At 45.4% G+C, this 72,089-nt stretch overlaps 1 long non-coding RNA gene across 1 annotated transcript; it reads right to left on the bottom strand.

Annotated features, from left to right (window-relative positions):
- Positions 1-46,317: 46,317 nt before the first annotated feature.
- LOC148774374 (uncharacterized) lies at positions 46,318-54,951 on the bottom strand. The gene is made up of 3 exons (XR_016035961.1): positions 54,762-54,951; positions 49,659-49,736; positions 46,318-46,645 (listed from the first exon to the last, which is right to left on the bottom strand). It is a non-coding gene; the product is annotated as an uncharacterized LOC148774374 (long non-coding RNA).
- Positions 54,952-72,089: the final 17,138 nt, after the last annotated feature.

Below are 72,089 nucleotides of genomic sequence, written 5' to 3'. Positions count from 1 at the left end.
GGCTTAATTTGTAAAATCACAAATCTTCCCAAATTGTTATATAAATTTGCTATCAGTTCAGTTCAGTCGCTCAGTCGTGTCGGACTCTTTGCGACCCCATGAATCACAGCACACCAGACCTCCCTGTCCATCACCAACTCCCGGAGTTCACTCAAACTCATGTCCATCGAGTCGGTGATGCCATCCAGCCATCTCATTCTCTGTCGGCCCCGTCTCCTCCTGCCCCCAATCCTTCCCAGCATCAGAGTCTTTTCCAGTGAGACAGCTCGTCGCATGAGGTGGCCAAAGTATTGGAGTTTCAGCTTTAGCATCAGTCCTTCCAATGAACACCCAGGACTGATCTCCTTTAGAATGGACTGGTTGGATCTCCTTATAGTCCAAGGGACTCTCAAGAGTCTTCTCCAACTCCACAGTTCAAAAGCATCAATTCTTTAGCGCTCAGCTTTCTTCACAGTCCAACTCTCACATCCCTACATGACCACTGAAAAAACCACAGCCTTGACTAGATGGACCTTTGTTGGCAAAGTAATGTCTCTGCTTTTTAATATGCTATCTAGATTGGTCATAACTTTCCTTGCAAGGGGTAAGCGTCTTTTAATTTCATGGCTGCAATCAGCATCTGCAGTGATTTTGGAGCCCCCAAAAATAAAGTCTGACACTGTTTCCACTGTTTCCCCATCTATTTCCCATGAAGTGATGGGACCAGATGCCATGATCTTTGTTTTCTGAATGTTGAACTTCAAGCCAACTTTTTCACTCTCCTCTTTCACTTTCATCAAGAGGCTTTTGAGTTCCTCTTCACTTTCTGCCATAGGGTGGTGTCATCTGCGTATCTGAGGTTATTGATATTTCTCCCAGCAATCTTGATTCCAGCTTGTGATTCTTCCAGCCCAGCATTCCTCATGATGTACTCTGCATATAAGTTAAATAAGCAGGGTGACAATATACAACCTTGACGTACTCCTTTTCCTATTTGGAACCAGTCTGTTGTTCCATGTCCAGTTCTAACTGTTGCTTCCTGACCTGCATACAGGTCTCTCAAGAGGCAGGTCAGGTGGTCTGGTATTCCCATCTTATGAACATTCAAATGCCCAAAGCAATTGGAAAGAAAAATAAAGCTGAAAAGTTTAGACTACCAGCTATGAAGACTTACTATAAAGATGTAATCAATAAGACTGTGTGATATTGATGCAAAGAAAATTCAAAAAACTCAATGGGATAGGATAAAGAGTCTAGAAACCACACAATGTTTAGTCATTTAATTTGTGAAAAGTTGACTCTGTAGTGTTTTCAATAAATGATGTTGGGTGGACTGAATGGACGGTCTTGGTGATGCTAGTGGTAAAGAATCTGCCCGCCAATGAAGAAGATGCAAGAGACTTGGGTTCGATTCCTGAGTTGGAAATATCCCCTGGAGTTCAGTTCAGTTCAGTTGCTCAGTCGTGTCTAACTCTTTGCAACTCCATGGACTGCAGCACGCCAGGCTTCCCTGTCTATCACCAACTCCCAGAGCTTACTAAAACTCATTTCCATCAAGTTGGTGATGCCATCCAACCATCTCATCCTCTGTCATCCCCTTCTCCTACCACCTTCAATCTTTCCCAGCATCAGGGTCTTTTCCAATGAGTCAGTTCTTCACATCAGGTGGCCAAAGTATTGGAGTTTCAGCTTCAGCATCAGTCCTTCCAACAAATATTCAAGACTAATTTCCTTTAGGATTGACTGGTTGGATCTCCTTGCAGTCCAAGAGACTCTCAAGTGTCTTCTCCAACACCACAGTTCAAATGCATCAATTCTTCGGCGTTCACCTTTCTTTATAGTCCAACACACACACCCCTGGAGTAGGATACGGCAAACCCACTCCAGTAGTCTTCCCTGAAAAATACCATGGACAGAGGAGCCTAGCTGTCTACAGCCCATGGGGTCACAAAGAACTGGACACAACTAAGTGACTGAGATGGATAAGGCAATGGCAAGCCACTCCAGTACTCTTGCCTAGAAAATCCCATGGATGGAGGAGCCTGGTAGGCTGCAGTCCATGGGGTCACTAAGGGTCGGACGCGACTGAGCGACTTCACTTTCACTTTTCACTTTCCACTTTCACACATTGGAGAAGGAAATGGCAATCCACTCCAGTGTTCTTGCCTGGAGAATCCCAGGGACAGGGGAACCTGGTGGGATTCTGTCTATGGGGTCACACAGAGTCGGACACGACTGAAGTGACTTAGCAGCAGCAGCAAGTGACTGAGAACAGTGGATTGAATATCCATGAGAAGTTTTTCTTGACTACTATCTCACATCACACACAAATATCAATTCCCAATGCACTGCAGCCCTAAATGTAAAATGTTAAACAATAAAACTTTTAAGAGGAAAACATCTTGTAGATGCGTGAAGTATACAAAGATTCTTAAACAGGACACCATAAAGAGAGTAAAAGGTCAACAGCATTGTAGCATAAAAATATGCACACACATACACACAATCTCCAGAAAAATCCTCTTAGTAAAATATGTGTATAGAATTCCTACAAATTAATAAGGAAAAGATTTTTAAATAGCAAAATAGGTCAAAGATATTAACAGATGCTTCACAAAAGAGAATCTCAAAATGGCCAATAAACACATGAAAATGTGTCAAGCTAGTTATCAAGGAAATATAAACTAAAACTACAGTTCAATATACTAACCATTAAAAATACCAACAGATATCAAACAACTGGAGCCCTCATGCGCTTCTCTTGTTGGTTACAAACTATTTGGAAAACTGTCAGTATCTACTCAACTAAACGTGTTTTTTGACACAGATTTCCACTCCTAAGTCCATACTCATCCAACATGCTTAAATATTTTTTAGCAAAAACCATGTGTTATAATATCCATAGAAGTGCCATTTATATTAATCAAAAACTGGAAACTTCTCAAATGCCATTAATGGTAAAATTGATCATTGTGATGCAATCACATACTGGAATGCTATATAGCAAAGAAAACGGATGATCTGCAACCACGCTTTCTGAACAAAAATCTCTGAAACATAATTTTGAGAGAAACCAGAAGGAAGAATGTATACTTATAACTTGGTTTATATAAGTAAAAGTCCAGACAGCGACCGTCTTTGGGGCATGACAGTAACAGGAAGAGGGCAGGAGGTGGCCTCTGGGGTTTAGTCACAGTCTCCAAATTGAAGTAAAAGGTAGCTGTTACAACAAATTTTCAGTTTGTGAAAGTTCACTGTGCTGAGCAAACAGCACTTTTTTGCATGTCTGTTACAAAGACAACTTTGCTGCTGCTAAGTCGCGTCAGTCGTGTCCAACTCTGCGCGACCCCATAGACGGAAGCCCACCAGGCTCCCCGATCCCTGGGATTCTCCAGGCAAGAACACTGGAGTGGGTTGCCATTTCCTTCTCCAATCCATGAAAGTGAAAAGTGAAAGGGGAGTCGCTCGGTCGTGTCCGACTCAGCGACCCCATGGACTGCAGCCTACCAGGCTCCACCATCCATGAGATTTTCCAGGCAAGAGTACTGGAGTGGGGTGCCATTGCCTTCTCCAACAAAGACAATTCACCCACTTCTATTTTTATAATTGTCAGTGGTTTTCTTTGTTAAACGAGATTATTAATAGTATTTCCCTGAACTCTTTCTCATTTTATTAATACAGTTAGAAATATTTAAGCCCAAACTATTGTTGTAGTTTTTAGCAATTGTTAAATCATTATATTTTAAGAATTATTTGCATATTGTTTTATAGTTACAGCTATAATTTACCGCAATTATATAGACTTGATTAGAAATAAATGAAATAGAGACTAACATGATAATAGAAACGATCATTGGCATGAAGCGTTGCTTCTTTAAAAAGAAACAAAAATGACAAGTCTTTAGTTAGACTCACCAAGAAGAAAAAGAGAGGACTCAATAAGTAAAATCAGAAATGAAGGAGGAGATGTTACAACTGATACCACAGACATGCAAAGGATCATAAGAAGCTACTATGAATAACTGTATACCAACAGATTGAACAACCTAGAAAATATGGGTAAATTCCTAGACACATAGACCCAACCAAGACTGAATCAAAGTGAAATCAAAAATGGGACCAAAATGATTACTACAGAGAAGATTGAATTAATAATCAAAAAATGAAAAAAACCTCATAATAAACAAAAGTCTAGGACCAAACGGCTTCACTAATGAGTTCTTAAATTCTTCCAAAGTAGGAGGGAACTCTTCCAAACTCAGTTTATGAGGCTAGCATTGTTATTGTTTAGTCACTCAGTTGTGTTCAACTTTTTGAATCCGCCAGGCTCCTCTGTCCATGGGGATTTCCAGGCAAGAATATTGGAGCAGGTTGCCATTTCCTTCTCCAGGGGATCTTCCCAACCCAGGGATCGAATCCATGTCTCCTGCAAGCCTCCTGATTTGCAGGCAGATTCTTTACCTCTGAGCCAGCAGTGAAGCCCCTTTATCTTGATTAAAAAAAGAAGAAGAAAGAAAGGCAAGGATCTAGAAATAAAAGAAAGTATCCAATATCCCTGATAAACATGGATACAAAATAATCCTCAACAAATTATTGGCAAGCCAAATTCAACAACACATTGAAAGGATCATGTACCATGATCAAGTGGAATTTACTCCCAGGGATGCAAGGACACCAACATCCACAAATCAGTCAGTCTGAGTAATTTTTAAATGAAGCATACATGGGTGGTATACTTTCTAAGTACTTTCATATTTCAAAATCCACAAGATTGCCTCAGGAATGATACGTTGAGAGAATGTAGAATTGTGTTTTCAATTCAAAATAACTTTCATTATTACAAAGGCAGTATATGTACAGTGTGGAAAATTAGAAAATATAGATAAGTAAAATAAAATGAAATCATCACTCTTTTCACTCCAACTATGTCTTCCCAGATTGTTTGCTCTACAGATACATCTACGGGTTTGTTTATCAAAGCATTAATAAAATCATCCTTTCCACATTGTTTTGGAAAATCCTTTTATTCCATGAAGGAGTATCCACATTTTCATAGTGTTACATTATAATTTCATCTAGTATCCAAACTATACTCAAGTTCCCTAATTGTTCTTTATAGATGGATTGCCCCAACTTGATGCAATCCAAATGGTTATCCCCTTAAATTATTTCTAAACTGGAATGAGGGGGTTAGATAGTATCACTGATTCAATGAACATGAATTTGAGCAAACTCTGGGAGACAGTAGAGGACAGGGCGCCTGTGTTGCAATCCATGGGGTCACAAAGAGTCAGACATGACTAAGCAACTGAACAACAGCAACTCTGAAGAAGAGGCTGCTTTTCATAAGGGAAGGTGGTTGAATGGATTGGGACAAATGCCATATCTTTTGAATTTGTCTGCTCATTTCTTTAGGTATCATTATTGAGGCATTCAGTTCAGTTCAGTCGCTCAGTCGTGTCCGACTCTCCGCGACCCCATCAATCACAGCACGCCAGGCCTCCCTGTCCATCACCAACTCCCGGAGTTCACTCAAACTCATGTCCACAGAGTCGGTGATGCCATCCAGCCATCTCATTCTCTGTCGTCCCCTTCTCCTCCCACCCCCAACCTTTCCCAGCATCAGTCTTTTCCAGTGAGTCAACTCGTTGCATGAGGTAGCAGTATTGAGGCATTCCGTTCCGTTCCGTTCAGTCGCTCAGTCATGTCTGACTCTTTGCGACCCCGTGGACTATAGCCTACCAGGCTTCTCCATCCATGGGATTCTCCAGACAAGAATACTGGAGTGGGTTACCATCTCCTTCTCCAGGGGATCTTCCCAACCCAGGGATCGAACCCGGGTCTCCTGCATTGGAGGCAGACACTTTAACCTCTGAGCCACCAGGGAAGCCCCAATTGAGGCATTACCTTCCTCCAAATGTCTGTAAGTATGTCTGCTGAGTTCCTTTGGTGTTACAGAAGAAAATTCAGAGAGCAATTTGTTTCCCCACCTGCATTTCTACTGTTTCCTAACTTATTTTGTCTAATCTTGAAGTTTAAAAATGTCATGAGGTTCTCTCTCCGTGGAACTCTGTTCAGCAAATCATGACCATATTCAGTGAATGCTTTCATCTAAAAGGTAATGGGGTTTTTTTTTTTGAGCTCAAAGACTTTTCTTTTTCTTTGTTTCTCTCTTTCTTCCTTCCTTCCTTTCGTGTGTGTGTGTGTGTTTGTGTGTCTATGCCATTTCCTGCTGGAATTGCTAGCATATGTTATTTGACTCTCCTGGATTTAACTCCTAAACTTGTCTCTTTATGGTCCTCTCAATCATTTTCAGCTCTTTATTCCTTGCATAGGAAACTTTTATTACTCTTAGACTTGGGAATAAACTCTAGGATGAGATTTTCAGTCTCAGCCTACTACCAGAAGCACCAGGCTTTATCAACTCCACCTAGCACACACTGAGCTCTTCCCCTTGGTGAGGGTCTGTTTTGCACACTTTACAAGGACCACCTCAGTGGCTCTTCACTCAGAACTCTTAGGTTGGGATCATGATTTACTCCATTTCTCAGGTGATAAAACTGAGATACCAAATAGAAACAACTTGCCCCAGCACAAGGATAATTAGCAGTCAGACTGGAATCCAGTTCCAAGCTCTGTGTGCAGGCTGTCTGGACTGCTAGGAACCTGAATGGACCCTAATCTCCCACCTTTTAGCCCCTTGGCATCCCCTCGCCCGGTGAAAAGTGAAAATGAAAGTCACTCAGTCATGTCTGACTCTTTGCAACCCTATGGACTATACAGTCTGTGGAATTCTCCAGGCTAGAATACTGGAGTGGGTAGCCTAGCCGTTCCCTTCTCCAGGGGATATTCCCAACTCAGGGATCAAACCCAGATCTCCCGCATTGCAGGCGAATTCTTTACCAGCTGAGCCACCAGGGAAACCCGACCCTACCAACTGCTTCCAAATAAGTTGCACACTTGCATGCAGCCATCTGTGGACAGGTCTTCCCCTGGGTCTGATGCTCTTTGCTCTATATTTCATAGAAATTTTCTCAAAATGTTGTATGACCACAGATTGCCTTTCCCAGTTTCCAATATGAACACAGATTTTTACTATATTTACACTCCTTTGGCTATTTCAAAGGAAACCTCATACTAAATGCACATTTGAAGGGTTTTGTTTGTTTGCTATCTTCCCTATCAAAGTGCAAACTCCAGTTATTTAATCACCCTGACCAAAAGCCTTCTGGGACTACCCCATTCATAGCGAACAACATGAAACCCCTTAACCTAGAAACCAGTTCCTCTGCAAACGAGCCCCACCTGACTTTGATCCTCTTCATTGTGGGAAGACATCAACCCACATTTACACTGTCCCTGGCCTGGCCTTGCCTCTAGGGTCCATAGAGCATCGCCATCCTCTCTCTCCACCCATCCTTGGGTCTTCCACAAATGCTGGATGGTCATTTTGTCCTTCACCTCCCCCATGACCTTCTCTCAAGGAGGGTCCCACAGCAGCAAGCAGATGGCACATTCCACTGAGGATTCTCTGGGAGGAACAATCTACTAAGGGGTGCATTCCCAATCTACACAGGGGTGGGAAGTACCTGTAGGAGAACTCCAAAGAAGGCTATAGGAACGGGGGTCTGGACCTGAAGGAAGGAGAGAAGGAGAAGTTTCAGGGCCTGGAAAGAGAATCTCCCATTGTCTTGAGAAGAGCAGAGACCTTCAGGCAAGGGATAGACCACAGAGGGAGGGACTCAACAGATTAAATACTCTGACCTCAGAGTCCCCTTGAGTCTCCTGCCAGGGCTCCCCTTGTCAGAACCCAAACAGAATCCAAATGACCCAGGACCATTGAATGTGATGTATACATGTCCACTTCTGAAGGCTGAGACGAGAGCAGAGGGGGAGCGGGAAAGTGGATGGGCACGTGGAGAATTGGCAGCGGATTCTCTGACTTCCATTATTTAGTCTCTCCTTGCTCACCGGCTCATGGGGCTGGGCACCGTCACTCTGCATCTCTCTACCCAGGTCTAATGGCAGCAAGTGTGCAGTTCAGGCTCAGTGAACTTGTGTGACTGAGAGAGAAATAGTGACACAACCCATCCATTGAGTTTGTTTTCATAGAAATGGCAAAGCTTGGCCTGGGTCATCTTCAGTTCCCACTTAATCACCAATAGTTTGATGGAGGGATTCCAGTGGGCCACAGTTGCTTTTCAGCTCATGTGCTGGTTCTGAGGCTAGGGTCATCTGCTCTGCCTTGAGAGCAGGCCCTGAGGCTAGGGTCATCTGCTCTGCCCTGAGAGCAGGCTCTGAGGCTAGGGTCATCTGCTCTGCCTTGTGCTAGGGTCATCTGCTCTGCCTTGTGAGCAGGCTAGCCAGTCCAGACTTCATCATGCTTACCTCACACTGGGGGACACCAGTGTCCAGCAACTGACTTGGGTTATTCTCTTGTCCATCTGTTGATTTCTGCATTCATTCATTTGGTCAGCATCCGCTAAGCACCTGTTCTGTACATCAAGTGTTTCAAACCGATGTGCCTGGAGGGGCCAGGAAGAGAAGGTGAGAAAAAGCAGCAGTTTCTGTTCAAAGAATGAGAGAACAGCGCCCCTTTAAAGAGGGAGGCTCCACTCTCTGCAGGAATTCACACCCAGTACTGCTTTATCTTCCTCTTCCTCTCTTTTATATTGTCACAAAGAAGACAGTTTTCCAGCTGATCTGAAGTCTTTAATACTTTTTATTTTATACTGAAGCATTGTTGATTTACAGTTTCGTGTAGTTTCAGGTATACAGCAAAGTGATCCAGTTATACGTACACATATATGCACTCTTTTAATCTGAAGTCTTTAAATGTCATTTATCAAATTGTTTGTTTTCTGATTATCTCTCTCAAGGGCACCAGTTTATACCCACTGATGGTCAGGAAACCAGGAACCAGATATCACAATACGTGGAAGGACCCTACTCATCACTACTAACTCTAAGACAACACGGGAAGAAAAGTGTCTAAAGAGAGGTAGAGAAAACACATCATGGGAAAACATTCTCCATGCTGCTGGCGAGAAATCTACCCATGACCAACCCACCCATGCAGGCTTGGCTCAACTGTGCCCTGAGTTGGAAACCTGATTTTGAAAACACAACATGTGAGACTTTGTGATTGTGATTAGAATGACATCACTACGGGACAGCCACACTCTTTCCCAAAACCAAAAAGCCCCTCTCAACAAAGGGCGAAAGAAAATCATTGTTTACTTATGCGTCATTCTTCTTAACTTCTGATATTCTTTTAGACTACTGCCAAGTCAAAATGAAAAGTTATTCTGGTATAATGACTGTAGACTTTGATCTGAACTCACCAAAGCCATTGTGATGAATCTCAGAGCAAAACCATTTGAGTAACAAGTCATCAAATGAATGTGAGCCTTGACTTAAAAAAAAAAAAAAAAAAAAACTTTACCAATAAGTTGGTCTCAAGAGTGAAAGTGAGCTTTGCCCCAGAAGTAAACACTTGTCATGGACACTCAAAATGACATTTTCTCTCGCATTCCTTTTTTCCTTAGGAGCATGAATTTCACACCTGGGAATGAATGCAATAGTGTCTCTGTCCTTTGATCATGACCTTGGCTTTGCACAGATAACCTTGGAACTGACCCTTTAATCTTACTACTCCAGGTCTGTAATTTCAAGAGGTCTTCCATGTTTCCTGGTCCAACACCTAAAATGCCTGCTGTCCTAAACCCCCTGTGACCTGGAGTGGTTGCATAACTTGTCACACTCACTGGACCCTTTGAAGATTGAAAGGGGCATTGTTTAATCAGGAAAACAAGCACTAGCCTTGACTGTCCCAGGTCAGTTATGCTGTATGGCCTTCCTATCTGAAGAAAAGTGCAAGTGTCAATATGACGGAGACCTCTTCATAGGGAGGGACTTCTGAGGGTCCCTATGCAGGAGAAAGGGCAGTGACAGTATTGCATTAGTCACGAATGGGCTGGTGGTGGTCTCCAGGACTCCCACTCCACAGAGAGCAGAGTAATTGCAAAGTCACGGAGCCTGGGTCTGGGATCCCAATGCAAGGGGGTACTCTCTTCAGACTCCTGACATTCTTCTCTTCCTATAGTTTCCCTACAGGGTGACCCGAAACCCACTTATACAGCAGTATCTATGGTCACCATCTCTCTGCGTCTGTCTCTCTCTCACAGGCACTTTTTAACAATAATGCAATGAAGCACAGACTGTGCCTTGAAGTTTATGTATCAACTAATGATACGGGCCAGGAGATGGCTGGGGCTTTCTTAACCAGCTAAGAGAATGGCAGCTCACTCTATGGGCCACACTCCTGAGACCCCTGGCTAGGAATGTCTGCCCCATTTTGCATATTTCCTTCTGATTCTAAGCATTTCCAAAGCTCAGATATGGATAGAACAGTAATACTATTATTCACACCATAACAGATGCTAAGAGTCCTGGCTATCATGCGTTAAACACCTTTCTGGATGAGCATCATACTAGGCATTCATACTTATAACACTCTCCAATCCTTATAATCCTTTAAAGAAGACATATTTATCTCTTGCTTATAGATGAGAACACTGAGGCTCAGAAAGGTTAACTGTCTTGCTCAAGGTCACACAGCTGGCCTCAGAGCTGGTGTTGACTTCCCCCAGAATCTGCCAAAAGGTGATAAATCCTAAGCCATATCTTTGCCTTAAAGATAAATTTGTGTTTTAAGCAGTCTTTCAAATCACTATTACTAATGGTCAAAGTTTACTAATGGCTCCAGTTTCTTGCCTGGAGAATCCCAAGGATGGGGGAGCCTGGTGGGCTGCCGTCTACGGGGTCACACAGAGTCGGACACGACTGAAGTGACTTAGCAGCAGCAGCAGCAGTAAATAGGATTATGTCATTCACTCTCTCTCCAAACACTGAGGAACAGGTGGCAAAAATGAATGTACCCCAAAGACAAAAGCATTTGAATTCTGCCACGACATGAGTGGGCTGGGCTCTTACAAATGTCCCATTTAGTCACCAAGACACTGCTGGCTACTTGTAAAAACAAGAGATACAGCATAGGAAAAAATAGTTGGGGCACATTTAAATTGAGATAATCAGGAGAAACGTGTTCACTGCATATTTGGGGACGTTTGCAAGATTCAAGTGCCCTGCTGAGACCTTCTGCTGACACACTGTACCTGATGGCTGGCCAAGTATTTGGGTCACAACCTCTGAGCCCCTTAAAGGATCATATCCCCAAGCATCAGCAGCTGGAAAGAACCAGTGCCTATGAGAAGAACCTGGGTGAGAATTCTTAGCAGGATTTTCTGTTCCCTCTCCCTTCTTCTCTCTGAACCAGGGCTTCTACAGGTTGAATGTTTATGGTCGATGCTTTCTACCCAAAGTGCTCCCACCATTTAGAAATGGATACAGTGGCTTGAAAGACCAGGGATGATAAACATAAGGCCAAAATGACTGATCCCTGGCGTGAGTCAACGTGGATGTTCCATCCTTCCGTTTCTGAGCACAAAGGGTGCTTAAAACTTTAATGAATTGAACTCTATGAGTAAGGGATGTTAATCATTTTAATTACCCAGCAGCTTGAAATCAGATATAACAGTCCAATAATGTATCTTTAAATGAATACAACCCTGCCCTATAAAAAATCCCTTCCAAACCCATTCTAATAATTTCTATTTATCTTTTCTGACGTTAACTGTTATCCAGCCCAGCCGGCCAACAGACAGCCTTCCCCTCGCATCTGGTTTAAACGCAACACCGTCTAGTTTTTCAATATCATTAGCGTCCCCCTGGTGGGCAGAGAGCAAGGCGGTGGCACTGGTCACACTTCACTGCTTTATCTCAGATGACAAAGAGGGATGATGCGCTTCAATCCAGGCCAGCCCGGCCAGGGGAAGGTGGCCGCAAAGATCTCCCCCTGCTGCCAAGAAACACCGAAGGGCCCCTCCATGTGACTTGCTAACAGCATGAAGGGGCAGACAAATAGATTTTCCTCTATATTTATAACCAGCATCATTCTTCCTTCCAGGGCGTTCAGTGCAGGTAGCTGTTTTATATGAAATGAACAATCTTTATAGACGTACCAGAGCCATAACAAGCCTGATTTTCAGCGAAGCTGAGGTATATAACTCTTACCGAATTGTCAGGCTACTTGCTCAACAAATCAAGCCTAACTTATGATGTTTGCAGTGTAATTTTTATTCCTGTTTGACTAGCCAACTACCCGGTGGTAATAGGATGTTAGGAAAGGGCAGTGGCGATGTTTGTGTATGCTGTGATTGATAGACCAGCTCGGCATTTTTCATTTATATCTCCCGATTCCAAATCAGTTAAGTTTAGGAAAAATGAAACAAAGTGGCAAGAAAAATGTTTGCAGATTGCAGACCGGCGCTCCCGCAGATCTGAGTTCAGCCCACATCTGCGGGGACCGTCTGGAAACATTAAGATATCTAAATGGAAATCAATACTATATGTGCCAGGCATTTACTACCAGGAACAAGCATCAAGAGACTTGAGCTAATCAGACTTCCAGCCTGTGCCTCCGCCATAGACTCAACCCCAGGGGTGTCCTAATTGCCCAGACTAATCATAGAAGAGTTAAATTTATAACCGAGAAAGACATCTTGTTTTTCTTACCAGTCATCATTTAGGAGCGGGAAGGTTCACCTGTGAGGTGGGTGCCAGATGTACGGTGGGAGCCCCCATGCACGGGAGGATGGCTCCTCACCTGTCAGAGGAGAGGGAAGACGGATTTACCATCAGCCGTAAAACCAGTCAGCATCACTTAAGCTCAGGGCGGGAGAGACCTGCACCAGCTCACACACGAGCTGCAGGTTTTCTCACTTACAGCCTCTCCACTTAACCCCGTGTTCTGGAACGTGAAAAGAGAGGTTCAAGCAACCGCAAGCCCCCTGCACGCTTTGATCCCCACTCTGTTGTTTTTTTTTTTTTAACTCTGAGAAAACAGCGCAGGAAAGCAAATACCATCAGCAATGTTAAAAATACACGCCTCTGTTTTCCCCCGAGTCCCACTCTAGGCTTTTGTCCCTCGCAACCTCCGGAGGAGCTAATAGCACGAGGCGACGTGTGTCTCCCTAATATACTGTACAAACAAGTCACTGAGATTATTCACACTCCAACAAACCACCAAGTCACACAATAGCTATTGGACGAGCCTGCACTATACTGCTGAAAAACCATAATGTATCAGGGGACTGGATTCCTAATATTTGTATTCTAGATGCCAACTGTGAGCATATTTTGTACTATTTTCAACAAATTACACCAAAATATGCAAAATGTTTATAAGGCTCCATCTTCTATTTTTGGCTCCAGTATATTTGCAACTTAATAGTCCTTCAGAGATTTGTCTCCTCAGGAAAAACAGGAAAGTGGAAAATGCAAAAAAAAAAAAAAGAAGAAGAAAAAAGAAATGAAGATGCGTTGTTTGTGCAACAAGTCGAGTTCTGCAAGTTTTTCGTTTAAGAGCAGAGCTAGCTGTCCCACAGGACCTTCTTCAACAAGAAATTTAATAATCTTATTTGGAGTCTTTGTGCCCTGGATTTCAGATGTATTTTTAATGCATGGGTCTTAAAACAACCGTTGTCAAATGCTGTATTCTCTTCTCACCAGTCTAAATGGTTTCTTAGCACAATTCTGGGAGCATCATGAGGTTATGATCAGTGAAAGCTTGTGCCTTGCATCCTGTGGCCTCCCAAGGCTGTTTCGCCCTCACCAGGGAAGGTTTATCAGGTCTCTTCCTGGAAAAGATGTCTCTGGTCTTTGCAATGTGAACGCTGACAGCCTCTTGCCTTCCCTGCCATGGCCACTGTTTCCATGCTCACACAACTGGGCACAGGATGCACTTTTCTTGTCTCCAGCCCTGACCACCCTATGTCCCTGTAGCATTAGGCTGATGGCGCCAGAGCAGAAGCCAGGATGCAGGCGTTGAAACTAAATCTGGGTCGGGAAGGGCAACGGTTTCCAGCTGCTGGGTTAGAAAACGAAGTCCGAAAGTTTTCAATTGAGCTTCTCTGTTGGAAAAACTGTGTGAATTAGAAAGAGAGAAGGCAGAGGGAGGCAGGGAGGAAGAACGAGGGAGGGACAAAGGGGAAAGAAGGGGCGGGTAGGATGGGGAAAGAAAGAAGGAAGGAAAGAAAGAAAGGAGTATCTAATATTTCTAGGATTTGGGCCTCATGCCCTTGGTCTCTAGCTGGACCAGCCTTTCCTAAGAAGAGTGCAGCTTCGGCCAAATTCATTACTTAGCTGAAAATCACAAAGTCAGAGGAAGAGATATTTAAATGAATAAATCCATAATCTTTGCCAGCATTCCCCTAATTAAATGGGAAAAACTGTATTCTATAATGCATCCCAAGTCTTTGCTTTGTGTTCACAGTGGGCCCTCAAAATGCGTTTGTAGGCTGGATAAGTTGATGATACATGGCTGAATGGGCAGGGAGGACAGCTCAGTTGTCCACAGACTCCAGAAGAGGCAAAGCAACATCCTTCAAATGGAGAGACTGAGGAGGAAGTGATGCTCCAAACATGCCAGGCTGCAGGCTGGCCGGCCCGCCAGTCAGAACGCTGGGCTGCTTGGCACTAAGGACTGGGTTAGAGGTCACAGGCAGCCAGACCCTAATCTGCCTGGAGGACAAAGGCTCCCGATCCCTGGAAAGAACCACATGTACTCATCAGCCAGATGGAGCCAGTTAAGAGAGCAGGCTTGACGGGTCCAGGCCTAACTCAGGATGCCAAGACTTCTCCACCCCAAATCTGCTCTGTAGTCTTCCCCTGATTAACTCTGTGGCCGGGTTTCTCACACACAGGGCCACCGTGCAGAAGCCTGAGTGGTAGAGAAAGTTCCTGAGTCTCTGCAGAGGGAAGCCTGCTGGAGGAAGCGGAGCAACGCAGGGCCACCAGCACAGAAAATCTGATGGAGCCGGAGAGCCCCAGAGAACCAAGCAACAACATGACTCCTGCTTATGGACAGTTCACCACGTGCCAGACACCAGTCTTGTTGTTGTGCGTGTATGAACTCAGTTTAATCTTCACCATCACCCTGTGAAGGCGGGCTCCACGTTTATCCCGCAAGGGAGTGAAGGATAATAATTTGGCCAGAATTTCAGAGCTGAGAGCAGTTGGCAGGGAGTCCACGCCGTGCGAGCCACCTAGGGCTCTGTCACTGAGAAGGGTGTCTGGGTGCCCAGGGATGAAGACCATTACAAGGAGATAAGAGGGCAGAGGGTGGACCCAAGATGCGAATCACACCACCTGTATATTGTGTAAAGAATAGTGATGATGTTGATAAATCCATGCCCATCAACAAACTTAAAATGGGTGCCCGACCTGAGCAGTGCTTCATTAGTGAGTTTCATGGAGTGTGTGCCTGCTAAGTCGCTTCACTTGTGTCTGGCTCTTCGTGACCCCATGGACTTTAACCCACCAGGCTCCTCTGTCCATGGCATTCTCCAGGCAGTATACTAGAGTGGCTTGGCATGCCCTACTCCACGGGATTTTCCCCACCCAGGGGATTGAACCCGAGTCTCTTACATCTCCTGCACTTGCAGGCAGGTTCTTTGCCACTAGGGCCACCTGGGAAGACCAACCTTCATGGAGCTGCTGCTGCTGCTGCTAAGTCACTTCAGTCGTGTCCGACTCTTAGCGACCCCGTGGACTGCAGCCTACCAGGCTCCTCTATCCCTAGGATTCTCCAGGCAAAAAAACTGGAGTGGGTTGCCATTTCCTTCTCCAAGCTTCATGGAGCTGCTAAGTCACTTCAGTCATGTCCGACTCTGTGCGACCCCATAGACGGCAGCCCACCAGGCTCCCCGGTCCCTGGGATTCCCCAGGCAAGAACACTGGAGTGGGTTGCCATTTCCTTCTCCAATGTGTGAAAGTGAAAAGCGAAAGTGAAGTCGCTCAGTCGTGTCCGACCCCCAGCGACCCCACGGACTGCAGCCCACCAGGCTCCTCCATCCATGGGATTTTCTAGGCAAGAGTAGCTTCATGGAGAGGAAGGCTCAAATGCAAATGTAGTTAAAGTGGTTATAAGGTAAACATCGGAGGGCGTTTGACAGTGTAATTCGCTGGACTTCAGCCCCCAGTCAGACACTGGGGAAAGTCATTTCAGTCAATGACCAAGGCTTCAGCTCCTTTTCTCCAATATTCAACAGCCCTGTGATCACGCTGTCATCTCACAGTTAGAAAAGCAGCAGGACAGGCACCCCCAGAGCCCGCTGTCCAGCAGGCTGGCCCTCCTCGTGCACCAGCTGTGCCCCTCGAATACTGTCACCAGCCCCAGCAGAGTGGAACCTCCTCACCCCCACTTCCCACAAGACACAGGGAGTATTTGGCAAGTGGTCTCTCCCTTGTCTTTGGCTCCGGAGGGAAGGGGCAAGGGAGCAGGGGACAGAGAGGGAGGGCTGAGTCCGGAAAAGGACATGGCTTGTTGAATCCTAATAAATCAGAGCGGCCCTGGGAGGTGGAAGCAACAGGGGACGGCAGGCTAGCCGAGTTGTACATTGACCCAAGGCAGTGCTCGCAGAGAAATGATGTCCTGTTCGGCAGACTCCTGGAGAGATGGTCTGCATTTCTTCTAACAAATTAGAAGTGCCCTGAATGCAACCATTCCTCAGAAAATAGGCCTCATGTAGCAACACGCAAGCTGCCATTATCCCACTGCATAAAAAGACCATTTAAGCGGGGCAGCCTTTAGAACACTGGCCCGCTGGAGGCAGCATTTCTGAAAAATTACCCCCTCGACTGCCACCTAAACCAGTCACTACCCAAGGGAGAAGCCTCATTTACAACCTAGAAGACCGAGCAGGCTTTCATCAGAGGAAAGGCCTTGTTTTTCTTTGGTTTCTGTGAGTTTCCTGCACCCCTGGAGTCCCCAGTCCGTGATCTCACCCCACCTCTGATGCCAAGTCGGGAATTACAGCATGAGCACCACCTACTCCAGCCCACCCTGTGTTATCTTGCTCTGTTGGGGCAGCCAGAGCCCTAACCATCCTCACTGAATACCAGACTGATTACAAAGCGGATCCAGTGACAACCATGCTCCAAACCTGCAACAATCCATCGGCACAAAGAGTTCGTGTTTGAAAACTTTACATGCAAAGATTACAACCTGTCATTCTGTTCTCCAGAGACACACTACCTTTTGCAAAACTATCTCTAATGAGATCTACAAATCTATGTTGAAGACAGCTGACTTTATTGTGTTTGTAAAGAGGAAAATGTTTTAAATAGGTTACGGCTCCCGGGACTGATAGCCCCACCGTGAGGGTAAGGTCATTTTGGAAATGTTAATAAAAGTTTTCATAAAATATGACGGCACTCAAAGAGTAATGTTTGGATGTAAAAATAACTATAAAAGTATCATTTCTACCAGGGTACACACGCAGTTTTTCTGTGTCAAGACATTTGCCCAATTCCTCATTTAATAGAGGTTACAGCTTTTCCAGCTGTTTTGACAGCCATGCTGGGATTCGACCCTTGTTCATCAGGGCTGCAACAGCCTTTCCCAGGCCTGGCCTGTTATATTAGAAATCATCTTGTGAAGCAAAGTCTTGCACAGCCCTGACCGGTAGGCTAACAGATTAGCTCTCAACCTGGGGTTGACTCACCCCGCTGTGGGCAGGGTCCCCTCACATTGGAAGAGAGAGAAATGAATGAGGAGGGGAACTCTGGGAGCTCAACCAGAGAGTTCCTGGGCTAGTCCACGGGAACATGCCAAATGGGAAGTATTCAGGTATCTCCTATTCAATGAGTTCCTCGGTTGTTGTGGGTTTTTTTAAATTTTTATTCGGTTATAGATGATTTATAAGGTTGCATTAGTTTCAGATGTACAAGAAAGTGATTCAGATATACATATATCTATTCTTTTTCAGATTCTTTCCCATATAGGTTATTACAGAATATTGAGTAGAGTTCCCTGTGTTATACAGCAGCTCCGTGTGTGTGTGTGTGTGTGTGTGTGTGTGTGTGTGTGTGTGTGTGTTCAGTCACTCAGTCATGTCTGACTCTTTGTGACCCCATGGACTGAAGCCCACCAGGCTCCTCTGTCCATGGAATTTTTCAGGCAAGAATACTGCAATGGGTTGCCATTTTCTACTCCAAGGCTCTTGTTCATTATCTACTATATATATCAGTTCAGTTCAGTTCAGTCGCTCAGTCGTGTCCGACTCTTTGCGACCCCATGAATCACAGCACGCCAGGCCTCCCTGTCCATCACCAACTCCCGGAGTGGACTTAAGAGATTTAATTTATTACTTTCCCCCACATTTCCCCTTTGCTAACCAACCTTGATAGTATATTAAAAAGCAGAGACATTACTTTGCCAACCAAGGTCCGTCTAGTCAAGGCAATGGTTTTTCCCGTGGTCATGTATGGATGTGAGAGTTGGACTGTGAAGAAGGCTGATCGCCGAAGAATCGATGCTTTTGAACTGTGGTGTTGGAGAAGACTCTTGAGAGTCCCTTATACTGCAAGGAGATCCAACCAGTCCATTCTAAAGGAGATCAATCCTGGATGTTCATTGGAGGGACTGATGCTAAAGCTGAAACTGCAATACTTTGGCCACCTCATGCGACGAGTTGACTCACTGGAAAAGACTCTGATGCTGGGAAAGGTTGGGGGCAGGAGGAGAAGGGGACGACGGAGAATGAGATGGCTGGATGGCATCACCGACTCTGTGGACATGAGTTTGAGTGTACTCCGGGAGTTGGTGATGGACAGGGAGGCCTGGCGTGCTGTGATTCATGGGGTCGCAGAGAGTCGGACACGACTGAGCGACTGAACTGAACTGAACTGAACCATAAGTTTGTTTTTAAGATCTATGAGTCTGTTTCTGTTTTATTTTTAAAATTTCACTTGTACCATTTTTTTAATTCCACATATAAGCAATAGCATATGCTATTTATCTTTCTCTGACTTACTTCACTTAGTACGATAATCTCTTAAGTCCATCCAAGTTGCTGCAAGTGGCATTATTTTGTGTTTTTTATTGCTGAGTAATATTCCACATCTTCTTTACCCATCCCTCTGTCGGTGGACATTTAGGTTACTTCCATGACTTGGCGATTGTAAATAGTGCTGCAATGAACAGTGGGGGTGCATGTATCTTTCTGAATTATTGTTTTCTACAGATGTATGCCCAGGAGTGAAATTGTTGTTAACCAGCCCAAAAGTAATGTCCCAGAAGAATGTTCTAAGTAATAGGGTACTTAATGAGACCAATTTATCCTATTTGTTTGGCAGATCCCATTGGCTTAAATCAACTTTGATGACCCTACTAGGGCTCTTGGAACAGGTGGGATCCTCACGACTCCAAGATTGAGAACGAAATTTTCTGCAGAGGCTCAGTGAAGAAGGTACGGGACAACTAAGAAGTACTGGGATCATAAACTGGGACAAGGAGGAGAAAGCAGCAGGGTCTGACCTCCGCGATATATCACCTTCTCAGCACTCTGCAGACTTTCCAGTAAGAATACCTATGGCACATCACTGTCCTGGACTGCAGGGGGCACACTCCAACCCTCTCCAGCCTCTCCCTACCCTTCTGCACAGCCACGGAATGTTCATCCAGGACCCAGGAGATCTGCTTACCTGCCCTTCTAGATCTATAGTTTGATATACACTGCAGACCCTCAGCTCTTCAGGACTTGGTCCTCCCCAAAGTGTGGCTCTAGCCAAGCAAAACCTATTGCTGTGAGTTCTAGAAACTATTTAGAAGTTTTGGAAAGCACTGCTTTTTCGTCTTTTGGTTTTGTGCTAGCAAGCTCTCTGGAAAGAGGGTGATAGGATCCCTGAGCTTGAGGGAGGGCTGGCAGGGGCCAAGGGTAAAGAAAGGAAAGGCGGAAATAAACTTGGTTAAAGTCTCAGAATTTCATCCCACAATTCTTCCTCACTCTGGATGCGAGACCACTGACTCCATTCACAACTTGATCCAATGCCTCTTCCCCAGAGGGGGTTTCATTGGATCATCTGAAGAAGAATAGCCCAATCAGTCTCCAGCCTTCCCTTTACCCTGCTGCATTTTTCATCTTAACATCTGTTTCTCTGAAATATTACAGCATGGACTTGTTTGTTTATTATTTTTTGCCCTGCCCCCAGAATTGGAATGGAAGCCCAATGAGAGAAAGGCTTAGGTCACTCACTGCAGGTTCTCAGTGCATACATGCGAGCTCAGTTGCTCAGTCATGTCCGACTCTTTGAGATTCCATGAACTATAGTCCGCCAGGCTTCTCTGTCCATGGAATTCTCCAGGCAAGAATACTGGAGTGGGTTTCCATTCCCACCTCCAGTGAATCTTCTCAACCCAGGGATCAAACCCACATCTCTTGTGTCTCCTGCTTTGGCAGGCAGATTCTTTACCACTGCACCACTTGGGATGCCCATACCTGGAACAACCACCTAGCGATGGTTCTAATAATACCTGTGACTCAATAAGTGAATGAATGGACCTTGTGAACAGGAAACTGTCAACTCCCAGGCTCTCATAAGGCAAAGAGGTTACTCAAACCTGCTTGTCACCAAAGGATGCCCCCTGCAATCCTGGGTCCGGTGGAAAGAATCCAAACTCAGAACTTACTTGCAAACACAGCCTTGTTTGTGACATGGTCATGTGTAGCCAATTCAACATCCTGTGGAGGCAGTTTTTCGCTGTGTTCAGTCTATCAAATGCCAGAGTCAAACCTGATTTGAAAAACAAACCAGTCTAAAGAGATGTTGAAGGGAATAGGGAACGGAGGGAAAACCCCAGAGCAGCAGTGAGCTCACTTTGACCGGATGTTTAATCAGAGCCGGGTGCACTCTATCACGGATGCTTCAGAAGGAATTCCAAAATGAGTGGGAGCTCAGAGATTAGAATCTAAGATTCCTCATGACTTTCCACTGTTACGGTTTGTGGCAGACAGAATAATGGCCTCCAAAAATGTCCACAGCAGAAGCCCAGAACCTGTGAAGACACTACCTTACATGGTAAAAAGGACTTTGCAGTTAAGGAAAAGGATATGCATCCTGGAGACGGGGGATTATCCTGGTTTATCCAGCTGTGCCCAAACTAACCACTTGATTTCCTGGGGGAAAAAGGAAGATTCTTCCCTGACTTTGATGAGAGAAAGACATGAAGACCAAAGAAATATCAGAGAGGTGCAACTCTGCTGTCCTTGAAGATGAGGGCCATGAGTGAAGGCATGAGGACAGACTCTAGAAATGGGAAAAATGCAAGTAAGTGATTTTTTTTTCCTAAAACCTCCAAAAGGAATGCCTGGACTCCAGTCCAGTGAGATCTGTGTTAGACTTTTGACCAATGGAACTGCAAGATAATAAATCTGTGTTGTGTAAGCCACTGAGTTTGGGGTAATTTGGTACAGCAGTAATAAAAAATTAATACATAGTCTATGATTGATTGCACAAATAAAAGCAAACTGGTTGATCAGAAAGTCCCGAATTCTAAGGTTACTCTGCTTTTGATCTCCGGCATAAAATACATAGTTCCAATGAAGTGGATCCCTACTTTAAGCTAAGCAAAGAAGCAAGATACCTGAAAGAACAATTCAAGTTTAGAAGGGGCATTCTGACCCAAGAGATTTCAGGAATTAGTCCATTTAATTCCTAGAAGGTATTTTCTATTGTTTTTAAATCACAACTTTCAGAACTACCAGGTGAACCATTTTTCTCCTGTTTAGACTGGAGAGGTTTGAGTGACTCCTCTGATTTTCAGACAGTAAAGAATCCACCCACAATGCAGAAGACACAGATCCAATCTCTGGGTCAGAGATCCAGATTGCCCTAGAGAAGGGAATGGCTACCCACTTTAGTATTCTTGCCTGGAGAATTCCATGGACAAAGGAGCCTGGTGGGCCACAGTGGGCTACAGTCCACGGGGTCACACAACTGAGCAACTTTCACTTTCTGAGTTCACAGCTCACACAATCACACATGCCATGCCATTAGAACCAGAAGTTGGAAGCATCATATCCAAGGGACTCAGCTGGAGAAAGAAGCTCATTAGTTCTTCTGTAGGAAGTGATCCTAGTATTTCTTGTCTCAGGATAAGAGCTTACTTCAGGAAAAGACAATATTAGAAAAATTAGCCAATTTCCAGGCCACAGTTATATGTGAGATGTATTCTTATCTCAACTCCCACCCAAGAGGCTTCAACCTGTCCATTTTGGAACCACAGCAAATAGTCAAATATGTTAAACTGAAAAAGGAATAACTTACTTACCCTGTGATTTGTTCGAATTGAATACCATCAATTAGATGGTGCTCATTCGCTTCAGTCGACTCTTTGAGACCCCACGAACTGTAGCCCTCCAGGCTCCTCTGTCCATGGGATTCTCCAGGAAGGAATACTAGAGTGGGTTGCCATGTCCTCCTCCAGGGGATCTTCCCAACCCAGGGATTAAAAACTGTGTCTCCTGTGTTTCCTGCATTGCAGGCAAATTCTTTACCACTGAGCCACTGTAGAAGCCCATGTCCTTTTTCTATTTAATACCATTTATAGGCCCCACACATTGGGGAATGCTAGGCTACTTCATCCAGAGAAGACAATGGCAAGCCACTCCAGTACTATTGCCTAGAAAATCCCCTGGATGGAGGAGCCTGGTAGGCTGCAGTCCGTGGGGTCGCTAGGGGTCGGACACAACTGAGCGACTTCACTTTCACACATTGGAGAAGGAAATGGCAACCCACTCCAGTGTTCTTGCCTGGAGAATCCCAGGGATGGGGGAGCCTGGTGGGCTTCCATCTATGGGGTCACACAGGGTCGGACACGACTGAAGTGACGCAGCAGCAGCAGCAGCAGGCTACTTCATCAAACACTGCAGCCTTCCCAAACTGAGACACAAATCAGACTCCCTCTCCCCTCGTCCACATTTCCAACTTCTGTGTATGTCACCCTCCCTGCTTCCAAGCAAAGTGGCCTGGCATGTGGGAGCCAGGCAAAAAATAACATCTTGACCCAGGTCCACTTGACGAATGTCCAAGTGCCAAAATGTACATGTACAAGATGAAACAGACATCTTTGGTAGTTGGTAAATCTCTAAGCTGGTTCCTGGTGCCTTTGAGTGAGAACCATTACAGTGCCGAACACCAAATGAAAGTCCCTAAAACTGATCCTGCATCAGTCAACAGAGCCAATATGTCTATAATAAAAGGGTGGTGGCCTCTGTCATATCTCATTTAATTCACCAGACTGAATGCCACAAGAATCAGACAGATCCTGAAGGATAACAATGGCCAATCTTGGTAAGGGACAGGTACTCAAGAGGGTAGGAGATAAACCCAAGGAAAATTCAGAGATGCAGAGGGCTTCCCAGGTAGCTCAGTGGTAAAAACTCTGCCTGCAATGCAGGAGACTCAGGTTCAATCCCTGGGTCAGGAAGAGCCCCTGGAGAAGGAAATGGCAGCCCACTCCAATATACTTGCCTGGAAAATTCCATGGGCAGAGGAGCCTGCTGGGCTACAGTCTATGGGGTTGGAAAGAGTCAGACATGACTGATCAACTGAGCACACAGACACACACCAAATCAATGAAGATTTTAAGAGTCCAGTGACCAAAGGCATACCAGAACATCCCATCCAAATTAGAGGATAGATTATTACAGCTCACATTTCTTGCAAATAAAAAGTAAATTCTCTGTCAGTTTACCCCCATCCCAGAGTTCTAATATGACTGAGTGACTAACACTTTCACTTTCAGGAGTCTAGAGGCAGTTATTCCACATTTCAGAATATTACTCCAATCTATTTGCTGAGCAACAAGAAAGTCTTCCAACTCTGAGAGGGGTGTAGATCAGGAAAGGGCTCTGCAGTAAGTTCAGGATTCATGACCTGGTAGACAGAGCATTCTCAGAGACAGATGAGGTGGGAGAGACTATGCAGAGTTTAAGCAGTAGGAATTACACACCACATGAAAACCACCACTACCAACAAAAATGACAACTCATGGGATACTGCTGGGCCCTGGTAGTACAAAGTGCTTGCCTATAGAATATCAAATGATCACGCAGTCAGAGCTACCCATCATAAAGTGGGTTTTCTTAGACCTAGTCATAAGATCAGGAACAATGCACTGTAAGATGGACGAATCTCATGCAAGGTTGATGTAAGAAGAGCCAGAGGGCCCAGGTAAGCTGTGTGGGTTGGTAGTCCAGAACCTGTGTCATCCACCAGTATTGCACCAGTACCTTTCCCTCAGCTAACACTTGTAGTACCATAGGTGCCCTTATGACCAGCTGACAGAGAAGGACATAGGTTGAGCTCAGTTCTCAGATTAGTATGTGAAAATAAACTTCAAAGAGACCACCACTGGACACTTCTTTGGTGGTCCAGTGGTTAAGACTACGCACTTCCAATGCAAGGAGCATGGGTTTGATCTCTGGTCAGGGAACTAAGATCCCACATACTGCACTGTGCAGCCAAAAAAAGAAAGAGAAAAAGAGATGACCACTGCATTAGGACCCCATGCAGGGGTACCCTTGAAAGACAACAAGGAGGGAAAAATCTTCCCAATAGCCTGACCTTCAGGCAGTAAACCTGAAAATTGTATGGAAATTCTCTGTAAGGAAAAAGAAGTAACTCAGTGGTAAAGAATCTGCCAATTCAAGAGACCTGAGTTCAATCCCTGACCTGGGAAGATTCCCTGGAGAAGGAAATATCAACCCACTCCAGTATTTTTGCCTGGAGAATCCCATGGACAGAGGAATGTGGCACGCTTCAGTCCATGGGGTTGCAAAAAGAGTCGGACACGATTTAGCAACTAAACAACAACATAAGAATATGTATCAAATACTGGGCAGTGGAAATGGCTTGGCTAGTTTTTCAAGAGCCTAGAAGGAGAAAAAGTGGAATACCAGAGACAGAATTCTGGGAAAGAAGTATATAGATGAATCTACTGGAGGACACAAAGTATGATGATCTTTGTATCACGTGACAATGTCCACCAGGAAATATGGAAGAAGCACTAAACAAGTGGAATGAATGACTCAGCCACATAATCAACAGATTCTGTCATTGCCTGGGACAACGGCCTCAGGGATGGAGTTAGAGACATGGTAGCACAAAGATTATGCACGGATCCAATATCATGGGATCCTATTTCTCTAAGACATTAATCTAGCTGCTATGACTGCCAATGTACAACATGCCAGCAACGGAGACCAGCGTTGAGTCCCTAGCATGACTTCATATCCCAAGAAGACTAGTCATCCACTTGGGGAAAACTTGATTACATTGTACCCCCTCCACCTTGGAAAAAGTAATGATTCAACTCAAAAGGAATTGATGCAGATTCTTGACATGAGTTTGCCTTTCCTGCCTGAGTTTGATTTTACCTAGCACTACTGTCCAAGGGTTTACACACAAACTGGATTTCACATAAAGCTGTATTGTAATAAGGAACCCACTTTATCACACAAAAGGTGTTATTAATAGAATGACCCTTTGAAGATACAGTCCAGACACCAACTTAGAGATGATATTCTGAAAAATCAGGATATCTTCTTCAGGATTAAGTATACATTCCAAAAAATTACATGTTTGCTCCCCCAGTGAGTGGATGACGTAGGGTCAGGAACTAGATGTGGAAGTAGGGATGACCCCACTTAGCAGTCTTCCCAGGGATCCATTTGGGGAGTTTGTGCTGGCTGTTCTTATGGATCCACAGGTCCTAATTCCAGACCAAGAACTCTTCTACCAGGAGACTTGACAAGAGTCCCACTACAGTTTTAGCTACAGCTATCAGCTATGAAATTAAAAGACGCTTACTCCTTGGAAGGAAAGTTATAACCAACCTAGATAGTATATTAAAAAGCAGAGACATTACTTTGCCAACAAAGGTCCAGCTAGTCAAGGCTATGGTTTTTCCAATGGTCATGTATGGATGTGAGAGTTGGACTGTGAAGAAAGCTGATTGCCAAAGAACTGATGCTTTTGAACTGTGGTGTTGGAGAAGACTCTTGAGAGTCCCTTGGACTGCAAGGAGATCCAACCAGTCCATTCTAAAGGAGATCAATCCTGGGTGTTCATTGGAGGGACTGATGCTAAAGCTGAAACTCCAATACTTTGGCCACCTCGTGCAACGAGTTGACTCACTGGAAAAGACTCTGATGCTGGGAAAGATTGGGCGTGGGAGGAGAAGGGGACGACAGAGAGTGAGATGGCTGGATGGCATCACGGACTCGATGGACATGAGTTTGAGTGAACTCCGGGAGTTGGTGATGGACAGGGAGGCCTGGCGTGCTGTGATTCATGGGGTCACAAAGAGTCGGACACAGCTGAGCAACTGAACTGAACTGATCAGCTATTCATCTAGGGTTCCTATGACAAAGAGTCTAGCATAAAAATAAAGGAGGAGATAGAGCTGTTGTTATACAGTGGAGGCAGCCAGCTGATTTACTGACAGATCGCCTGTCACCAGTGCACTAACTTTGAAAACATGGCTGAATGCAGCAGCCATGGCTGGAAAAGGGCATGATGACCAGAGGGCCGTTCCTTTCAGAGATGAGGATTTGATCCTTGCACCAGCTGAGTCACTCAGACCAAGAGAAATGCTAAGCAAAGATAAGAATAATGGCTAGTAGATGACAGAGATGATGAGTGACAGATGTGGCCAAAGCCCAGCTTCAGTGGTAGGGACTATAGTTTGTACCACTAACTCTTATGTCCCTCCTGGAAAGAAGACCGACCAGGACCCTGCAAGAGCTGTTCACAAAGCTTCTTATATGAAACAAGTAGATCTATGCTATGCGAGGGCTGGAGTGCCCTGGGCTATGAGCACTACTCACCCCAGCTCCCAGGTGGCGCTAGTGGTAAAGAATCTGCCAACCAATGCAGGAGATGCAAGTGACACGGGTTCAATCCTTGGGTGGGGAAGATCCCCTGCATGGCAACCCACTCCAGTATTCTTGCCTGGAGACTCCCATGGACAGAGCAGACTGGCGGGCTACAGTCCATGGAGTTGCACAGAGTCGGACATGACTGAGCACCACACAAAACCAGACTGTCCTTGGGTGGAAAGAGCAGCCTTATCCAAGATCATAACAGCTCCTCAGGGAAAGCCCAATCCAATGACTGGTTAAGGAGATGGAGGGGAGGGGCAGAAGGCCTCAACATGCAATATGGAGAGCCACCCAACTCCAGAAAGTGCCGTAGCATTTGCTGAGGCCCCTGATGCAACCTCACACAGTTCAACTTCCTTTCCTACCAAATCTTGAGCTCCTTTCTCTTTGGGGGTGCTACCCTTCAGAGCATCCCCCCGCAGTGTTCATTCTGCACACAAAGCTCTGAGAATCTGTTTCCTGGGAAACTTGGCTTATGACAAATGCTTCTTTAAAAGACAGATCTGGGGACTTCCCTGGTGGTCCAGTGGTTAAGAATCCACCTGCCAGGGTAGGGGGACATGGGTTCCATCTCTGGTCCAGAAAGATTCCATTTGCCAAGGGGCCACTAGGCCAGTGCACCGCAACTGTTGAGCCAGAGCACAGCAGCTGCAGAAGCCCATGTGCCCCAGAGCTCGTGCTGCACAAGAGAAGCCACCGCATTGGGCAGCCCACGCGCTGCAACCAGAGAAAGCGTGTGCAGCAACAAATACCAGCACAGTTATAAATGAATACAAGATGCATCTGTTTGTGCTACCACATGTACACACACATGCCTAAAGTCTCTTCCTTCATGTTCCTCTGAAGACAAAATCCCAATGTCTTACCCTGGCCGACGAGACCCTGTTTGGCCTGGCACCTGTCAATCAAGTTCTGCAGATCCTCTGCACACATGTCTCCCTTTCTATCTCTCTGTTCCAGCCTCGCTGATCTTCTTTGCTTGCATTCCTTCGGTATGAATGTGACTTCTCTTGCCCCAGAGCCTTTGCACGTGCTGATTCCTCTGTACAGAAAGGTCTTCTGTTCTATTCAGCCTCCAGCCTCCACACCAATGCCTTCTTCAAAGAAGCCCTTGATCTTCCCCAGACTCGATCAGATTGTTCTGTTGTGTGTGATCGTCACACTATGCGCTCTTTCTTTTTAACACTTCAGAGTTCAAGTGATCTATATTTGTGTCATTATTTAATTAATGTTTATTCGGCTCACCATGACAGCTATAGCATCTACCCCAATGCCTAACTTGTAGCTGACAATAGATATTTGTTAAATTAAGATGCTAATTCCTCCTTAAACTAGATTCAAAGCCCTCCATTAAAAAGTCTTTTTCCCTGTAGTGTGTTTTTTGTGGCCATTTTCCTTTTCCAGTGACTTATGAGGTAGTCACAGGACTTACTATACAGAAAATGCTCCCTACACAATACCTGCATTTATATCTTAGATTGTTACTACGTGTGAATTAGTTTTTGTTTTTGTTTTTGTTTTTTTTCCTGGTAGACTGTGAACTCCTTGAGAGAAAGAGTACCCTCTTGTCTGAACTTCAAGCGAAGAGCTTGGTGAATGTTTATTGAATTAAATCCTCAGGAAGTGTGAATGTAAACATCTGGCTATTTTGAAATGTGGAGATGCTTCGGTTTTTATTTCTTCCAGACAGTTTGTATCACACAGACTCACACACTGCCGACATAGGGTGTGAGAGGTCAGAGACTGCTGATCAGTTCATTTTTACTCTTCCTGTTTCCATGCTTAGAAAACCAGAGTCTGAAGGAAATGTGCCCCTGAGGTTCACCACTCTACAAATTAAAAGTTTCAGAAAGGTCTCAGGTCCTACGGACACTGTCATTTGCCCTGGATCAGAACTGACAGACCCCAAATGCTTCCCGAGCTGAGCTGAATGGGTGGAGGAGTGTCCCCACTGTGTTAGTCCCAGACACCAACCTGTAGGATATGGGTTCAATGTTGCTGGACAGCCTGATTTTATAAAAGAATCCAAGCCTGGATTTGTACCGAACCTTCCCAATCCTATAGTTGTCTTCAGTTAAGAAAGAAAGAAAAAAAAAAGAAAATAATAATTTTTTTAAAAAAAGGCATTGGGATATTCAAACAAATTATGCCCATTCAAGAGCCAAGTTCATGGACTTTAGGTTGGAAATAAGCTAGCAAAACTTCTTCAAACTCACCAGAAAAACCAGCAGGGTCCCAGGAATGTCTGTGCCTCAGTTTCCCCATATCTCAAATGTGTCCATTAGGCCAGATGTTCCAATTCTCCTATCCCAGGTGTCCTTCTGAACCCTGCTGTTTACCTTGCAATTCTCTCACCCCCAAACCATTTTCAGTTACAACTTGAAGCCAGCAAGCAGAAAGATATTTTTGGCAGAATTTCAATTTCTTTCGAGGGCTAATTACAAAAGACTGGGGGCAGAACAGGCACCAGGCTCTCTTTCACCTCTCATTACATTTATTTCATTTGATTACTAATTCTTTGTTCATATAATTCTCGCCTTGGGATTTGTGTGTCTGTCTAGTTGCCCCACGGCAGGGAACCCACCTGAACTCCAGAAGCCTTGATGGCTTCCCAAGTGGCGCTAGTGGTAAAGAATCTACCTGCCAATGCAGGAGAGACAAGAGACGTGGGTTCGATCCCTGGGTCAGGAAGATTCCCTGGAGGAGGACATGCAACCTACTCCAGTATTCTTGCCTGGAGAATCCCATGGGCAGAGGAGCCTCATGGGCTACAGTCCATGGGGTCACAAAGAGTTGGACACGACTGAAGCGACTTAGCATGCATGCAGGGAGACAGTCATTACCTTCAGAACAGCTTCCTGAGTAGAGTGCTTCTCGAAGAGCATCCTGTCCGAGGTTGAGGCTGCAGAAGGGGAGTTCGGGGAGGTGCTCCTGCAAGCACAGAAATCCCTGATTCCATGTGGGACCCAAAAACACTGTAATGGGGGCTGGCCATTAAAAGCCCCGCAGGAAAAGCTAGGGGAATATACAACTGTTGCCAGAGTGGTCCTACATCTGCTCTGGGTTGGAAGCTGTGGTTTTCATGTGGAAGTTTCCAGCCCCTTCCACAGATCTTAACACGCCTCCTCCCTCTCAGCACACAGGGACACGCCAGCCCCAACCACCTCCGTTTGGTAGCCAGCAAAGCCCAGCCCCAGGTTACAGACCTTCATCCCCAGTTACTTTACACAGATTCAAGAAACAGGTCCCAAAAGAAGCCAAGGTGGAAAGCTACAGGAAATGTGCACACATTCACCATGAAATACCCACCCAAAGGACAAACTCGGTAATCCCACCAATGATGTTCCAAACCCATGATGGCTAGCAGCCGACAAATACCCGCAGACCTCAATCCATTTTTATTGTATTCAGGCTGCAGTGTTGTATTTCCTGCCTCCCCTTAGCACCACACATACAGTGTACTTGAAAACAAAAATCTATAATATTGATCCCGCAATGTCACCACAATTATTCTTTTGAAACAGCCATTGAAAACAAATTACATCTGCACTGCCTTTTCATCCGCCCGCTGTGAGTGAGCAATGCTCACCGTGGCCTCCAGCACCCTGGCGTTAGCACTGTGTCACCGCCGACAGGACAGCCCGGGGAAAAGTCAGTGGGGGAGGGGGTGGCCAGGAGGCAAGCAGGATCAAAGGGCCGTTTTAGGAGGGCACGGGGGTCTGCCTGGCTGGCGTCTGCCTGTGGGAGGGGCTTGGACCCAGCGTGGCTGTGATCTAGGTGAACCTAAGGAATTCTAGGCTACAGATGGGGTTGCTGTTGCAAAACGGGGACTCCTCCCAGCTCCGTAAACCAAATGTTGTGTTGGACTGATGAAACTGACAAAGATTTAGCCACAGCTTCATTTTCAGATACTCAGTTTAAAATCTATTAAAGTATTATTTCAAGTATTATTTGAAGTAACGTGTTCTTCACCTGATGGTGCATAATTCTATAGACTGATTGAAGCATCTCTAATAGAGCAGTGGTGTTTTAAAGCTAGAGACATGAGCAGAGTCCCAGCTCTCTCTCTACAGCCCAAAATCCAACAGATAGCAAGGTGACCTTCTGGAAGAAGGCTAGATGTCCTCTTTCCCAGTTAGCTGCATTCCAGAAGATCCAGAGGGAGCAGAGACCTCAAGGTCACTCATCATCCCATCACAGACCTCAGCTCTGATATATACGTGGGGTCCTGGCCCCCAGCAAGATCATGAGCCCCTCCATAATGCACCAATCAGCTGCCTTTAGGAGCATCTGATGTTGGGGGCCTGCCTGTTTCCAGTTGTCATACTTGGAAAAATTCTCCCTGCACAGTAATTAAATTCCATGCCACCGAGCGGTGGACAAAGGGAAATTCTTTTGTTAAGGTTTGACCACACAAGTCACAGTGGTGGCTCTTGCAGGCGGGAAGTGATAACTTTGGAGCATTAAAAAAAAAAACCAATAGCCTTGTTGACATGGACATGGGAGCCTAACCCCTGAAGCCTCCTGGTATGACGCATTGATTTTCCTGTCCGTGTACAGTTCTAAAGCCATCCATTCTGCATGGTCAGGACTCGAAGGGCCAGAGAGAGGAAAAAAATCTGTTCTCTCTGCTGTACCTCCAGGCAAAGTTGAGGAATAAATTCTACGTTTTTGAGAGATGATTTGTTCAAGCCATGTTTAACAGAATATGATTGCATGAAAAGGGGGGAGGGAATATTTTGTTTCCCTGAGTCCCAGAACCCACATCCACTGACCCTCATGCAAAATCTTGGCATCACAGACATGGCTGAGAAGGGAGTGGAAAGCAGGGCGGGGGTGGAGGACCTCAAGAATTGGGGAGCTTATTTATTATTCTCCAAATAATATCACCGAGCTGGCCGAAAATTGCTCAAATAATCCTGTCAGTCTACCTGTCATTCCTCAGATCCCTCTGCCACGGTTATTTTGCAGAGGCCACTGTTTCTTCATGTTGGAGGGCACCTCATGAAATTGCTATGCTCCTGCCCGCTTTCTGATCCTCTTTCTGCAGGTGAAAGAGGCCAGGCTGACTCTCTTTGGGGTCTGCCTGAGAGTCCTTCTCGGGTGGACCCCTCACCCTGGCCCTGAGCCACTGTCCCTGACTGTCAGGGGGCTGCTGACAGCCCCGCAGCACAGGGCTTCCCTGCGGGCTTCCCAGTATCTCCTCCCATGCTCCCAGGCACCCTGGGGTCTTTATTCAAAAATACCACTAGGTCACCGAAATCCCTCCCCATTCTCAGCTGTGACAAGGAGCGACTCTGGGTGATGGAGAGGCCGGGCTTTGGGGAAATGTGCTGAGATACTGCAGGGGATTCCGTGTGCCGCTGACCTCACACGTTCAGTCCTTTTTGAGGATTTAGCTATTTTAGTTCCAAATGAAGAAAGCGTCGGTGACGGTCAGGGGGTAGAGCTCGTCGAAGTGGAAGACTAGTGTTGGAGCTGCAAATTTGCAGGGCCGTTCTGCAAAATATTACATACATCATTTCCTGGTGCCGAGGAATATTGAGCTATTTCAGGGAAGCCGAAAAGGAAAGACCAAAATCATGCAATTTTCCTGACCTAGACAGAACTACGGACGGAATACAGAAATAGAAAATGCTAAAGTGAGTGTTCTTACAAGGCTTGGCTACATAAACATAGAATCCACACATCCCAAGCATATACAGTGTGAACTCAATAGCAGCATGCATGCACACCAGTGAAAGTCATAAACTCAGTCCCGCAAACCTTCCTACCAGATGACTCTGTCTTGCCAGACCTATAGAAGGATTCCTAAATTAGGTTGATGTGAATGTGTTTGTATATTTATTATTAAAATACTTACTGTTCTGCCTTTTGAAGTAGATGGACAAATGATTTAGGAGTGGAAATAGACTAGAAACAAAATTAATGCAAATAATGTGTTGATTTTTTTTTTTAGCTTGATTAGCCAAGCCAATGGAAAATTCTAGAAAACGTATACAATTATTTTAACTGTCACAGGCTGGCAATTGTAATTGACATGATTTGTACGAGATGCAGTGTAATAACTGAATATATTAAAAAAAAATCTCATGCCTTGATTACCAGGAGAACATTACTAGTGCCACAATATTATTAACAACACAATTATCGTGGAATCCCTAGGATACGCTCTTAGCACTTCAATGCATTAGTGAACCTTTGCTAACGAAGAAAAAATTAAAGTACAGCAAATTTCAAAGCACCAGTTGTACCCAATATCATTAAAAATTTATAAAACTTCCCCTGAACATGACAAGTGTTTGGTTTAAATGAAGATCAGCCACAAGGAGAAAGCAGAAATCTTGTTCCTCTTTGTCTCCTTCCCTACCCCCCCTCTCTCTGCCTCTCTCTTTCTCCCAGACCTCCCCCAACCGGCACCACCTCAATCCAGCTGAAATATGTAACCATTACAGAGTGACAGCTTGACACACAATGACCCGTCAGAACATTCATCTCGCAATGTTTTATTTTAGTGAGGAGCCAAACTGCAGAAAAAATAAGCAAGTTGTTTCAAGGCTTGGAAGGAGATCAAACATTTCTGGCATCCCCACTTAACAGACCTTTGATTTACAATGGACTTGTCAGAGCCCGATTAGACAGTGTGTGCTTAAAAACCTACAGAGGCTCCTCGACGGCCCCAACCCACCACCATGTCCCCCACGGAGAGCATCCCTTTGTTCCCAGAACCAGCAAGCTGGGCTGAAACACAGAACTTTGCACCCTTGCAAAAGAGCCAGGCAACATGTCATAGACAATCGGCTCTGATTAAATCCCTTTTGCCAAGGTGAAAAGAGAGAGAGAGAGAAGCAGGGAATGGAGAGAGAGGGGGCAAGAGAGAAGCAGGGAATGGAGAGAGAGGGGGCAAGCTGAGCTCCTTCCACCCGTCTTTTTACCTCTTTCTTCCAAGTCAAAAGTTATCATCTTTCCTCCAGAAAAAAAAGAAAAAGATAACCAGCAATTGCTACCACCAGTGAGGTTTCTCAACCTTATTCAAATAGAAACGCTCAGCTTAAAAAAAAAAATGAGTTGGACCCAAAGTGCAGGTGTTTAAAATATGTTCGCGGTATTACGGTTTTTGCTAGTAATTACAACTATGAAAATGGCTGGAAATATATTGTTTCAATTTGTATGGAGAACAATTGCAGAGAGAGAGCAGTGTGATCTGTGCCTGGCATTGGAATCTGTAATTCCTTAACCCTATATGGTGGCACAGGGCTCACTGGAGCAAATTATGAATACATGTGTTGGGAGAGCTTTAGTAGTAAATTCAGATTCTGTGCATCCATAACAATGCAATCTGACATGTGTGATTTATGGAATATTAAGTTAATACAGTATTATGAAATTAGCTTAATGTACTAAAGCTGTAATTTTAAAGTGAAAAACAATGCGACCAGACGTAAACAATATTAACATTAGCATTTTGTGAAAGCTGAAACCAGTTCACCCAAAATATGTCTGGAGAGTCACCAATTTACCTCGCCTGGATTTGCCCAAGTCTCAGGAAAGTTTCAGACCCCAGGATGACACTCTCTGCTCAACAGGCCAAGCTGCTAGCTGTCCTGTCGACCCAAAGCAGGATGTGCCGGCCCCAGGCACCAACTAGGGAACCACACCACCCCCATCCTTTGGGAGAGTCACCAGAAGTTATCCTGAGCTCTTTCAACCAGAGGAACCACAGCCCAAAATCAAAGGGTCTTGCATGTTTCACCCTGCAATAAATAAAATATTTTAAAAAATAAAATAAAATATTGAAATAAAATCTAGAGAGAGATGGCTGGAGAGCCAGATACAGTCCTGAAAACTCAACAGTCTGGAAAGAATGAGACTCTGAGACCGAGGACATCTTATTGGTTCAAAAGAGCAAATCTAGCTGCCTGGTCCTTTGGCATCTCAGAGGGGCTGCCTACCAACGCAGGACCAGAAACCTTTGGTTACAGCAGGACAAGCCATTCCCAAGCCAGTATGACACCCAGAGGAGGTAGAGGCTGAGTGAATGGTGGGCTCTCCCAGAGGCTTCCTCGCTGAGCGGATGGACTGAGGGCGGTCCCCCAAACCTCACCTCTCAGCTTCCAGTGCTAAGGATCCACTGAACCCGAGCATCTGGGACTGAGGCTCGGTGACTGCAGATCAGACACAGGTCAGAAATGCCATGCTCTGAAACGAAGAGAAGGAAGTCACTTAGAAAACATTAGCATGGCTCGCCTTGCTTTCAGCTGTGATAGTTGGAAACCGCATAAACCTAATTGAACGTCCAGAACCAGGACGTGGCCTGTTGGGCCATTTGGCTTCCCTGGCCCAAGCATGCCACCCATTGGTGAGCGTCAGGGTGGTAACCCAGACTCAAATTTCCCAGAACCTGGAGGAAACAGACTTAATGAACTGGGCATGCGTGCTCAGTCACTTCAGTCACGTCTAACTCTTTGTGACCCCATGGACTATAGCCCATCAGGCTCCTCTGTCCGTGGGATTCTCCAGGCAAGAATACTGGAGTGGGTTTCCATTTCCCTCCCCAGAAGATCTTCCCAACGCAGGGATGCAACCCCCGCCCGCTGCCGCCCCAGTCTCCTGCATTGCAGGCAGATTCTTTATGACTGATAATGAACTGGATTAATTGGATTAATTAATGGATTAATTGGGGCATAAAGGGACTGCCCATCACAGTTACACAGAGTCCCAAGATTTAGGATTAAATATGGGTGTAAATATACCCCAGGGGCAGAGAGGAACCACCATATGAGTTGGTTCCTGCCATTTTGATGAATATTTAATTGATAAAGGACAGGGTTCCTAGGGACCACACCCAGATCCATGGACCATAGGAGGCTATTTCATGTTAAATTCTCCATGGACAGTGTTGGAAGGGACAGACACCAAATCCTGCGGTGCTCCATGCTTACAAACATTGAGATGAGAGTTAAGTATATACGTGTTCTTTTTTAATGACTCTTTCTTTTAAAGATTCCCTATATATGGCTTAATGTAATCATCAGGATTAATTCGTTTATCTAAGATGTCACAGCATCTTCAGATACCCATAGTAAACAATAAAAGAATTCTACTTAAATGAAAAGTATACGTCAAAGTTAGCAATGAAACAGTGGCCGACTCCACACTGGAGAAAATCAATTTACGAATCTCATGGAGAGGTTTTGAGCCTTCTCTGTCTAGCAAAGGTGTCTGACTGTTTTCTGTTGGTTTGTTGGCTTTTATTCTTAAGATGCCCTGCATTTATTACAGGAGCCAGAGAACCAAGAGCTGAAAGTCAATACTAATGTTTTAATTCCATCAAGTAAGTTTCAATTCTCATTGTGCCTTTTGCATTAGGAACCAAACTCAGTCAATACCTCACAGCAATAGTGCTATGGTCGGGCACGGGGGCTTCACCTGAGCTGACAAATGCTGAGGCTTCACAGCATGAGGATAAACGGGCTCAGAGGGGGAAACTGCTCCCCGCTCTCCTCCTCTGCAAAGAGCAACTACGTTGTCAAGTCACAGCTTGTTTATAGGAAGACGACCACCGTGCACATTGCTCCTCATACAAGTGCCTTTTGAAGGAGCCACTTTTTTTTCTGCAAAATTATTAATATCCAGGAATAACCTAACCATACACAAAGAAAAAAAAAATGTTCTCTGTCCCAGTGTCAGCGCCAAGTCAACTAGACATGAACGTTTACTGACTCCCCATCCTCAGACATACTCAAGCCCTCCCCAGGGGTTGATCAGTGAGCTGTCACTCGAGGGCAGAGAGAGCTGTCTCTCTCTGCCCTCAGCGGAGAGGAATGACAAAGGTGGGCAGCTTGCTTACATTACAAATTTTTTAAATTTTAAATAAATATATGTCCGCTTCAAGCTCAAAGTGTTATTTTTGGTCACCTCCTTCAACCAAGAAATGCCTATTATCTTAATCTTTTTTTTTTTTTTTACTCACTATGAATCAAAAGATTTTGACTGGAACCCAAAAGAGGTGAGTAGTAATGAACCCTAATATAAAGGGTTATGGTTAAAAGTGTTCTAATTTCAAACAGCTTCACCAAAGAAAACTATACACATGGTGAAATCTATACACAATACACAAAAGTATGTGTGTGCACATGTGTGTATAGAACAGATGGGCTTCCTAAGTTCCATCTATCCTAATAAAATTTTCAAAAGAAAATAAGAATCCAGGCCTTGATCAGTAAAAGGCAGTGTTTAAGATCAGCCCTCAGCTTCCACCTCGGTCACACAGCGGCAAGGCGGCCCTCACTAATCCTTCTGGAAGAGTTCAACTCCAGAGCTGACAGTGTGGAGAAGAAAATTCTTTCTTAGATCCGTCTCTCAATTGTGGTAACATGAGGACACCGATCTTTCCGTCTTCTACAAACATCATGGCAAACATCTGTGACTCGACGGGAGAGGCGAGGGAAAGAAAAATACCCTAAAACGGGCTAAACGTCCCCAGACCTGACGGCCGGCCCTTTCCAGCCAGCAGGTGCCTGGACCCCATTCTCGCCCCACTTAGCAAATTATGTATAAACAAATTAACTTCCTGGGCCCCGTTCCCTCTGAATTACTCCTCGGTCTCGGAGTGGTTTTCCATCAGGACGAATCTTTTCCATTCCCTTATGCACCAGCAACCATACTGATACAATTTAAAGGTCATGTTCTTTTCAAACTGACAGAGCCCTCCAAAGTTTTGATGAGAGGCCCTCCAAGCCTCACACCCTACAGGCGGAAAGGAATTAAGTAAAACATCACTTGCTGGAAGCTCAATCATGTGAACTGATTAGAAAATGCATCCAGGGAGAGGGGAAGCCTTGGCAAGGTGATGGCAGCTCCTCTTGGAAGGAGATGTCACACCGCCCGGCAGAGCGCCCCCGACGCCGGGGTGGGGGGACCATGGAGGGTCAATGAAGATATAATTACCTTCCCGCAAGAAGCCTCTTCTTTTCCAAATCCCGGATGAGTGCCACTTAATTAGCTTCACCTTTTTATTCACCGACATTCAAATTTTACCCTAAACCCCAAGACTGAATTAACAACATCATCTCTTAAGGCTCCAAAGGACATTTACCTGGTAACTGAGGGTATGGATTCTGCATAAATGTGCATTGTGTGGAGACACTGATATGTTTATTTGCAGTTGTGTTTGTGTTATCAAGGGATAGGCAGTTCGTGATTTTTTTTTCCCCCTTTGGCTCTGTCTCTGGAACGAAAAGGGGACAATTGAAACAGCACTGCTGTGTTCTCTACGTCAATAGGTGTGATCTGGGAATCTGGGCAGGGCGCTGGTCATTCTTCTGATATTATTATTGTTGTTGTTCTTTGACTTTTTTGCTTTGATTACTTTGTTCAACCAAAGCCTGCTAAGTTTTACTGAGACATAACAGTGCTTGGCAGTTGAGAGGTTTCTAATGCTCTGTCCTAAAATGTGTGTGCGTGATGACATCATCTGTCACAGAGAAGGGGGACACTGGGTGTTTCATAGCCATCCCCCACCCTCGCACCCAGCTGCAGCCTCCCCAGCAAGGCCCTTTCTCCTGGCCTCTCCCTTCTGCCCACCCATCCTGATTCATTTGAGGGTTGCTCTCTGTGCCTCTATACTTCGTTTTTAGGGGGAAAAAAAAGGTCCCACTAAAGGTCTAAACACTCATCCACCAAGAACTGCAAGCATTTAGCTCAGCAAGAAGAAAAAAAAAAAGGAACTGTTTTGTTGTGATCACACACACGTTCTCAAAGGCAGCCCTGAGCTTGTTAAATTTTTATTGGAATGCCTTTCTTTTGAAGCTTTCCTCCTCATTTAATTGACTGCTGAGCATAAGTCCATAGCCCTGGTCGCCCCTGTCATGGAAGACTGGGGCTGTCATCCTGGAATTCAGTCATCAAATAGATTTTCCCTGTCATTCTTCTTTCCTCGACCTCACATCATGCATCTTTCCAAAATGAAGCATCCCCTTCCGTCTCTGCCACAGACAGAAGCTGCCCCAGCCCTTGGCTGTTTCCCGCATGGCCCACACCCCTCTTTTCAGGCCTGCCCCCCCACACCGAGTCTCCTTCCCTGAGATGACGCCCTGTAGCTGGCATGTACTGGGCTACATGTCTGCCCTGCGGGGTGCAGAGAGGACTTCCCAGAGCAGATGGTCACTAAATTCAGATTCTGGATTAAGGCATCATGACCGCATTAGGGCAGTCATCGTGGGAAGCTTGTTCAGAAGTCATAAAGAAAAAGCACTCATGTTCTCCTGACTATACTTTGTGTTCTTTAAACCTGGCGTTCACAACATTTACTACCAATCCTTTGCATAGTCTTAGGGAAGAGAGGTTGGCAATCAAATGTGATTCAAACAGTCAATCAAGATGAACTGATGAACTTTTATTGCTGAACGTCCTGGCTATTGGCTGGCGATGCAAACATAACAGATTGTCCGACCCCCAAGACACTCTCAGAATGATCAAGAGACATTAACTGTGTGGTCCTTCAGGACGTACAAGAAACTAAGAAGGAGCAGACGAAGACGGAGAGCAAAGGAGACAGAGATTCGAGACCCCGTGTTTCCATCTGGTCTCTGATTTACTTACTTTCTTACTTATTTTTGGTTGTACTGGGTCTTTGTTGCTGCAAGGCTTTGTACGGGCTTTCTCTAGTTGCAGCAAGTGGGGGCTACTCTGCAAGTGCATGGCATGGGCTTCACATTGAAGTGGCTTCTCTTGTTGCAGAGCAAGGGCTTTAGAGCATAAGCTTCAGTAGTTGTAGCACACAGGCTTAGCTGTTCCCTGGCATGTGGAATCATCCTGGACCGGGGGCTGAACTCATGTCCCCTGCATTAGCAGGCAGACTCTTAAGCACTGGACCACCAGGGCAGTCCCTGGTCTCTTTTCTAACTGACCCACGTCTGACTGCCCCAACAGTGACTTGCTCTATAGAACACAGAAATACACTAGGACCAGCACAATCCTATCAACCTGGTCTTCCCGTGTGAAGCAGGAGTGGGGGGCAGGGGTGCAAGGGAGGACCCTTTCTTTAAAGTGGACAAAGATGTTCCACAGAGGGGGTTATTTGTGCTTGTTAAATCGATCTTCCCCTATTCCTGGAGGGAGCTTCAGGCTCTGCACAGCTGCTCACAATGACCAGAAGGGTAATGAACCCAAGACCTCGAAATATCTGCTCCTGAAAGGAGTTGAAGGATGTTTTATAAATGTCTTAAATACATCATTCAAAGCAAAGCGGGCTCCCTCCTCTGGGCAGTTGACTCTTCTGTTCTCTCTGTGGACATCAGGCCTGTGATTTGGTCCATGGGTGACACAGGACTGGCTGCAGCCCCCTACACTCCTGTGCTCAGAAATGGGCTCACTGTCAGCGGGGATAGGAGACACGGGCCAACTTGCCTCAAAGGCACTGTGTGTGTGTGTCTGTACGCGTGCGCGCGTATTAGTCTCTCAGTCATGTCTGATTCTTTGTAACACCATGGACTGTAGCCCTCCAGGCTCCTCTGACTGTGGAATTCTCCAGGCAAGAACACTGGAGTAGGTTGCCATTCCCTTCTCCAAGGGATCTTCCCAACCCAGGAATTGAACCCGGGTCTCCTACACTGCAGGCAGAAACTTTACCATCTGAGCCCCTAGGGAAGCCCAGACTAGAGGTCTTCTATGGTTTAAACCTTTTATTGCACTTTTACTTATTGTCAACAACTGCCTTTGAAAACACTTTTCACAGGACTTCTGTTTTGCTGTTTGCACGTTAGACAAACTGGCTGTGCCACAGCTGAGCTGCGGCTAAGCCATTGAGGAAAATCTTTCTCAGCTGGCTCTACAAGAAACAATGACATGAACACCAGATTATTCTATTTCAACTAGTCTGCATGCCTGACAATGGCAGCCCCTTCTGTGAATGCCTGATGTGTACAACACCCATTGCAGCCAAGAGGAAAGAACTCATGGGGTTTGACCTGACCTTGAAAGTGGCTTCACTGAGTGGGCTACACTAAGGAGGCACCGGGGGAAGACTCTTGGCCCTGGATTGGACACCTGGTGCAGCACAGTGCTGTGGGCTGTTCATTTCACCCCGAGTCTGAGCACACTCCCCAACAAGCAAGGTGGGGGGCTCAGCGGGACTGGGCCATCAGAAACCCTTTGCCCTGGTGCCTCATGTTAAACCCTGCCCTATTCATCGAGGGTGGAGCATCATGGAACTGGATATTTTCCTCTCCTCTGCAAAAGCAATAAAAACCATCAGCCTGGGCTATGTATCCTGCCTGTGCCGCTAACAAGACACATTCTTTTTTGTTCATGGCAAGTAGTGTAAGTTTCTGTCTTATGTCACAATTTCTGACAAGTGCTTGAGCACAAAAACAGTATCTTGGCACCAAGAAAATGACCATCACTTAAAAAGATGAAACTCACAAGGACGCCAAAAGGGTAAGATTTCATGGGAGATATGCACTAGAAAGCCAGCCCCTCCCATGTCCCAAAACCATCCCAACAAAGCATGTCAGAACTGGTCTGCTCTTATCAAATGACCCCCATCCAAGCCAACACCTCCACCCAGAGTTGATGTTTAACCATTCCACACACTTCACATGCTGAGGCCACAGCTAACTGATTGGCAAGGCTGGACCAGGTACAGCCTTGGTTCTTTTTCCACTTTTTATATTTTTTTCAATTCCATTTTGCTTCTGGATCCCTGAGAAGACTGAATTCTCAGTTCAGGCTATCACTTGTATCAACTTGTAGTGCAAAAGCCTTATGCATCTGAAGTACCTTTAAGACAGCATTTTGAAAGGGAAGAAAAAAATACAATGGCTTTAAATTTTGTCGCATGACCAACTTCCTTCTTAAAAATATACCATAGTTTAGTTTAAGCCCTCCTTTTCCTATTTGGAACCAGTCTGTTGTTCCATGACCGGTTCTAACTGTTGCTTCCTGACCTGCATACAGGGATGGAGCAAAAGCAAAACCAATACCCAGTTGTGGATGTGACCAATGATAGAAACAAGGTCCGGTGCTGTAAAGAGCAATATTGCATAGGAACCTGGAATGTTAGGTCCATGAATCAAGGCAAATTGGAAATGGTCAAACAGGAGATGGCAAGAGTGAATGTCGACATTCTAGGAATCAGTGAACTAAAATGGACTGGAATGGGTGAATTTAACTCAGATGACCATTATATCTACTACTGTGGGCAGGAATCCCTTAGAAGAAATGGAGTAGCCATCATGGTCAACAAAAGAGTCCGAAATGCAGTACTTGGATGCAATCTTAAAAATGACAGGATGATTTCTGTTCGTTTCCAAGGCAAACCATTCAATATTACAGTAATCCAGGCCTATGCCCCAACCAGTAATGCTGAAGAAGCCGAAGTTAATCAGTTCTATGAAGACCTACAAGACCTTTTAGAACTAACACCCAAAAAAGATGTCCTTTTCATTATAGGGGACTGGAATGCAAAAGTAGGAAGTCAAGAAACACCTGGAGTAACTGGCAAATTTGGCCTTGGAGCACGGAATGAAGCAGGGCAAAGGCTAATAGAGTTTTGTCAAGAGAATGCACTGGTCATAGCAAACACCCTCTTCCAACAACACAAGAGAAGACTCTACACATGGACATCACCAGATGGTCAACACCGAAATCAGATTGATTATATTCTTTGCAACCAAAGATGGAGAAGCTGTATACAGTTAGCGAAAACAAGACCAGGAGCTGACTGTGGCTCAGATCATGAACTCCTTATTGCGAAGTTCAGACTTAAATTGAAGAAAAGTAGGGAAAACCACTAGACCATTCAGATATGACCTCAATCAAATCCCTTATGATTATGCAGTGGAAGTGAGAAATAGATTTAAGGGACTAGATCTGATTGATAGAGTGCCTGATGAACTCTGGACGGAGGTTCGTGACATTGTACAGGAGACAGGGGACCAAGACCATCCCCATGGAAAAGAAATGCAAAAGAGCGAAATGGCTGTCTGAGGAGGCCTTACAAATAGCTGTAAAAAGAAGAGAGGCGAAAAGCAAAGGAGAAAAGGAAAGATATAAGCATCTGAATGCAGAGTTCCAAAGAATAGCAAGGAGAGATAAGAAAGCCTTCCTCAGTGATCAATGCAAAGAAATAGAGGAAAACAACAGAATAGGAAAAACAAGAGACATCTTCAAGAAAATTAGAGATTCCAAGGGAACTTTTCATGCAAAGATGGGCTCGATAAAGGACAGAAATGGTATGGACCTAACAGAAGCAGAAGATATTAAGAAGAGGTGGCAGGAATACACAGAAGAACTGTACAAAAAAGATCTTCACGACCAAGATAGTCACGATAATGTGATCACTGACCTAGAGCCAGACATCTTGGAATGTGAAGTCAAGTGGGCCTTAGAAAGCATCACTACGAACAAAGCTAGTGGTGGTGATGGAATTCCAGTTGAGCTATTTCAAGTCTTGAAAGATGATGCTGTGAAAGTGCTGCACTCAATATGCCAGCAGATTTGGAAAACTCAGCAGTGGCCACAGGACTGGAAGAGGTCAGTCTTCATTCCAATCCCAAAGAAAGGCAATGCCAAAGAATGCTCAAACTACCGCACAATTGCACTCATCTTACACGCTAGTAAAGTCATGCTCAAAATTCTCCAAGCCAGGCTTCAGCAGTATGTAAACCGTGAACTCCCAGATGTTCAAGCAGGTTTTAGAAAAGGCAGAGGCACCAGAGATCAAATTGCCAACATCCGCTGGATCATGGAGAAAGCAAGAGAGTTTCAGAAAAACATCTATTTCTGCTTCATTGACTATGCCAAAGCCTTTGACTGTGTGGATCACAATAAACTGTGGAACATTCTGAAAGAGATGGGAATCCCAGACCACCTGACCTGCCTCTTGAGAAACCTGTATGCAGGTCAGGAAGCAACAGTTAGAACTGGTCATGGAACAACAGACTGGTTCCAAATAGGAAAAGGAGTGCGTCAAGGTTGTATATTGTCACCTTGCTTATTTAACTTCTATGCAGAGTACATCATGAGGAACGCTGGGCTGGAAGAAGCACAAGCTGGAATCAAGATTGCTGGAGAAATATCAATAACCTCAGATATGCAGATGACACTACCCTTATGGCAGAAAGTGAAGAGGAACTCAAAAGCCTCTTGATGAAAGTGAAAGAGGAGAGTGAAAAGGTTGGCTTGAAGCTCAACATTCAGAAAACAAAGATCATGGCATCTGGTCCCATCACTTCATGGGAAATAGATGGAAAAACAGTGGAAACAGTGTCAGACTTTGTTTTTTTGGGCTCCAAAATCACTGCAGATGCTGATTGCAGCCATGAAATTAAAAGACGCTTGCTCCTTGGAAGGAAAGTTATGACCAACCTTGATAGTATATTAAAAAGCAGAGACATTACTTTGCCGACCAAGGTCCGTCTAGTCAAGGCAATGGTTTTTCCCGTGGTCATGTATGGATGTGAGAGTTGGACTGTGAAGAAAGCTGATCGCCGAAGAATCGATGCTTTTGAACTGTGGTGTTGGAGAAGACTCTTGAGAGTCCCTTATACTGCAAGGAGATCCAACCAGTCCATTCTAAAGGAGATCAATCCTGGATGTTCATTGGAGGGACTGATGCTAAAGCTGAAACTCCAATACTTTGGCCACCTCATGAGACGAGTTGACTCACTGGAAAAGACTCTGATGCTGGGAAAGGTTGGGGGCGGGAGGAGAAGGGGACGACGGAGAATGAGATGGCTGGATGGCATCACCGACTCTGTGGACATGAGTTTGAGTGTACTCCGGGAGTTGGTGATGGACAGGGAGGCCTGGCGTGCTGTGATTCATGGGGTCGCGGAGAGTCGGACACGACTGAGCGACTGAACTGAACTGAACTGAACTGAACTTAGTTTAAGCAAATATTAACATGATGTCTATGTGCATACATATCTTGAAGAGGCACAACGAGAAAAAAAATCTGAACATGATGGCTTAATTATGTATTGGGGTCCTGCATTTTAGAGGGTGCCAGTAAGCACTAGCCTAAAATCTAGATATGACTATTTCACATAGTATGTATGTAGAAGTCGCTCAGTCTTGTCTGATTCTTTGCAACCCCATGGACTATACAGTCGATAGAATTCTCCATGCCAGAATACTGGAGTGAGTAACCTTTCCCGTCTCCAGGGGATCTTCCCAACCCAAGGATTAAACCCAGGCCTCCTGCACTGCAGGAAAATTCTTTACCAGCTGAGCCATTCACCACAGTCACCACAAAAATACAAAGAAAAGCAAATACTGAACCTAAGGAAATGCAGCGCAAAAGCAGCATCTCCAACATGTGATGCAGCAGCTCCTGGAATTGAGGCCCGTGAGTAGTATAGTCACCGGGTCCCTCTTCACCATCCTTCACCCCTGATGGAGCTCCCTGGTGGAGCTCAGCCTCTGAGCCTATAAAGTGAACACTAATTTGAAAGTCAAAGTCCTTTTTGCAAAAGAACTGACATTCTGAGATAAAGTTCAGACTTAATATACTGAGTCTTGGCGATACTGTATGTTGACAGGATAAGCTGTCTTTAATATTTCTGCGTTAAAAATTACCAACAACTGTTCAAGTTCAGATCGGAACATGTTTTGCTCTGCCTGAACAGTACCCAAGTTAGATCAAGTTCAAGTCTCCTCTTCAGAGAGTCATGACTCGCAAGCAGTGTCGTGGAGAGGCGGGGCTGTGTCACTCAGCCATACTGGCTAATCGGGAGATCTGGGTCCCACCCAGCCCACCCTACTCACTCCATGGTGACAGGCAACTCTGGACAAGGGGCCCTCTTCACTGGCAAAACACAGTGTATACCAGAATCTCCAGGGCTCTCATACCCAGAGCCAGATGGAAACAGGACAGAAGGAAACAGGCTGGCATACTTCTGGGCTGGCATACTCTCTGCCCCCATCTGAAGTCCCACATCCCCAGGGAAATATCTTCCAGCATTCCTGTTCCCATTCCAGGCTCTGACCAGTTTACATACACCCATCTGGACTAAGAAGGACAGCTTGACCTCCACTCTGTTCCCACAAGGCAGCAGAGCACTGTCCCCCTTGTCCAGCAGAGCCAACTCCCAGCCCAGCACAGCAGGCTCCACACCTCTAATAGAATGAAAATAAAACTCCCTTAAGTAGGGAAAGAAGGGAGAGGTTTCCGACTATCCCTTCTCTGGTGAGCGTGAGCTAGTGGCCTCAGTGGCAGTGGGCATTCAGCTGACTTCCTCAAGAGGGAGGGGAAGGAAACCTGTCTGAATGATTCTACCCAGGAAATTTAGAAAGGGAGGGAGGAGAACACGTACCCGGGGAAAGAACATTCCTGAAGGGCTGAAGACAGGAGAATAGGAGAAGGGGAGGGACAAGGAGATGGGTGTATGTATGCCTGTGTCTTTCAATCAGGCAGTTCAATCTCGGGTTATTTTATTTGACAAATAAAACTAAACTGCATATTTATGGACTAATGATGTGAGATATTGCTCTTTTATTCAAATCCACTGCTGTTTAAAGACCAACTGTAAATATTCCTGGGACTTTTCGCAGTTTTGTGTGGCAGAGGGAGTCGGCCCCGAGCACGATCTTGCAGCTCTGATGACAACAGCGCTGCCTCAAGGTCAGGGTCATGATTTCACCTCCTTAAGAAAACTCAGCTGTGGAGAATACCTCCTCTCATAGGCCTCAGAATCACGTGTTCTTTCAGGAATGAGCCAGTATCAGGATGTCTGCTGGGCTTGGGGGTTCAGAGCTGGCTAGAGAACACTAGACACTGGTCCTGATGGTCAGCCATCATGAGGAGTCGTTTCCTAGGACAGAGAAGATGTACATAACCATTTCACACCCAGAGCTGAAACAAGTAGCCTCTTCCTGCCCCTCGCCATAGGCTGATGGGCACCCATCATGAGTGAGGGCAGTTTGGTAACTGCTGTTCCAATACAAGTGAAGGGCTTATCAGTTTAGTTCAGTCACTCAGTCATGTCTGACTCTTTGTGACCCCATGGACTGCAGCACACCAGGCCTCCTTGTCCATCACCAAGCCCTAGAGTTTACCCAAATTCATGTCCATTGAGTCAGTGATGCTATCCAACCATCTCATCCTCTGTCGTCCCCTTCTCCTCCTGCCTTCAATCTTTCCCAACATCAGGGTCTTTTCCAATGAGTCAGTTGTTCATATCAGGTGGCCAAAGTATTGGAGTTTCAGCTTCAGCATCAGTCCTTCCAATGAATATTCAGGACTGATTTCCTTTAGGATGGACTGGTTGGATCTCCTTGCAGTCCATGGGCTTATAGTTTCAGCCATAATGTGTTCTTTATCATTTGATTCCATGGCATTTGCCACCAAAATTAGGAGCAGGAAATGGAAGCCACTTGAGAAGAAAGATCTTGTCTCTTGTCTCTCCAGGGAGGAAAGAGCTGTGGGCAGTAGAGAACAGGTTAGAGCTGGCAGAGGGGGCGGGGGTCCCGATTGGTCCCTGCATTCTACGCAGAGGATACTGAGCCAGTGGGTGGGAGTGGGCAACGGAGAAGGCTACCCCTGGAACCGAACAGAGGCAGGTGGGACCAGGGGGATGTAAGGTTCTCAGACGTCAGAGGGGGGCTGAGTGTGCTGCCTCCCGGTTTCCATGAGGCCCAGGCAGTCAAAGCAGGCTGTGTGCTCAGGAGGCTATGGCAGAATAAAGCCCCCTGGTGAACCCATGGCCGACCTCTCCATGGGCTGGAATTGACCTTGTCCAAAGAGAGGGCTGGAGAAGGAAATGTCAACCCACTCCAGTGTTCTTGCCTGGAGAATCCCAGGGGCGGCGGAGCCTGGTTGGCTGCCGTCTATGGGGTCGCACAAAGTTGGACACAACTGAAGTGACACAGCAGCAAAGAGAGGGCATTGGGGTGGGGAGGGGTCACACAGGAAAAGTCCCAGGAAGACTTAGCCTCAGGAAAGGCACCAGGTAAATGGGAGTGGCTCTCATGGAAGCACCATACCACAGGGGCCTGAATATTCATTGGAAGGACGGATGCTGAAGCTAAAGCTCCAATACTTTGGCCACCTGATGCGAACAGTTGACTCATTTGAAAAGACCCTGATTCTGGAAAAGACGGATGGCAGGAGGAGAAGGGGATGACAGAGGATGAGATGGTTGGATGGCATCACCAACTCAATGGATGTGAGTTTGAGCAAGCTCCGGGAGATGGTGAAGGAGAGAAAAGACTAGTGCTGCAGTCCATGGGTTGGCAAAGAGTCAGAAATGACTTAGTGACTAAACAACAAGGATAATAACTCAGGGAAGCACCACACCATGTGGACCCTGTGCAGGATGTCTCCCAGCTGAGCCAGGGAGACATCACCCAAATAGACACCCTACCCCACCACCTCAGGCCAGAGGCCTGCACATGGGCCGGGGCCTGTCCGCAGAGATGGAGGCCTCCACGCAGCATTAACCTACAAGAAGCTGCCTCCATTAGCAGCTCCTGTTCAAGGACTAATGAATGTTTATTGCCCATGGTGAGAAAGATGTACTTCACCATTGGCTGTTCCAGGGACAGCTCTGGTTTCTGCAGCTCCACTGGGCAGTCCTCAAAGACACTGTGCACACAGCCTGGGATGCTGCTGGTACCCACAGCCTTCTCCCTTTGCTGGTCAACCTGAGCCATCACTTATGCAGCAGCTCACTCAAAACTAAAAATAACTGACACAGATGCCTAACTGCTCCCTCAGGTCCCTAGCCTAGGGCTCCTCCAAACTAAGGTGATACGGGAAGCCTAGCTCTGGCCTCGTCTCCCAGGGCAGAGACTCATTTCTGAACAAGGTTCCTGCTTACATCGTGTGCTTCAGGTACTGTGGGGCACACAGAGGAACATAACCTGGCCCAGGGCTCAGAAACAAGTCAACAAAACCATGCCACTGCCACACAGGAGGTGCTGTGTCCAGTGGGGGCACAGGAGAAAGAGAAATGGGTCCTGGGTCCTGTGTGGGTGAGGGGGCATTTCAGGTGAGTAAGATTTCAGTAGGTAGAGAAGGGAAGGTCTTCCCAGGAAGGGAGCAGCACAATCAGAGTTTGGGGATAACAGGAATACACACTCCTTGGGCTTCTGAGAAGAGTCAGACAGAGAATAAAACCCACCCATTAGTTTCAGGGACAAGACCTATATGACCCAGTTCTGCCCAGCTCATCTCCAACCACATGCCTCTGTGTTGCCTAAGCTTCCATCACACCAGATCCTCTTACCCCAGGACCTTTGCACCTGATTTTGTCTGAGTCAGTACTGTTCTTTTGGGATCTCTTTTGGTTGCCTCCCTTGGACTTTCAGATCTCAATACCTGAATAGAGCTGACCGCCAAATTCACTGAGGTATTTTCTCCATGATTAGTCTGAAGTTATCTTATTTGTTTGCTTACTTGTTCACCATAGGCTCCCCTTAAGCCTATGACCACTGTGAATGCAGGCATCTTGTCTGTTTTGTCCATTATCTTGAGAGGCTGGGACAATGTCTGCTAATAGGTAAAGATCTACCTGGGGAGTGAGCTGGGGAAGGGCACAGGTAGTTCTTTACCTATTAGCAGACATTGACCTCTTTGTCATCTGGCCACAGATCACACATCACCAATCTGGGGCTGGCCAACCTTTTTAGGAGTTTGTGAAGTAGTGTGAGAAATGTAGCCCAGGCAGCTGGGAGCAGGCCAGGGCAAAGCTGACAGGCTCTGTGCAGACTGCACAGGTCACCTTCCACTTCGGGATGGTCAGGGCAATAGAGGCCTCCAGACATACACGCGGGGATAGCTGAAATGCTGGGGCTAGGCAGCTGATAGAGGAAATGTGCACTTACTCTATTATAAGCTCTGCAGAATGGTCTGACCAGCCATTGCTGACGGGGTCTTGCAGCCAGGCCTCCAAACACCAGATCCTTTTGGAAAACAGGCTTCAGAAAGAGGCCGTGACACTGGCTTCAGGGCCACGGCCAAGACGTGCTGCCTGGCCACTGCATGGACTCCAGGGCATGTAAGAAATTAGGCTTAGACAAAAGCTCAGCCTGGCCAGGCTCAGACTCACAGCCTCTTCAGTACTGGCACACACCCGCACATCAGGGTGAGCACCAAGGGACCCCAGGGCACGTAAGAGACTCTGGAACATGAGGCCTGAAAGAAGGCAAGCTGTTCAGGATGCAGAGGACATATAAGGGAACATACAAGGGAAATCACAGCTTGTGCATGAACAGGGGGTCTGGGGTCACCTGTGGAGGAGTTCACGGCTCACGGGAACACCTGTTGGGTAAAGACTTCAAATCATCACATCTCTCAGCTGCCCTGAGAAACCTTTCAACACGAGAACTTTGAGCTCAAGCTCAACCACTCATTAGCTGTTTTTCGAGATTGGGCAAATAATATGACCTCTCTTAGTGACCTACTGTCCTGAGCTGAAATACTGAGGCTGTCACCAGGGTTGTTAGAGACTTAAGCATGGTCAGTGGACACTTCGCTCAGGTCCCTGTGTCATCCCCTGCCCTCGGCTTACACTCACTGCTGTTCACGTTGCAGCTTCTCCTGCAGTGCCCTGTCCACAAAACCCAGCGAGTCCTTGGATCTGATGGGTGAGTCCAGCTGGACTCATCGCAGCCTGGCTGCAGGTGGGGGATCCCCAGGTCACCCCACTCTGCCCTCTGTCCTGGTCCCTTCTCAGCACCATCACCCCATGCTCCTTCTCTCCCTATGTTGCTTGTTGCTGCTGTTCAGTCACTCAGCCGTGTCCGACTCTTTGCAACCCCATGGACTGCAGCACGCCAGGCTCCCCTGTGCTTCACTGTCTCTCAGAGTTTGCACAAACTCATGTCCACTGAGTCGGTGACGCCATCCAACCATCTCATCCTCTGTCGCCCCCTTCTCCTCCTGCCTTCAATGTTCCCCAGCATCAGGGTCTTTTCCAATGAGTCAACTCTTCGCATCAGGTGGCCAAAGTATTGGAGTTTCAGCTTCGGTATCAGTCCTTCCAATGAATATTCAGGACTGATTTCCTTTAGGACGGACTGGTTTTATCTCCTTGCTGTCTGTCCAAGGGACTCTCAAGAGCCTTCTCCAGCACCCCAGTTTGAAAACATCAATGCTTTGGCGCTCAGTGTTCTTTACGGTCCAACTCTCACATCCATACATGACTACGGAAAAACCATAATTTTAACTAAATATACCTTTGTCGGCAAAGTGAGGTCTCTGCTTTTTAATATGCTGTCTAGGTTTGTCAGGGAGCCTCGAAAAGTTTACAAGGTGGGAAGCTGGTAGGCAGAGCAGCAGAGCTCTAGGCTACACAAGAACACAGGAAGCTCCTGTTCAGCTGCAGTTACCCCTCCCCTAAAAGGAACTCAAACATTGGCCATAGAAAGAACATTCTGGAGTCATGTTATCCAAGTCTCACTTGACCAGAGGGAGGGGATGTAGGAGGGGCCCTCCTTGGAACTCTGTGTTTGAAAAAGAGAGACTCGGAGAGGCTGGGCGGCTCAGGAAGTTGGGGGTTTCCCTGAGGAGGCGGAAGATGAAGCGTTTGTGTTTTGTTTGAATTGATAATGATGTCAGTTTCAGTTATGGGCTCATTACAACAAACCTGGGACGTATTAACGGCTCTTTAATTGAATTTGGAAATAAGAAGGAGCGTTTTCAACGGTCTTGTGAAGAGCGGATGCGCGGCCCCCGCAGCGACTGCCCGTGCACGGCGAACAGAGCCGGAACGCAGCGCCCCCGACGGCGGTCCCTGCCAACACCCGCAGGCCCCGGGTTACCCCGCGAGGCCGTCACGCCCTTCCTGAGCTCATGGGGGGCTGAGGCGTTCCCGGAGAGTGGGAGCAGGCCCCATGAGATGCCATGTCCTCTCTTCTGTTCCAAACCAACAACGGAGAGGAGTTGCTGACCGTCCAGCCCCAAGCTGAGACCTCTCCTGTGAGCCCCACAGGGTCCATGGCAGCCCTCACCTGGACGAGGCTTGCCCGTTCCCCATCCAAAGTCGGGGGGTGTCCCTGGCCACATCCTCTTGGAATCGTCTGTGCCTGCCCCAGGCCCTGACACAAAGTCTGAGCAATCGTTTGTAAAGTGAAGGAGTGAAGGCATAACTCAAAACCTGTGGGCTTTTCCTTTTCCCGCTCACCCTCTGCCTCCCCGCTTGACTCGCTTCCTCCACCACACACTCTCCTATCAAACCCCTGTACAGCCTTTTCTAGAAAACCCTTGTTAATTATCTAGAATGTTCGCTTCCTGATTTACTCCAAGCCAATATACTGATGTGCTGTATGCATGCTCAGTCACTTCAGTCGTGTCCGACTCTGTGCGACCCCATGGACTGTAGCCCTCCAGGCTCTTCTGTCCATAGGATTCTCCAGGCAAGAATACTAAAGTGGGCTGCCATGCCTTTCTCCAGGGGATCTTCCTGACCCAGGGATCTACATACAAATGTCATATCTGGGGGAAGGGGAGAGAGTTGCCAGGTTTAGCAAATGAAAATACAAGACATCCAGTTAAATTTTAATTTCAAATAAACAACAAACACTTTTTCAACTATTTTAAAATTATTTCTCAGGAATCTGATATTCAGGTGTACTAAGCATTTTGTATTTTATCTGGCACCCTTGGGAGGAAGGTGGTTTTCTTCTTTTGTAAATCTGATCATAGGATTCACGCACTGTTCTCTCTTAGATCCATGGCCAGCTCTCCGATTCAACAGGTATTTGCCTAGTGACTACTTTTTAATGGACACATAATGCTCCGCAGTGTGGCTCTTCCTCAATTGTCAACAATTATCTCTACCTTTGGTTATTGTGTCACTGTAGCATTGCTCAGCAAATCCCCATCCTCAACCAAAGGAAGGCAACTAGATTAGCTGTGTCTTGGCTCCCTAAATTAGCTGCCCTGGCAAAGTCAGACCCCAAAGTCCACAGCAAGAGAGTCCATTGCTCAGAACAGCCATGAGACCCTACAACTACATCAGAGGCTGTGGCTATGAAGAAAGGACAAAGGAATTTTGATTCACCCCTATCCAACACGGACCAGAACAATGGAGACACTGAAATGCCTGCTTCTGACTTGAAGCTCGAAATACTCTCAAATGCAGAAATCTAGACTTGCCTCATGTGGCAAAACCCATGCCAACCTAATTATTGTATGTAGCCCCTCCCACCCCTCCTTCATCACTGGTATCTTTAACTTCAACCTCGTTGCTGAAAACACAAAAATAAAAAATACATAGCATCTCAGCTGACATTACAGCAACAGCATAAGCCTCATTTTACCAACCATTTAACTCCCTCTAAGGACCCCGCTCAGAGACACAGGCACGTTGATGGGAGCTGTACAAAGGTCAGTGATTTGGAGGCTCTTTCCGACAATTTGCCAGGATTTTGGCATTTGTAAGCATCCATAGGACAGCTCTCTAGCAAGCTGACCTTGACAGCGAATGGGATAAATAAACCTTCAATTTACCCCCTCCAGCTCTCCGCGAGCCGGGCCGGTCCCCACGGAGCCTTCACCTGTCCATATCGTTCAACTGCCTGCAACTTTCAACTGACGAACATCCACAGCTCCGCGGCCCAGTGACAAACACCATCTAACAGATAAGGCTTCTGAAAAGTCAAAGCCAATACTGCTTCCATTGAAAATTTAATGCCGGCTCCATCTTTGCCCATCATTCTTCTGACTGTTGCACGTGTCCCAAGAGGCCCTTGAAGCTAAAGCACTGCTCCATAACAGGTAATGACGTGGCATTTAATGATACTGTCCAAAGTGATCCCGGTCTTTGGGAAGTAATGTGCACTCATGTACCAGATAAGCACCGCCAGACGTACTGAGCCGCCGTATCTTTCACGGCCCTGTCACCAGATACGATGCGACACATCCCCGGCCATCGTACCTGCCGCTCTTCCGACCCTGCACATTTTCAGAGCACAGCTCCAAAGCATTCAGGGAATTCAGGCAAAAGGTAGGATGGTAACATACCCGTAATTAAGTATTCACAGCCTCTTTAATACTTCAGTGCTCTTGGATTCGCTACTAAAATCTGTGAATTATACCTCATTGAAAAATGTCCTTAATCGACTCTGACATGTTTTATTGGAGGCAGAAAAAATGTTTCAGTATGATAGATAAGGTTAAAAATGTTACTACTCTGATCATTTACTCTAGTGCCTGGCAAAAAAACTCCAAAGCCAAAAACCATTTACATCATTCATCGGATGCAAGAGAGGAAGAAGGGGGGAAAAAAAAGCCTTATCTGACAGCCCATTTTAGCTGATGGGAGAAAGTGCAGATTTTCAATTTTCTGACAAAGTTATGTTGTTTATGTAGATAAGGGGGAAAACAACTGTAACGTTGCTGCAGGATGCCATGAGGCCTGGAAAGGGGGCTTCCACAGTAAACTACCCCGGCCACACGGATCGCTGAATGACCTGCAAAGCCATACCTTCAGGCATCTGACCAGATCATGCAGGGCTCGTTTTCCTCCTCAGAAGCAGCTGAGGGTTTTCAAACTGCCCCAGAGCCCTGCTGGGATGTGACAACTCTACAAGCACAAACAGTCTTTTCCTCCCCAGCATGCCCTAAGAAGCTGCAGAGGGGACCAGAAACTTACCAACAGAGAGGCCTTTTAGAAGCTTACTTTTTCCACAAACATTGAGTTTTGCAGTTTTCTCTGCACATTGACTGGTACCAGTGACCCCAGAGGGAGAATCTAAGCTCCCGAGCTCTACATACCCTTCTGAGGGATGGGTCCCATGCAATTAAACCTGTCCCCAATGTTGGGACATCACCTGCAAATCCTGTTAATCCTTCCCCAATGTTCACTCCAATGCCACCTCCTTCCAGACCTCATAGACATGCTCCCCTAAGCAGACTCGCCTTTCTCCCATTACAACAGCCAAGATCTCGGGCACAGCACAGAGGCGACGTGTTTGGGTCCTAACCTCGCCGGCTGGAGACAAATCTCCTGTTGAGGGCTAAGCAACCACTTGATCTCAGGCCAGCGACTGCCTCTCCCTGTGTTTCATCTGTAAGGGGAGAGGATGGCAGGAGCTGAAGTGAGGCCCTTCCAAGCACTGTACCTAATAGCCTGGTTACAGGGGCTGGCAGTGGTTGCTGTGGGAGGAATTTGGACTCCAGATCTCACTGGTGACAGTAGACTCAACCTATCAGGCTGACTGCTCAGAAACACATCCGGTGACATTTTCCAAAAATAAGTCTCTCTTAGGGCTTCCCTGGTGACTCAGCGGTAAAGAATCCATCTACAATGCAGGAGCCCCAGGAGATGTGGGGATCTAGAAGATCCCCTGGAGGAGGGCATGGCAACCCATTGCAGTATTCTTGCCGGGGAAATCCCACGGACAGAGGAGCTTGGCGGGCCGCAGTTTATAGGGTTGCAAAGAATCAGACAGAACAGAAGAGATTTAGAAGACACACAAGTCTCTCTTAGGCCAGTCCTAGACAGGACTGTTTTCCAAATAGACTCCAAGCTTGTGGGACTGAAGTTCATTACAAACCCAGCAGATAACTCATCTGCTCAACCCATGTCTGAGGGAAAGCATATCAACACCATGGTCCCAGGTCAAGGTCACCTGGGTCAGATAGTGTTAGGAACTTCACAAGAAAACTGGTTACAGATTAATTAATGGGATTAAACAGTAAGCAAGAGTGAGAGGGAAACACAAAAAAACAAATGTTGCCTCTTTCCAAATGCATGGTTCTGGGCAGCCCATAAACACCCTTCATCTTTGAGCCACATGGTCAGAGCTCACGTGGCTGGGTAGGACTTGCAGACATGTTGGTTCTGATATGTATAGGTGTCATTTCAATGCCTCCCCTGACATCTTCCATGCACAAGCCCAGAAGGCAGCATTCCTAATGACTTTATGCCAATCCTACCTCCCAGAGTTGGAGGTGCCGATTAGTAGTAATAGCATTTATAAACTAGTAACGTTAAAAATTAGGAAACTCAAGCAACAAGGTCTTACTTGGAATACAGCACAAGAAACTATATTCAATATCCTGTGACAAACCATAATGGAAAAGAATATATATATATATATATATATATATATATCTGTGTGTGTAACTGAATCACTTTGCTGTACAGCAGAAATAACACATTGCAAGCCAGTTATACTTCAATACAATTTTTAAGTGAAAAAAATTAGGAAATTCCACATGAAAATGCACTGTCTTTCAAGAAAAAAAATCAGGATTTTTCTAGGCCTACCTCCTGTTTCTATCAAAAGTGGGAAGACATTCTGCATCTATGGCCAGCACTCACCGAGGCAAAGTCACTACAAACATAAGACAGTGTCACAGACCAGAGGAAATGAAAGTGAATGGTGACTAAGTTCAGTGTAGAATCCTGCACTAGATCTTGGACGGACCAGAAAAAAAACGGGGGTGGGCATTTATGGGAAAATTGGTGAAATCCACATAAAATCTTAAGTTCAGCAGTAGTAATAGACCAAAGTTGGGTGTCTTTGTTATGACCATTGTCTCTAGGGGATGTCAGCTACTAATGTTAAGAGGAAACTAGGTGAGGGGGATGTGGGAACATTCTGTATTATCTCTGCAACTTTTCTGTAAATCAAAAATTACTCAAAAATTTTACATTTCCTTAAGGAAAAAAGTCAAATGGAGAACAAAACTCTTTAAGATCACTTATTTTTTTTTTTAATTCTCTTTAAAAAAAAAAATTGGGGGTATAGTTGCTTTACAATGTTGTTCATTTCTGCTATACAATGAAGTGAATCAGCCATCAAGCCAAGAAGATATAGTAATTGTAATTACTTATGCACCCAACATAGAAACAACTAAATATATAAAGGAAATGCTAACAACCAGTCCAAGACCACTTCCTATATATGGTCCACCTCGCTTATCGCTTTGCTGCTTGGAGTCTAGAGCCTTTTGAACTCAGGACACCACTCGCCCAATACCTCCTTCAGAGGGTGTGTTTATACTGTCTCCTGAGGCACGTATCTGCCTGTCTCCTGGATAACCTGGTCCACATACAGGACTTGGGGGACCTGTCCTGTCCCCAAAATCTGGGGACCTTGGTGAGCTGAGAACAAAGGAAGGGGGTCTCCTGGGACAGCTCCAGGGGAGACGACGCCCACCAAGCCTCCTGAGATGAGGATGAAGGACCCTAAGCAGAGCACCTGGGCACTCGGCCCAGGTAGGTGCGCCATGCGGCTTTCCCTGTGGTCAGTGTCAAGAAGGTGGGAGATGTTCTCCCCAGAACACCTGTCACTCTACGTACCCCAAGCTGGTGTTCTGCTGTCAGAGAACAGACCTCAGTGTACCCAGCTTCTGTGCAGCAGAGCTAATACCTCTATCAGAGGTGCTGGAGCAAGTATCTTCCCTCCCATCTGAGGACAGGCCCCCCCATTTATATCTCCCCAGAGCACCCACCCAGGACTAAGCACAGGCTCTCAACTCTGAGGACTTTCGCTGAATGACAAGTCCCCGCTGGACCAGTCCTAGGGCTGAAGGTCAGTCAGGACCTGTGTATGTGGCGGGGGGTGGGGGGATGCTTTGCTGAGCTCTGCAGGGAGCATGGACATGTAAGACCAGCTCTCTGACCTCCAAGTCACAGGACAGGTTACTGGAGGCAAACATCACCTGGGGGTGACGCCATCAGACAGAGTCAGGAAGGGGCTAGAGAACCAACAGGACTTGGGAGGACCCTGATGGTCACCGGAGGAGTGGGAGGGGAGGTGGGCAGGGGGAGGGAGAGAGATCCACACCAGGAGAGCAGAGAGGGCAGGGAAAGGCCGTGGTGTGTTCGGTTGCAGAGGTAGGTCCTGAGTGACTGCAGCTTAGGACAAACTGGGCGCCAGGGCAAGGGTGGCTTCCTTGCTACCTCCTGGGGAGAAAGTATAGTCACGGCAGCACACAGAGAGCCCTGGAAGCCAAGGCAATCATCTAGGAACCGCTACCTCAGGAGCATCCAGGGACCACATCCCAGGGAGAGAGGGCACCATGGAGTCACGTCACTCCTAAATTCCTCTATTGTCCTGTGACCAGCACCATTACCATGCAGAGGGATTCTGTTTTTCAAAGTGTTGATATTTTTAAAGGCAATCATCTCAAATAGAACTCAGCGCTTTTAATTTTGAGATTCCTTTATTTTAAATGTTTTACTATTATTTTTATTCAAATTTGTTTGGGGCCTCTGCCCCCTGACCTTGTAGCTGGCCACCTCTAGCCAGATCCCAATGCTTGGGTTTAGAGCTCAGCTCTGGGCACCCTCTGTGCCTCAGTGTCCTCATCTGTCAAATGGGCATAATAAATCCAGCACCCACCTAGCAGAGTTGCCATGAGGTTTAAATGAGTTAATATGTGTCAGCTGCTGCTCACAGACCCTGGTACAGAGAAACCAGTCCTGAGTATCCATGATGCATCCTGTACAGGAAATGAGCCTCAGAAACGGTACCAGAAATATGCCATGGGCAGACGTGGCTGGACATGAGGCAGAAGAGAGCTTCCAGGGCCTTCTGTGCAAGAGTGACCTCACAGGGGCCATGTTCCTGGGAAAATAGTCCCGGGGGTGAGGTTAGGTCACAGTGATCCCTGGGGCTAGCTCTTCAGGGCAGGCCCAGCCCAGGCCTTCACAGACCTGAGCCCCATCCTGGCCAGCTGAGAGCAGAGTCCAGGATGAGTGGTGAGTGAAGCAGGGGCTCCATTACCCCACCCCAGCCATCCACCATGCCTGCCCCAGCCCAGGTACCCACCTCAACCACACATCTCCACCACACAGCCCTGCCTTTCAAAGAGCCCTGAGCTTTGTTTTGCTTCAGAAATAGGGTCATAAAAAGAGTGTATCTTTCTGGTTATTAATTTTCTGCCTTTTTTTTTTTTTTTTGCTTATTTGTCTATATGGAAGATGTTTTATTTCGTAACCAGCTGCTACATGAAGTGTGAGGAGCAATTTAAAACCCAGTTCTCTGTGTGGCTGAAACCCTATCAGTTGAGGCTGAAAAAAGGATTTCTTCCCCTTGCTGGAAAGAAAAGAGACAGAAAAAGAGAAAGAAAGAAAGGCAGGCAGGCAGGAAGGGGCCCTTGATTAAGTTTGGTTTGCTGCTGCATTTACTCAGGTGATTCCCTTCTCGAGTCAGACTGTCAGGCTGGGCCCCTAATGAGATTCTTGCCCCATGCTGCCAGACCCAGCTGCTACAACAGCAACACCTTGGCTCCTAGAGTTGCTGCACACCTTTTGTTGTTGTTCAATCGCTCAGTTGTATCCAACTCTTTGCGACCCCATGGACTGCAGCACGCCAGACTTCCCTGTCCTTCACCATCTCCTGGAGTTTGCTCAAACTCATGTCCATCCAGTCGGTGATGCCATCTAACCATCTTCTCTCTGTCACCCCCTTCTCCTCCTGCCTTCAATCTTTCCCAGCATCAGAGTCTTTTCCAATGAGTTGGCTCTTCGCATCAGATGACCAAGGTATTGGAGCTTCAGCTTTAGCATCAGTCCTTCCAGTGAATATTCAGGAGGTTGACTTCCTTTAGGATTGACTGGTGTGATCTCCTTGAAGTCCAAGGGACACTCAAGAGTCTTCTCCAGCATCACAGGTGAAAGCAACAATTATTTGGCCCTAAGCTTTCTTTCTGGGTCACCTCTCACATCTGTGCATGACTACTGGAAAAACCATAGCTTTGACTAGATGGACCTTTGTCAGCAAAGTGATGTTTCTGCTTTTTAATTCGCTGTCTAGGCCATGAAATTAAAAGACACTTGCTCCTTGGAAGAAAAGCTATGACAAACCTAGACAGTGTATTAAAACCACTTACTGGGAGTGACTGAACTGAACTGAACTGAACTGCTATGTAACAATTACCACAAACATAGCAGAATAAAACTCCATCCGTTTATTATCTCACAGTTTCTGTGGGGCAGGGGCATGGCTCCACTGTCTCTTCTCAGGGTCTCACCAACCACTGTTAAAGTGTTGGCCAGAGCTTCAATCTTTCCTGAGGCTTAGCGTCCTCTTCCAGGCTCACTGGATGTTGTAGAAGCTTGCTTCTTGCCATGGTAAGACTGAGGCTCTCAGAAAACAGGGGCCGCCACAGATCCCTGCCACATGGCCTTCTCCACCATGCACCAGTTTGCATCTTCAAGACCAACAAGAGAGCATCTCTGCTGTTTCAAGTCTGACTTCTAGACCCTCTTTTAAAGGGCTCACCTGATTAGGTCAGGCCCACCCAGGTGATCTCCCTTTTGATTAACTGAAACTTAACTGATTTGGGACCTTCATTATATCTGGAGACTCCCTCCTCTTTGTCACACACCATGTCCTAATCACAGGTCTCACTCACATTCAAGGGGAGGGAGGGATACAGGCTGTGCACGCCAGCGGGGATCACAACCACCTACCACACTGTCCTGATGGAATTCCACCCCGGCCAGGAGGTGGCAAGCAGGGGACAGGGTGCCATGGGAGGGCGTCTTGGCTGCAGCGGGGACCTGCCGTGTGCCGTGCCCACCCCTGCCTGCCACCCAGGAGTATAGCTCAGCCTCTCTCTGCTCACACATGCTCCTCACACATTCTGTGTGACAACTGGCAGTGGCTTATTCATCATTTCAGATTGCAACTTTCTGTTTTCTCAGACACCCACTTTAATACCCTGACATTTCTGTAGAGCCGTAACATTCTGTCAATTGTTTATATCTCCTTCTCACACTGATCGCCTTTTCTGTTGAATTCTTGGCCCTTCCCAATCCTGGTGTGTGATGCTTACCAAGAGGTTCAGAGTCACTTCTCCTCACTGCCCACACCACTGATTTCCAGTAAAGTGAGCCACATCCCCACATTAATTATCTCCCAAAGCACTCACAGCGTATGCTCCAATCTCAGGATAGATGCTGCCTGAAAAAAGGCAGCTTGCCTAAGCAGAAATTCCTTGCCTGCACATTACTAGAGGTCTGTTTCCAGATCCCACAGGTGGGTAAAACTGCCCCTACACTTTCTACCAGACTTTCCATCTGCCCCAAGCCTGGCTCACCAGCAGGACATGTTGCCCATCCTCTGCAGCCACACTGGACCACCAGGCTGGACCACCGTCCCCATCCCAGGCCATGCAAGCACTAAACTCTGTTCCCACATTCCCCTTTTTCTCCTTCAGTTCCTCATCCACATCACAAGAGGAATGGTCTTCTGAAAACAGGGTGTATCACTGCTCTGGAGACATCCCTTTAGGGGCTTCTCATTATACTAAGGATGCAATGCAGACATCTCTCTGTGGTCCACAAGGCCAGGCAAGACTTGACAACTACTTACCTCTTGGACCCTTCTCAATCAAGCCCGCCCACATTCCAGATTCTGGCCTCAGGGGGTTTCCTTCCAGCTCTTCATGTTCTTTCTACAGCGGGGTGTGCAGGCATGTGCTATTCTCACTGTGCCCTCTTATCCATGGATGGAAAGATAAATCTTAAAATAAATGGTGTTGGGACAAATAGACAACTGTTTGGAAATAAGAAAAACAATGTTTAGCTCCTGTGAAGCTCCTACCTATCACGTAGTATTGGACTTAACCACCAATTTCTCAACTGGAACTCTCCCAACCACCCCAAAACAATCTTCCTCTGCTATTCTCCACCACACCATGTTAATTGCTTGCTTCATATTACATGCCATAGCTTTCAGTTATTTTTATTAATCTTCTCATTTTTTTTCTTGTATCCATGCAATAATTCAAATTCTAGCAAGGCAGGGTCTTGTTAGACCTTGACGTGACAGGACCACGTCACTGGTCCGGCCACCATCACTTCCCTGGTCATCATGTTGCCTGGCACACAAAACAAGCTCAGAAACCTTCTGTAATATGGAAGAATGAATGAGAAACTAACTCTGTGAACTCATGCTAACTCTGTGGTGTAAAAAATGTAAGTCCATTGTATGATTTGAAATGTAAGCAGGACAAAGGGAGGATCTTTGTCACACTTCATAGAAGAAGCCATTATAAAAAAATACAATAATTACAACAGTAGCATTTCCAATGAAGAGTTAATATAGGGACAAATCGATGGAATAGAATCAAAGGTCAAATAAATAAGCAAACCCATCATTCAAATATTTAAACAGTCGCTTTTCAAATAAGCAGGAAAAGATTATTCAAAACTTGGTCTGGGACAACTAACTAACAACAAGGAGAAAAAATAAATAGAGTCTGACTTCATTACAATGAAATAAGTGAATTTGGAATATAGTCAGTTCATTTGAATGGAATGAACCATAATATCATAGAATAAAATTTCTGTTAATTAGAATGGAATCTTGAAATGAAGATATCTAAGTATGACACTACAGAAAACATTGATATATTCAACCATGTGAAAATGAAAAGGTCAAACTTAAAAGCAATTATTGTGGTAGAAAAACTTCCAGCTATAATGGAGAAAACAGATCAGCAATCTTTCTCCCCATAAAACTATAGAACTGGAATAAAATGTCAAAAGCAAACATTTAAGGACTCTAGAAATTGACCAACAGCAAACAGCAAATTGGAAGTGTTTATTCATAAAAAACTGGTAGAAATTTGAGAATCTGTGGCTTTCTTCCTAGGGCTGCTCCAATTTACTTCCTCAACTCAGTTGGCAGAGTAGTTTTGTCAGGGCAAAACTGACTGTGAAAAACCTCATTTTACTGCCAAAGGGGGCTGACCTGTCTTGGAAAGGAGGAAAAATCTTCACCTGATGGTGCTGTCAGTAGAAGTTGCAAACTCAGAAAAAAAATCAGTGTAGGGGAACCCATAGTTAGGCTAGTGTGCAATTGTAGTCCCACTTAGGCTGAGTGATAGAATAGCCAGAAAGGTAATGGGGAGATCCTGGAAGAGCTAACTAAGCTAACCACACACCTTTGGCTCCTGGAGAACCTCTGGCATATGCAGGTAAGACTCAAGAGAGCCCAGAAGAAAATAAAACTAAATCTTGAGACAAAGTTGCCTCAACGCTTAGGAAGCAATGCTTAGGAAGCCAGAAGTGTTAAAAACTAAGCAGATATATCAATAGCCACACACCCTTAAAAGACATATTGTACAGACTAAGTGTACTTAAGTGCAGGAAAAGTGAATGGGAAGCAACACTTTAATAGTTACAAGGTTTCTTTCTGGAGCAATAGAAATATTTTACAACATAGTGAGTTTACTCAATACCACTGATTTATACACTTTAAAATAGTTAATCTTATGCATGTGAATTTCACCTTAGTAAAAAAATTTTAAATGAAAGGAATGTGCTCGGAGGTACTCATGGGTAAAGAACCCATCAGCAAATGGAAGAGATGTAAGAGACACAGGTTCAGTCCCGGGCCAGGAAGGTGCCCTGGTTGAGGGCATGGCAACCCACTCCAGTATTCCTGCCTGGAGAATCCCATGGACAGAGGAGCCTGGTGGGCTACAGTCCATAGGGTCAGTTGCAAAAAGTCAGACATGACTGAAGCGACTTCTACACTCTCATTTGCTCAACCATGTCTGACTCTTTGCAGTTCCACAGACTGTAGCCCACCAGGCTCTCCTGCCCATGTAATTTTTCAGGGAAGAATACCAGAATGGGGTGCCATTTCCTACTCCAGGGGATCTTCCTGACCCAGGGAATGAACCCGCATCCCTTGTGTCTCTTGCACTGGGAGGCAGATTCTTTACCACTAACGCCACCTGGGTAGCCCAAATAAAGGAATACAGAATGACATTTATTCAAACCAAGAACAAAAATAGAGACGTATAAGCCTAAAAAAATATACCCAAATGAAAAATGAAAATTCTAGAGTGAAAAATACAGTAATCAAAATGAATATTCACTAGATAAACTCAATACCAGAGATGGCAGACTAGAACAACAATAGGAAAATAAAACTTATCCAACATGAATAACAGGGGAAAAATTTTTAATAAACGGAGACAGACTTGTGGAAATTATCAAGTATGCTAATACACATATAGTGGAATTTCTTGAAAAGAGAGAGCAAGATGCAGGAAAAAAGAATATTCAAAGAAATAATAGCCAAAAGTTCTCAAATTTGATGAAAAAGTGTAATCTACAGATGAAAGAAGCTCAAACAAAACATAATATAGGATAAATACCTTGTATTTAGCCTGATGAGAACCAAAGACAAGCAAAAAATCATAAAAGCAGCAAGTGTAAAATGACTCAGCATGTAGAGGAATAACAACGTGACTAACAGTTGACTTTTTGTATCAGAAACAGTGAAGCCCAGAAGGCAGTGGAGCGACATACTCAAAGTGCTAGGGAAAAAACTTAAAGCTGTCAACCAAGAATTCTATAATCAGCAAAACAGTCCTTAAAAAATGAAGACAAAACATATTCCCAGAAAAACGCTAAGAAAATTTATTGTTAGTTGACCTGCCTTACAAGAAATACCACAGAAAGTTCTTCAGGATGAAAGGAAATGACACCAACTCAAATCCATAGGAAGAAATACAGAGCCCAGAAATAGTAAAGATATAGGTAAATGTAAAATTTATATGAATTTAAAAATTTTTTTTATTTTTTCTTATCTTAATTTCTTCTAAAAGCCTAAGATTGAAAAGAGTAATTCTAGAATTTCATTGTTGGGCTTATAATGCATATGCTGCTGCTGCTGCTAGGTCGCTTCAGTCGTGTCCGACTCTGTGTGACCCCATAAATGGCAGCCCACTAGGCTCCGCCATCCCTGGGATTCTCCAGGGAAGAACAATGGAGTGGGTTGCCATTTCCTTCTCCAATGCATGAAAGGGAAAAGTGAAAGTGAAGTCGCTCAGTCCTGTCCGACTCTTAGTGACCCCATGGACTGCAGCCTACCAGGCTCTTCCATCCATGAGATTCTCCAGGCAAGAATACTGGAGTGGGTTGCCATTGCCTTATAGATGATAATGATACCATAAAAGAGGGGAGAGTAAAGGGGGCTGTATTGTAGCAGAATGGCTAAATTTTATTTGAATTAGGTGAGATGCTTTTGAACTGTGGTGTTGGAGAAGACTCTTGAGAGTCCCTTGGACTGCAAGGAGATCCAACCAGTCCATTCTAAAGGAGATCAGTCCTGTGTGTCTGTTGGAAGGACTGATGCTAAAGCTGAAACTCCAATACTTTGACCTCATGAGAAGAGTTGACTCACTGGAAAAGACTCTGATGCTGGGAGGGATTGGGGGCGGGAGGAGAAGGGTTCTACAGAGAATGAGATGGCTGGATGGCATCACCGACTCGATGGACACGAGTTTGAGTGAACTCCGGGAGTTGGCGATGGATAGGGAGGCCTGGTGTGCTGTGATTCATGGGGTCGCAGAGAGTTGGACACGACTGAGCAACTGAACAGAACTGAACCTGAAATAGTGATACCTCAAGCTGTGTATTTTAAACCCATAGAGCAGTGACTATGAAAATATATATATATAAACTAGAGAAATAAAAATGGCATACTAAACCTGCTTGCTTAATACAAAGGAAAGCAGTACAGAAAGAACAGAAAAATCAAAAATCTATGACTTCTTAAAAATTAATAGCAAATGGGCAACAATTGGAAAGGTGCACAGGGAGGTTGCAGGCCATGGATGTTCACAAGTGATTATCATGGAACTGCCTATTTCTGTTCTGTGCATTTTTCTACATGTGTGTTATATTTCATTTTTAAAAAAGCTTTAATAGTCTTAAAGAAAAATATATTACATTAAATACAATGAAAATTGTATGTCTTTATTATATAATCAGCTTTTAAAAATCAAATGGGCAAACAATTATCATATAGAAAAACAGAAAATTCAAAAACTAGAAGTACAGGTGTCTAATAAACAGTTTTTAATAGTCAATCTCAGAAATCCAGTAAAGTTAGTTTAATTATATAGTAGACATGTCCAACAATAAAGGAATTTCCATGTAATAGGCAGCTATTAATCATTTAAAATAGCATTTTAAATAATATTTTGATACAAAATCATAGTCACAACATAGTAAGTGAACAATATAAATAATATAAAACTATTTGAATATTGGAAGGGAAAGCCCTTTATATATTAAATGAAAAGTCCATGCTATAAAACTGAATATAAATCATGACCCATTTTTAAAAAGAAATCTCTGTGGAGATCAAACCAGTCAATCCTAAAGGAAATCAACCCTGAATATTCATTGGGAGGACTGATGCTGAAGCTGAAGCTCCAATACTTTGGCCACCTGATGCGAAGAGCTGATTCATTGGAAAAGACCCTGATGCTGGGAAAGACTGAAGGCAGGAGGAGAAGGGGACGACAGAGGATCAGATGGTTGGATGGCATTACTGACTCGATGGACATGAGTTTAAGCAAATTCAGGGAGCTAGTGAAGGACAAGGAAGCCTGGCATGGTGCAGTCCATGGGGTGGCAAAGAGTCGGACACAACTGAACAAGAGCAAGAAAAATATATGGATCTTTACCTACGCCTCTGCGTGAGAAGCGATGGGATGCAATGTTTCAAAAGTCTGAGTTTCTGTCTCTGAGTGCCGAGGTTAAGATGATTTTAATTTGATAATTCTTTAGATGTGCGTTCTAAATTTTTCACAATGAGCATGTATTAGTGATGAATATGAAAAAAAAAATGTTTTTAAATGAGAGTCCAAGAAGTATGAAGCATGTTACAGCGAAGCTGTGGGACATGGCAGGGCAGGGAAAGTCCTCTCTCATCCACCACACCGTTTACCCTGTGTCAGAAGGGATTTCTTTATTTTATTTTAGATCAACACCTAATATACAGCAGCAAGATGACTCTGTCCAAACATCAATGGTGAGGCAAGTAGCAAACATGGAAACCTCGGAAGGAGCCCACCAGCCCATATGGCAGAAAGCCAGCAGAGAGGGAGGTGAAGGTTTCCTATGAAAATATGTTCATGCCTAGGGTGGGATCCATACAGTAGCATGTGAAAACCCAGAATATTGAAAGCAAACGTGAAGGCGTATTCACTCAGTCGTGTCAGACTCTTTGGGAACCCCTGGACTGTAGCCCACCAAGCTCCACTGTCCATGGTTCTCCAGGAAGAATATGGGAGTAGGTTGTCCCCTGCCCTCTGGGATTGAACCCACTCCTGCTTGGCAGGCAGATTCTTTACCACAGAGTCACCTGGGAAATCCAAATATGAAGGCACCTTACTAAAAATATGTAAAATCTCTAGGAACTTTGTTAATGTTGTTACTTTTTGACCACCAATCAGATTATATTTTACTTTAATTTTGTCATGAGGAACCCCAGGATGTCAACAGAGACTGCTGTCTGAGCCACCTAAAAGGTAGAAGGATACAGCCAAAGCCGCCAACACTTTAGCATACCTCCCAGGTGTGGACAAAGACAGCTGTGCTCACCCATCAAACCATCTCAGGCAGGGTTAATAAAGGCTTCCACTTAATTCCAGCTCTCCAACATGCTCTAGGGAGGGGCACCTTTCAGCAATTATTATATGCATAAAGTGAGTCAAAATTACAGCATCTAATAACCACTTCTCAGCAAATTTTTCAGTCTCCCTTTTCTGATGGGCAGTAGGAGCTGTCCATCTGTGCCCAGACACACCTTGCAGACAGAAGCCGAGAGGGTGGGTGCGGTGGCAGGTGTCCCAGAGGATAGCACGTGGGCAGGGTGCCTGCCAGCCTCTTCTAGAGTCAGGTTCATGCCAAAAAAAAGCCAAGCACTGGAACGATCAGGAGAAAGAATATAGGGCTCTCTGACTCCCTTCCCATCACAGTATCTAATTATAACTCTAAATAGCAAACATTAAGTCTAAGAAAAAAGTCCAGTTTTTTTCCCATAATGTCCATTCTGATTTTTGAAGTTATCATATTGGTTTTCGTCTTTAATACTCTGCTTTGTGGTGTCTTCGGCACTTTGCCCATTCATGACATTGGGATGGTTTTGTTTCCTATTGCCCCTTTGAGAAAACTTCTAGGTTATGCTTTTCTTTACAGCCAGATGAGTAGCACCGTTCTGGAAACTCATGGGACAGAGTTGGGCTGACTCCTGAAACCTTCTAGGTGAAGGAGCCCAGACCTCACTGCGAGACTGTCCACCAGACCTTTGCCTTTCAAGGGAACACAAGCAGCAAGTCACCTGGTAGAGGAATCCAAAGACTGGAGACCAAATTGCTCTTGTTTGCTGCTGCTTTCTTTTTGTTCCAGACTTAAAGCACATGATTTTTTTAGAAAATGGAAAATAGTCTTGGATGGCTGGGCTTTTCTAGCTGATTGTTAGACGGAGATCTTGTGTATCTTGGCCAGAACACAAGTGATTAAAGAACAGGAGGTTGGGACTCAGGGGTTGCTGAGCCCCCTCCAGAGGGAGAAGCTGAAGATCAAAAACCCAGCCACTGATGGGCATGGACTCTCCGACTGAGTCCTAGAGATGCCGTCCTTGCAGTCTATCGCATCAGGTGTGGACTAGGTTCTAAGCCCGACAGCCATCCTTTTAATTCAACTCAGTGAAGTGTTCTTACTGCCCTGACAATGTTATTTTGAGTGCCAAAGGAAGTGAATAATAATTAAAGGGCCCTTTGGACAATATCCTTCTGTCTGAGGAATCATTTACTCAAATAATCTAATTTGTAAAAACCTCTTCACTACCTTCCTACCCAGGTTCCATTTTCTTTTGCATATATTTTTGGCACTCAACTAACGATGGATAGAGGGAATTAATACATGGTTGACTGCATCTCATAAAGACACTTGGATGTAGTTAAGATCACTAGCAGCTTTTTTTTTCTTTCTAGCACCCGATAACATAATGTGTTTTCTGAACATGTGTATAAGACACACATAGATACTAAAAGTTGTATTCTACATAGCCTGATAAAAAGGACGACACATCAAAAGCCAGAATGAAAGTCTAATGTGTACTACAATCATTTAAGAGATTAAAGAAACTAGTGTAAGGTTAAGTCCACCAGTCTCCACTCACTACCCATATCCAAGAAGGTGATGCTGAACAGCCATGAAAAGATGGCAGGACTTCGGTGCCCACAATGATGTGACATCCATACTGCGGCATGCATTTGTCATCACTTACCCTAGCTAGTTCTGAAAATACGAACAAATGCATGCAGTGATGAAAGACACTCAGTATATCCTGAGTGGCCTCTAGAAGCAGAGGAGGAACATGCTGTCAGGGCCTTGCTATGACATAGCTTGTAATATAATTCAGCCATTCCACCGTGTGTCCCAAGCCTGTTAAGAAGAACTTTGGGTTTCAGGTAAATGTAAATCAGCTGGGACTGCCCATTTGGACTCAGAAGAATGTGGTGGCTCTGTGCTTGGGCTCTGCGCAGACCTTTCTGGACCAAACCCTGGCTGTATGGTACCCTTGCCATGTGACCTTGGGCAAGTTACTCTCCAAGTCCTGCTTTCCTTATTGAGACAGAGACTCAATACCAGTCCCTGAATCCCAGGATTTTAGAATTGATGCTTTTGAACTGTGGTGTTGGAGAAGACTCTTGAGAGTTCCTTGTACCGCAAGGAGATCCAACCAGTCCATTCTAAGGGAGATCGATCCTGGGTGTTCTTTGGAAGGACTGATGCTAAAGCTGAGACTGCAATACTTTGGCCACCTCATGCGACGAGTTGACTCACTGGTAAAGACTCTGATGCTGGGAAGGGTTGGGGGTGGGAGGAGAAGGGGACGACCGAGGATGAGATGGCTGGATGGCATCACCGACTCTGTGGACTTGAGTCTGAGTGAGCTCCGGGAGTTGGTGATGGACAGGGAGGTCTGGCATGCTGTGATTCATGGGGTCGTGGATAGTCGGACACGACTGAGCGACTGAACTGAACTGAACTGAACTTAACTGAAAGTAGCTGGTCCATGAAAATTAGCACATTGTCTCTTAAAAAAGTAAATGATCAAGAGATGTTAATCCTCATTTTTAAAACAAAGAATAAATTCATAATGAACTTAAATCATTTCCCAAAGTAAATTCCGTGGAACAATTAGAATATTAATAGGTGCTCCATGGGATAAATAAAAAATTACCTGGTCAGTTGAGGGAGATAAACAAAGTTGACCTGGTTTCTACTTCTCTTTTAACAGGTAAAGGAAATTGTGAATATCTCATAACTGATCTGGATTTTGTGAATGGTGAGCTGAACAAGACTATAAGAGAAATATCCAGCACATTCAAGATGCTGTTAGGGATAGACTTTTGTCAAGAGCTTTAGCATGAGGCTGAAACAGAACCAGGAAGGTGTCCAGCATAACCCTGAAGTCACCTCCAAACTCTGAAGGAAGAGTAACAAAGTGCAGCATTCTGCTTAGACGAAAAAATAGACTCAAAATGGAAGCTTCGGGAGAAGGAAAGTACCTCCATAAACTGCTAAGGATGTCAAGTGAGCAATGGACATGATCAAAACTTGACATCTGTTTTGCCCTCTCAAGGGGAGCATGATTTTGAAGGAAAGGGTAGAGTTTTTTTCTAAAGCTATGGATTTTCCAACTAAGCATCATTTCCTAGGCAGAATCCTCATGCTCATCCCTGACACTTGGCAACCTCCCACAAAACCCTCAGTGGAAACCCCAGTGACGGTCTTTGGTACACCGACTGACCCTCCTCCTCCACTCTCAGATCTTAAACACCTTTCAGTTTGCCATGTGTAGGAATCCTTTAACACTTGCCAGGTTCCGAGACAGACAAAAGGAAAACACTTTGACCAACCCCCCAAGCCCTCTACTTCACTTTCTCCAGGAAATAGTTTCTTACCAAAAGTGATCAAACCCAACTTGACCACCACACGAGATTCAGAGTAATCGCTAGCCATTCTGAAAACTCCATTCAAAACACTTTCAAAGCATGAACTCACTCTTGTCCAAGGCTTGCACATAAAAGCAGACATATTCCTAAAAGTCTAAAGATGTTTTGTTACACCTGAAACTAACACAACACTGTAGATCAATTATACTTCAATAAACAAATTTGCAAATGCTTTGTAACAATAATAGCCTTCTTACTTATTTTTTTAAGTACGTAGATAAGATGACCATTTTACGGGGGCAGACTGGCTGGTTTTAAAGAGTCAGTCTCCTCATTGAACAAAACTGCGCTGAGTCCTAAACATGATACACCATGGCTCTCATTAATTTATATCAAAACAGACTCTTGGGCTTCCATGGTGGCTCAGTGGTAAAGAATCCGCCAGCCAATGCAGGAGGCATGGGTTCTGTCCCTGGTCTAAAAGGATCCCACATGCCAAGGAGCAACTAAGTCCGTGAGCCACAATTGTAGAGCCTGTGCTTTGAAGCCCAGGAACCATTACTACTGAGGCCACACGCCTCAACTACTGAAGCCCGCATGCTTCAGAACCCATGCCCCACAACAAGAGAAGCCACTGCAACTCAAGAGTACCCCCCACTCGCTGAAACTGCCAACCAAAACCCAGAACAGCCAAAAATAAATAAATAAATAAATGAAATTAAAAAAAAAAAAACCAGCCTCTATTTCTTTTTAAAAGATATGGGAAACCAAAAATAGATGCAGGAAGATATACTTTCTGTGTGAGCAATCTTGGCCAATTCTCTATGAGATTCCCCCAAATTCACCTAAGTCAGAGTTGAAGATGTGCCTGGAATGATTGTGTAAGTGAGCCCCTTACACTCCAGGAAGCTAAGACAATCATTTACCATCAAAGTGCTCGATGATGAGAAAGGCAAATCCTGATGGGCAGAAAAGGTGACACCCCCAACTTCCAATGTTTCCCCCTAATGAAGCCAATGAGTTTCTAAGGAGGCCTTTTCTTCACAAAGAAATACGTCCTCCTGGAGAAGGAGCCGTGCAGCCGATTAAGACATTTCCCAAGCATCTGCTAACCTACTTACAGGCATCATTGCTCCCTAGGGCCTTGGGACCCCTCCACCTTCCTGAACGGAGTAGCTGAATAGGTAAATGGGTTATATCAGGCCAGGAAATCAATGTGTATACTGTGTTCTCAGCCACAGATGAGCATGTCGAAGCCATTTTATTATAGCTCTAGGAGCCGTATTGATCCAGCTGTAACTACTTGGAGGTGGCTGGCACTCCAATGAGGACGCATCCCTCTGTCCATCCAGCCGCTTCTCCCCACTCACTCCCTCCCCCACCACCCGACTCAGTAGTGCTTAGAGAGTAAGTGTTTGCAGATTGGATTAATTTAATGTTTGCTTAATCAAAACTGACTGCCCTGGAACTTAAATGCTATTAATTACTAAGAGAATCCAGAACTGATCCTCTAACACAGCGAAGCCGGGGAGGAACAGCAGCCCTCTTAAGGAGATTCTGTTTGTCATTCT

This window comes from Moschus berezovskii, chromosome 22 (assembly GCF_049115385.1).
Source record: "Moschus berezovskii isolate FMDL1 chromosome 22, NW_MosBer_1.0, whole genome shotgun sequence".
NCBI lineage: Eukaryota > Metazoa > Chordata > Mammalia > Artiodactyla > Moschidae > Moschus > Moschus berezovskii.
The sequence above is the reverse complement of the archived record's forward strand: the minus strand, read 5'-3'. Positions and strand labels throughout refer to the sequence as shown.